This window comes from Leptosomus discolor, chromosome 7 (assembly GCF_034619465.1).
Source record: "Leptosomus discolor isolate bLepDis1 chromosome 7, bLepDis1.hap2, whole genome shotgun sequence".
Classification (NCBI taxonomy): domain Eukaryota; kingdom Metazoa; phylum Chordata; class Aves; order Leptosomiformes; family Leptosomidae; genus Leptosomus; species Leptosomus discolor.
Genome location: NC_141397.1, coordinates 44,469,215 through 44,541,303, shown reverse-complemented (window position 1 = coordinate 44,541,303; position 72,089 = coordinate 44,469,215). Strand labels below are relative to the sequence as shown.

Genomic DNA, 72,089 nt, shown 5'->3' with positions numbered 1-72,089 from the left:
CGGCTTTTGCAATACACAGGTATCTATTTCCACTACAGGCAATAACTTAAGTAAATTAATATTACAATAAAAACAAAAGTTCATGCAGTTATTGAACTGTAACAGCAGAGAGCAGTCACTGCACAGTTCCACTGCAGTTTTCTCCATGGTCTGGATTGTGGCTAGTATAGAGTTAAAACACGGAGTGTGGACAGAGTTCCAAGCACTAGAAAGCCAGTTTGCACTGATAATTCATTTGGGGGCTGCATAGGAACAGTTCCATCTTCTGCTATATGTTAATATAAACAGGTGTGTCAGACTCTAAACATAATCTGCGCACTTGCTGTAGGCAGTTTCACTTGCGGGGCTCTAAGAAATATTAATGCAATGGGACTCCATTTGCTCCGAACTCGCCTCCATCGCCGCCTAGACACAGAAAGAAGAAGCTTTCTTGCTTTGTATACTTGTCTGTGAGTTTGGGACAGATAGGGAGAAAAGAAACATCAGTGCAGAGATAGGAAGGCTTTTATTTGCTTAGCACTTATAAAAATGCAGCTTGTCTCTTTGCTCCTGTCAGGAGGCTGGAACAAGAGCTTCTGCCAACCTCTGTACAATCAGTAAGTTTCCACTCTCTAATAGCACAAGCAAGCATTTTTGCTTCCAGGAGGAATGCAAGAGCATCATGTGAATAGGAGTGGCGCAGAGTCCAAAGGGCTCCAGCAGACAGTCACTGCTATTGATGAGAACAACACACTTAGATAAGTTGAAAGCGTCATTAAAAGGAAAAGGATTGTGCGTATCAAGGCAAATAGGAGAAATTGAACTGTTGTCAATTGTAACTGCTCCAGTTCCAGGTCATGGAAGCACTCAGCACAAACACTTTTCTGAATCCAGCTGATTTTATCTGAGAGTAAATGCCAAGGAAGGAGGACAGGCAGTGCTTCAGGCCTGAGCTTAGCTGTCCCACTTCTCCCTGAATTTTCTGTAAATTTAGAACCTCTTAAAAGCTGTCCTCCTCCTTTTGTATAAGATTTAGCAACTACTTTGTTCTTCCATATGGCAAAACATTAACTTAACTGGTTAGACTCCCTGCGTAACATCTATTTCATAGTATCATGTTATCTTTTTTATGTTACAGCTTCTGAAAATGATATGAAATGGTTATGGCAGCCACTGCAGGTCTGTCTTGAACCAGATGTAGCTTTTTAATTTCCTGCACTGTGGTTCCTGTAGGAGCAAGCTTTCAGCAATACCAGACACAAAGTCTTGTCCAGCAGAACTGGTTTTGTGGTGGATGGCTCAGCTAACCTGCACTATGGCACGATAAGTATTTCACATACTTTGCCAAATATATATCTCATACACAATTGCCAAATGCATTTTTGGGTGATAATTTAATTATTCCAAAGGTTACGACTCATTTCCTTCTGAAGTTCATCTTAAATATTTGACAGCATTAGCAACATCATTCCCACCTGCTAATCTGAAGCACCGCTAGTGAGAAGCAAGCCTTACCTCTATAGGCATTCCCTGATGCCCACAATGAACTGCTACCATAGTATTGTAAAAAGGCCGTTAGGGCCTTGTTTCTTGAACACATCCTCAGTAACTGAAGATGAATAACCGGGCATTCTGGTGGTGATTTGAAAACCTCTCACCAGTTTTGAATACTTCACTCCTAATGGTGTTACTGACTTGACTAGTTGTGGTGAATGTCATCACACTTGACTGATGACGCTCCTGCTTTTGCACATCCTGGGGTTAAGTTGCTGAGCAAAATTTCTGTGGCAATGCCAACATCAGTTTCATGTAGGTCCCCCTAACTGAATATAGATGGTTTAGCATCTACCAGAACATGTTAGGACAGGTAGAAAGGTAGGTAAGGTTCAGCTCAATCAAGATGGAAGCACATTGTTATGTACAGTGAAAGCTCTAACAATAATCACAGTGATGTTCTCTCGGCTACTAGAGTTCACTAACTATCCATAGTGCCTCTTTCCATCTGTGTATAACACACAGACTGCAAGGGCTTGTTTCTGTTCCGGGCCTTGCCCTACTTATCTGTGATTAAAGACCTAAAAGCTACCTCACACATTACATGGGATGATAGTGCACATATTGGAAAATGTGGACGGCAACAAACTAAGCAGCCAGTCTATGGAGAGGGTGTTATGCAGGAGCATGCTACATTGGCGTTACTGGCACATTCTGCTGACAATGTCTCCACACTCACAAAAGGACAGAGTCATTTCCAAAGAGCTAGTTTCTCCCACTGCCCCTATGAAGTTTGATCACTTAGTTTGCCTTCAGAGTATAGTTTTCTCAAATGTATTTCTGTTGAAGCATTCAAAGATGCAGATGACATAACTGCTGACTGCAAATCTCCAAGTTGCTTGAATTCAACTACATTCTTAAGCACAATTAAAAACTCCCATGACATTGTGGCAAATCTATTGCTATACCTTTAGGCTGAAATATATTGCTCGATATTTTGAAGATGCTTGTCGCTCTGCATCTAGAAGCTTTAGTTGCTCTGCCTTCCCCATTCTTCTGGGCAGGCTCCAAGCAGGGGGTCTTGCTGCTGGTACAACAGCTACTCAGCTTGGCTACCAGGAAGGCCAAGTAGGAACAAATATGACAGTTCTTCTAGCTCCTAGTGTCACAACAGGACCACAGTAGTAACACGAAGAAAGCCAGAAGGGTAGAAAGCAAGAATACAGGTGGGCGCCAAAATATCAGGTGTTCAGCCCCCTATTTTTCTGTTACAGGCTGGAGCAAAGGGAATCATATCTTTTGGGTAAGTAGCTTTCTACCAGCTTTTCCTGAAGTATGTAGAACTTCATGTATCTAGAGAACTTACAGTAAAGTGTCTATCTAATATTAGACCATTTAAACAGTGCTTGACACATACTGAGTAGAAATCAAGTGAGCTAATCTACCATAGGGGAAACACAGCATTATATCTGGTCTCTCATCCTGAGAAGCACTTAATAAATCATGTTACAGGATATAGTGAAAAAAACACAATCTAGCTGGCTGATTCTTTAGGACAACACTGCAATATAAGGAAGGACCCCTACACCTCCCAAATAATTTGATACATGCAATGTGTAATGTCACATAGCAGAATGTGCATTCTCATATTTGTTTATCGGTGGTTGTTTATAGTAGGGCTGTGGCTGGAAGGAAGTGCCCAGCTAAACTAGAACACCATTACTTAATTCATCTTCCTGAATTGTGTCTCCACTTTTCAAGTGACTCCCTAATAAGCTAGGTATGCTAATATTTACAGCTAATAATTTTCAACCTCCTATCTGGCCAGTAAGTTTTCTTGAAGATGTTTTACAATATGAGCAGAATGTCTCAGCCTATAGGATCCCTACTTTCAAGAACTACATTTGTTGATAGCATTAATATCTATCCCTCGCAGACTAGTCTTAGCCAAGACAATATGGTCTGCATTTTAGCAGTGCCTGTTATCTGCAGCTCTTCAATTTTAGCTTGAAGATATGTTTAGTATTTCTGAAGACTTACATCTCTTCAAGGAAGTGCATGTGATACATAATAGAGGAAAAACCCAAATTATAGTTCATATGCATGTGGTTTATTCTAGGATGAATTAGAAAAAATATAAAACATCTGTCCTCAAATGTTATATTCTTTTTAAAGTCACTTTGGAAATTACTGAATAGCCTAGGAATGGAAGCTTTACAGTTATGATTACTGACAATATTTGGCTTTGTAAACTTTACTGTTTTCTCCCTCATCTGAAACTCTCTGTGCTCGCTTTAATCCCAGCAGTGATTTTTCTTACTTACAAAAGGAAGAAATACTAGTCCAGTTCCTTAGACTGACTGTAACGAGGGAGGGGGCTTTGTTAGGAAGATCAGATCTCAACCTGTAAATTACCTTTGGTGCATTCACTCAGCCCTCGACAGTTCCTAGTCGCATGCACTCTGGGAGATCAGTTCTCCACAGCACTGTTCTAATTTTATGTTGGTATAAGAGCCCGTTTATAAGGCTGAAACGTGGACAAATCTTTTTAGTCCCATTGTCTGCAAAAATGCAAAAGATTAAGGAAGGAAGTTATAACACAGGATAACAATCTGAACACTTACTTCAAAAAACCCTACTTTATCTAACCTGCACTGAAGACAGCACGCCTTTTACACATGTTGGCTATGAGATGGCATGTACTCTAGTGGTCCCGGGTAACACTGGCACTCCCTGATCTGCCGGCTTATAGCTCTGACCAGTACCCAAGGGTACTGCTGACTGAATCAGAGCGCTGCTGAATAAGCTTTCTTCCCTCTACTTGAAGCTACAGCAAGCCAGCAGGAGCCTTACTTTCCTACCTCTGCAACTCTTCTGTGTTCCGACTGATCTAAGGGAGAAAACAAGGCCCTACAAATAAACAATGAATTCATCCTCACATTCAGCTGATCCTGAAGGCTCAGCGCAGCAGCAGCTCTAACCTCATTTTGCAGAGCTTTTCAGTGCTGCAGCAAGTGAGAGAGGAGTAGAACGTGACATCTCTTTTCACACTAGACTTTTCTAGGTGGTGGTAGTGGCAAGGTGCCATTGGTTTTGGGGAGGAAGAAGGTGGCAGAGGCACCCGCAGTTTGGGAAAGAGACCACATGCACAAGTAATACAATAGCACAAGTAATACAATATTCTTGAATTCAGGCTACTGACCAGAATAATCTCCAAGTCCTTCTTCACTATTTACTGCTTTATAGATTTCAATACAAGAAAAACTCTATTATAGCCAAAAAGTTAACACAAAAACAACAGATCACCCATACAATTGAAGTGAATTTATCTACAAATCCAGACATGTCTGTAAGAATAACATTTGGTGTCATTCACTCAGCCTTATTCTTGACTGTAGCTCTGTACACAAACCTCCCTCTTGTGTGTGGAAACGTATGTGGCTCCATCTGTCTCACAGCTGGTTATGCCTTCTTGCATAATAATTGTGCAGTATCAAAAACAATGTAAGAAATAGCTGTCAACTACAAGAGCATGTTGCATTTTGGCTCACTTTTCTAATAAGATGTCTATAAATTTCCTCAGCTACAGCCGAAAAAACCACATCTGTTGTGGAGCAGAACAAAACCCCATAAAGCCTCTCATGTACTTCTCTCTCCTCTGCAAGCCCAAGACTACAGGCCCTTCCAATCAGAACAGCCAACCTACTTTTTAGTTTTGAGGACAAACTCACTGCCAAACTACTTCTCAGCAGACATTCTGATTCAGCATATATTTTACTCTCTAAACAACAGGCAGTGATAGCACCTCTGACTACTGGAGGCATCATTGTTTGGGGCCTATAAAACAAGGCTGGGAGCTAAAATATCTCCTTTGCCCTGAAAAAAGATACACACAACAAAACCACATCTGAGGAAGATGAAACCATGGTATTTACCAAGTCTATCGGTTGACAAGGCAGTGGAGGAAAAAAAAGGATATTTAAATGAAACAGACTGAATAACTGTCCTGGGTTACAGTGTAAAATGTGCCAAAAGAAAAAAAAATATATTCTATTACCATCTTCAGGAGCTGTTGAGACCAGGTGGGGCGGTGCTCCCTGCCTCCCCCCTCTGGACTATCTCCTGTCAATGGGCACAACAATGCCTTATCGCCTGACCCATCGGTAACTCGCTCCTGGGCTATCTCCTGTTAATGGCCCATCAAGGAACTGCCTCACGACTCCCCATCCCATTGTGAGATGCTCCGCCCGGGGAGGGGGGGGGGGGAAGGAGCCAAGCAGTCCATGCCAAATAAAAACGGAGATTTTGAACACCCTAGCCGCCTTTCTTCCACTGGATTCCCAGAGGAGCTTTTCCCCCCACTGGAGTTCCAGAGGATGAGAGCTACCTGCCGACCACTGGACCTTCGGAGGAAGACCAGACTCTTTTACCTGATTGCTGCTTCCACAGAACTACATCCATCACTTCAGGAGGACTGCAGCCAGCATCTTATCGGACTGCTACTGCCACCCTAACAGGGTGTCAGGTTGTATTCCCGACTCTGTCAGTGTAAACCAGTGGGTTGTTTGTTTTTCCCTGCCTTGTGTTATATATATATATATATATTAGTAAAGAACTGTTATTCCTATTCCCCATATCTTTGCCTGAAGGCCCGTTAATTTCAAAATTATAATAGTTTGGAGGGAAGGGGGTTGCACTCCCCATTTCAAGGGAGGCTCCTGCCTTCCTCCACAGACACCTGTCTTTTCAAACCAAGACAATAACAAAGGTCAATGGATAAATATTGTCGTTTCAACCCAGAGAAGAAATTATCACTGTTGACAAAGACACTTGGGAGATAGCACACATAGGTTTCATTTAGAGCCTGAGGAACTGGAAGTGGCACATTATTTGAAGTTTGCTCAATTTTACTCAAATTGAAGTATTTCTTTCACACAGTGCATCACAACCAACTTGCATTCTGAATCTTGAAGACATGACAATATAATTGGAACAAACACTGGAAAGTGAATGAGGTGGAAAAAACCCACTGCTTTCTGTAAAGCAGGTTTGAACATTGATGTTTTCGCTCAAAATCTACACTCTGCTTTCTATAAAACAAGTTTGAACACAGAAGTTTTCGCTGGCCATGTCTGTGACATATTGGATATAAACATAACCAATGATTTGGCAGCTGCTCTAAAGCTAAATTCACACTCCTATTTAAGAAAGGAAAAGGCATTTGCACTGGAAGAAGCCTGATGTTTATCCTGCTTTTAATTGATGTCTCCATTATCTGACCTTTCAAGAAGACTACAAAAGCAAACATCACAGTACGTGTTTCTGACTTGTCTAATCTCTCCCTGTCTAGGCTGATTTATTGATTTCAGTTGAAGATTAGGCAACAGTCAACTGTAACTCTACATGGAAGCTAATTCACGCAGTGTGAATTAGCTTCCATGTAGAGTCTGAAGAACTGGAGGTGTCATATTGTTTGAGGATTGCTCAGTTTTATTCAACTTGACCTATTTCCTTCACACATGTGCATAACCTCCGATTCAGTGTGAGAAGTCATTTGGTATAGCCAAAATATGTGGTGTTTAGTGCCTGGCCAAAGATCACTAAAGTCAATTAAGTCAAGCCTCTGTTGAGATGATCTTCACTGTGAGGGTGGTGAGACAGTGGAACAGGTTGCCCAGAGAAGTTGTGGATGGCCCATGCCTGGAAGTGTTCAAGGCCAGGTTGGATGGGACTTTGAGCAACCTGGTCTAGTGGAAGGTGTCCCTGCCCATGGCAGGGAGGCTGGAACTGGATGATCTTTAAGGTCCCTTCCAACCCAAACCATGCTGTGATTCTGTGCGATTGCAACCCAAATTGCAACTATTGAAGATCTTGGAAACTGTAGGCAAAACAGCAGAAGTGTTTATCTCACCTGGTAAAACATCAACTTGTCTTCTGATCACGTCATATTTTTTTACAGACTGCTGCCTAATTGCATGTTCTTAACATCATGGAACATGCTCCTTTGCAGCATTATACACGAGCATTGTTTAAATACACATAAGCAACATACTGCTTAAGCAGTAATTTTGTTTCTTCTAAGCAGTGACAAAAACGAGGAAGAAATCGGATCTATATTTCTGAGTTATTCTTCTATCTCTTTCTTTCCAGAACTAGGCTGAGGTTGCAAATTAACTTCCACAGCAACGCATTCTGATATCACAAGCAAAACCAAGTATGTTTCTGAAATGACATCAGCAGCTGGCAGTGCTGGAAAATTCTTCACATATAAAGGTTTCAGGATAAATTTGGCATCTGATCTTGAAATTGCAGTTCCTCCTTTTGGAAAATCTCACTAATAACTACAAGCAGGAAAATGCAAAAAGTGCAGAAGAGAACAGTTTTCAATAACTATACATAAACATTTGCCATGATGTGTCAACAACCCTTCGTTAGTTCCTCTATATACTGTCTTTTGAAAAAGTCAAGTTTATCATCTTCATTCACTGGCAATCCAGCAGTTTTCATTATTTATTTTCTATAGATTCTCATTATGTTTATAGAAGAAAGTTCCACATGCATAGCACAATTTATTTGCTCTTTTACGAAATTCTTAAAGGAAAAGTATCAGCATATCCTCAGACCTCCATTTCTTTCTAATATGTGCTGAGTCATAGAAAAAAATAAGTATCTTGGACTCACTCTAGGATTGCATTCTTAAAGGCAACTCACAGAATTAGGAAACAAAAATCCCATCTGTTCATACCATATATAAGTTAGGTGAAACTGAAAGTCACACTTCTAACATTTAACATATGTTCAGATCCCAGGATTCCCACCCTCCACCGCCCAAACAATTTAAATATATCACTACAATTGGTTTCAGTAACTCTCTTGCATAATATGGAATGACTGTTTCCTGTAAATGCCACATACCTCTTTTCTCGTAGTGCTCACCAGCATATTTTGAACTGCTTTTCACACACGTATTTCAAAGGTGGTTTGGACATACTCTTTACGAGGATTACATCAACAGCTTCTTTGTAAGATCTTAGCCTGATAATTGTAGGGGAGTTGAATTATCACCTAGAGGGTTTGTTTCATTGTTGTTGGGGTTTTTTTAAACAACAGGCAATCAGTGTTCTTACTGCTATAAACCCTTGTTACTTGTCAATATCTGAGAATAAGACATTCTTAAGTTAAGTGTATGCTTATGTTAAGGAAGCAGCAGATATCAATCTTAGATCCAACTCACCATTAGCTTACTGTTCTGGAAATAATTGTTACAGAATGGACAGTAACTTTTCCTCTAAACACTACGAACTCAGCTTTGTGAGAGCCTACTACTCAATTACTGTTGTTCAGCGTTTGTTCCTTTAAAAAAAAAATCACTAGAAGATAAAGCCATTCAAAACAGATCTTTACACATTGCTAAAATACAAACCGCCATTTTATTAATAATATTTATCTCAGAACAAAATCAAAATGAGAATCCACTGTTAATATCTCCACCACCATCCAACAATTGCAGGGTTGACATATAAATTTGACAGTTACTTGAACAAACTTGTATGCTTCCCTCCCTCCATCCTCCTTCACATATCAGGATGGACTGTATCCATTCCTGAGGATGATTCTAACATCCAGAATGACAACATTCACCATTTGAGGATTCTTATTACCAACAGCATAAAAATCAGTAAAAGACTGTGAAGGACAGAGGGATGGAGCAGTAAGAGCTGGGCTGCTCCATAAGAGAAGGCTAGTGGGTAGCCGAGGACAGCCGTAACACTGGCTGGGCAGCAAGCTCACCCACAGGGCACAGTTCCACAGACCCTAAGGTGGGTGATGACAACAGGTCCTGTCAACAGTCCAGCGATCATCAGGCAAAAACAAGGTAACAAATGAGATCCAAAGTCAAACTGGGAAATACAAACAATAATTCATTAACAGGACTGTGAAGAGGTATATCTGTGACATCACGCAGGCCAGGATTGAAGGCCCCAGTCTAAGTTTAGATAAGGCTTTTGGACCCATGGGTAGGTGGTGGGTATGCCCTATAGCTGGACTCATGCCATCTCTTCTAGGACCTACTGCTGAAAAGTCAAACTCATACTGGGTTCTACAAACTTCAGCCTTTCCTCTCTGACATTCTTTCCCACCTCTAAAGAAAGTAAAGTTGCAATACAGAGGCTCCTGTCACACACTCTCTCTGTACCATTATTACCGTTGGGCTGTCTCTTACTTTGTTTGCAATGACAGGTGGTGGTTAGTAACTAGAGCTTGATTTATATTAACCATTCGTAACTTATGAAAAAAATAATTTAAAACATCTACTGTAACAGAAGAAAGACATAAGCCTTGAGTTACACAGAGAAGCTCCCATCAGACTCCACTTCCTGGAAAAATGTGGCCAAATACCTCCGAGCTTCAACTTCGTGCTCTAGTCTGGATAAAAAACAGTAACAGACAAGGAATTGAAGTTCTACTGATCTATCCTCAGAACCTGGAGGACAACAGGAAACAAAGTCAGGACTGTACTACACAGCTGGATTTAGGAACATTTGAATTCTGTTTGGAGATACTCGAAGTGCATGTGTATTACATAATCACACACAGGCTTGGCTTTGTGAACATATAATAGACTGCTGCTTTGCTCACATGGCAAACTAAAATTAAGATAAGATTCAAATATAACTGAAGAACATTGTGGGAAAGAATAAAGAGTATATTCTTAGCCTGAAATTCTTGTCTTTTGAGAGATGAAAATTTAAAAGATCCTTTTTGAAAAGAGATGGAAATTTCATACTATGTTTAAAAACAGGAGGTTTGAAACGCAGGTCATGCTGGGTTATACAAAACTTCTATTTCATTTATGGGGAAAAATACACCCTGTTAGACATATGCTTTAGCATGAACTCAAGATAATCAATGAAATTTCCTCATCACTTTGTCATAGATAAAAATTAAATATAGTTCTTCCCATCACAGTTACTAACACCCTACTTCCAAATCCAGTCAAGACTTGAAAGATGAATTTGTCAAAACCACCTCCATCAGATCTCACTGGTATCACATCACAAAAACCACTGCTGTTTTCATAAGGCTGATAAGACCAAATTCATTCAAGCTGCAATTTCACCAAGTTTAAGGGACTTACAGGGTAATACAAATGCAACTACCTGAGGTTCATTGTGTCTAAACTTACAAAAAATGTGCAAAAGGTTTTCCAGAGTACTTTCAAAGGACACTAGGATTGTGTTTGATAAGAGAACAGGTTAAAAAAGAAGTGAGTTTGTGCTCCACAGGAGAGGAAATAACAGCTCCAAGAAAGGAAGAGTTATTGAGGCTTTGTATCTGGGGCCATGATGTAACCCTAGAACTTACATGATCCTATGTGTGCTATATTAAACTCCAGAACAAGTGAAGATTCCATGTTTGACCTGATGCCCTGCCCCAGAACTACATTGCTCATAATCTTAAGATGTTCTCAAAGGTCAAGTAAATCAGTATTCCATAAAGTCTTGAATAAAATAGATCAACATGTAAGTTTCCTTTTTTGCATAGGTAAACATCTTAAACTGGCCTTGCTTACACTATAAGTAGGTTCTCTCCATTTCTTATAAGTGCCTTTTCTAGGCAAAGGAATCACTCTTACAGGTTGTTCATGGGCAGGAAATCAACTACAATCTGATAAACTATCATCCCTTTTTAAAAAAACAAACAGTTGCTCCCCCCGCTGCCCATTTCTGGAAGTAAATGAAGACTGACAGAAGAACCTGGAACATGACAAGCCATTTCCATAGCCTACAGAAAAAAATGAAGACTTCATATATTGAACATAAAATTTGAAACGATATTTGCCTCATTAGGATAAAGAACGTATTAACAATGCTCAACATCCTCCATTTGTAGCAGCAGCTAATCTAACAGTTTTCATTTTAGTTATGGCTGCTACACTTCAAAATTGAGGGTCTAACTGAGCTTTGTGTCGTATGCATAACAACCAGGGTGCAATCCAGGTAATCAAAACTGTAGTGTGCAGCTATGTAACTGTCCTGGTTTCAGCTAGAATAAAGACAATTTTCTTCCTAGTAGCTGGTACAGTGCTGTGTTTTGGATTTAGGATGAGAATAATGTTGATAACACACTGATGTTTTAGTTGTTCCTACTGGAGAGAGTCCAGCAGAGGGCTACTAAGATGATTACGGGACTGGAACATCTCTCCTATGAGGAAAGGCTGAGAGACCTGGGGCCCTTGAGCCTGGAGAAGATTGAGAGAGGACCTCATCAACACATATAAATATCTAAAGGGCAGGTGTCAAGAGGATGGGGCCAGACTCTTTTCAGCAGTGCCCAGGGGACAAGGGGCAACGGGCACAAACTAGAGCACAGGAAGTTCCGCCTCAACATGAGGAAAATCTTCTTTACTTTGAGGGTGGCAGAGCACTGGAACAGGCTGCCCAGAGAGGTTGTGGAGTCTCCTTCCTTGGAGATACTCAAAACCCACCTGGATGCTGTCCTGTGCAACCTGCTCAAGGTGAATCTGCTTTAGCAGGGGGGTTGGACTGGATGATCTCCAGCTGGAAGAGGTCCCTTCCAACCCCTACCGTTCTGTGATTCTGTGATTGTTGCTAAGCAGTGTTTATACTAAGTCAAGGACTATCTTGAGGAGGAACAAGGAGAGAAGGGATGGAAAGAGTTAACAGGATTCAGGCAGCTCCTGCCCTGAGCCTTGAACAAGAGTAAAGAAAGAGAAGTAAACAGGTGCAGACCATTAGACACAAGAGGAACGCAAGCCTGCAGGATAGCAGCCAATGGGGTTAGCAGCAAAGGCACGTGAACCGTGCCTGTACACCAATCATAGCTTACTTAGTGGCGCATGTACTAGTAGAGAAAAGTATATAATAATGCTGTAGCAAACAATAAAGGTCTTCGTTTTATCCCCAATCAGAGTCCATGGCCTTAATCTGCCATACTTTTCAGCTTCTCATGTCCTGCCAGCAGAGGCTGGGAGTGCACAAGAAGCTGGGAGGGGACACAGCAAGGACAGCTGACCCAAATGAGTCAAAGGGGTATTATACCATGTGACATCATGCCCAGTGTATAAACATGGCGGAGTTGGCCAGGGGACACCCCAGCTTGGAGACTGGCTGGGCATCGGTCAGCAGGTGGTGAGCAACTGTATTGTGCATCACTTGTTCCGTATATTCTATTATTATTTTCCCTTCATTTTCTGTCCTATTAAATTGTGTATCTCAACTCCCAAGTTTTACTTTTTTCCCCCCAATTCTCTCCCCAATACCATAGTGGGGGGGGAGTGAGAGCGAGCAGCTGCATGGCACTTAATTGCAGGCTGGGGTTAAACCACGACAGTACCAACACTTCAAATGCATTATCTCTTGAAAAAAGCAAAGCCTCCTTGCAATACTTCCTTAATTAGTTCATTAGCAATAATGAAGCTTAGCTCCCTAATGTACACCTGAGTCAGCAAATTCCTTGTCCAGGCTTAGACAAGCTATAGGAGTAATATCTCCTCCAGATGGAAATTAAGCCACATTTATCAAGTGAGAGCAGCAAGGTGGTTAACTCCCTAGGCAACTTCCAGCAGCCTGAAAACACTTCTATGGCCTTCATGCACATCTAAGATGGTTGGATTTTCTCAGCCGTCCAAATCAGGCTGCTTACCTTAAACCCTAAAGGCCAATCCACCAGAGACCAACACATGCTGCTGTGATCCTGTCCCTCTGCTTACACCCAGCCTCTTCCAATAAACACCACAGTGAGGTGCAGTCACTAACCACACTGCTACGAAGCTCCATGGTCTTGCTTACTCCAGCTGTGTAAAACGTACGCAGTCACACATTCACCTTTTCTAATTGAGTTGCTCTTCCTTCTGCCTTTTGATGAAAGCCTGCAGAGGTTCTGTTCATTCTATTTAGGAGTAAATAAATTTCTCAAATCTTTGAAAGTTTTCACATGAGGAAACTCATTCCTGATCCATGGGACATTGCTTATGCACCACTCTCAAAGTAAGCTAAGGACAGAAGCCCAAGCTTTAGAGATGGGCTGAAACAGAATTACGCGATGTATTCACATCTTTCAAAACAGGGATTCCTTGACAGGGTAACCTACCCAATTTGAGACTCATCTGAGCATACATAGGATGCATACAGTACTTTAAATCTTCCATTCTAGACTCCAGGTACCAAAGAAAACCACATGAGGGACTCTCACTACTTCTCAACCTAAATGTATTCATGACCTCAGGTAACTCCGCTAATATTGACCTTTAGCTTAGGTAGTATTTTACTTCTCCTGTCCCTGCAGTTTATTTCCTTGACGTATTTATAGGCAGCAATCATATCTTGTCTTAGCCTTTATTTACCTAGTCTAAACAAAACAAATCTTTTAAGTGTTCTCTGATATGGTAAGCCATCCATTTTCCAGATAACCTGAATGTCTCTTCTGTACACCTCACTCAGTTTGAATACACCCGTCTTGAAAACTGACAGTATAAGTCATGCAAAGTGTTCTCCACAGCCCTCACAAGGGATAAGTACAATAGAATTAACTCCGTCTCTGGTAAGTATCTGGATGTTCCCAATTCTAAAATCCAATTTTCAACACACAAGGCTTATACGCTCCCTAGCAAGCACCTCCAGGTATTGATATGACCTGTCCTGTCTTCACTCTTTCTTTGCAAATCATCCTGCCTTCTGTTCTTTCTCAGCCTCACATATAACACTCTCCCAGTCCTCCCCACCCCTTTTTTAAAGAAGATCAGCTGCTCCTCTCTTCTTCTTTCCCTAGTTAGTATCCTTTTTCCCTTTATCTTCTGGATATTTCTGAAGAGATTCTCTAAGCTACAAACTTCAGATAAAGAAGCCACTGAGCAACAGACATAGAAATACATGTCCTCAAAGAGGAAAGGTTGCTCCATTCTCAAGAAAAAGGCAGCCTACACAAAATATAAAGTTGTTTACGACAGGCTCCCTGCTGGATTTCTTGGTCAAAATGTTATTTCCAAATCCAGCAGTGATCTGTCCAATGGTTTTGGTTAATCATCTGGCTTGTCTCATTCTGCTTCATTATTTGTGAAATGGAGTTAAAAATATATTTACATATAAACTGATAGAAGAATATTAATAAAATCACAGTGCTTGAAAAATTTCTGAGTTGTGGTCAGCTTTTGCTAGGATGGAGTAGAGTCCTCCAACTATCGTACTTTACACCATTACACAAATTCACTTCTACTATTTCAAAAGATCAGAACACACACTCATTTTACTCACCTTCAGAAACAGTACACTTTATGAGCTAAAAAGCATTCCTTGTAATGTCTTGCTATGATTCCAGATCCACAATTTAAAATATGCCCAGCTCCTGGAAACAAAAAAACTAATCTCATCATTTAAGCTGATGGTATTTATCACTCACATGTGAGTCACACAAGTCAGAAAATGAGTTATTTACAGGACAAACTTAAGATTGAGTTTTATATGTCTAAAGTTCTTTTCCCTTCATTGAAGATCTCTCCGAACATATCAGCATAGAGATGTATGTGAAACATACATCACACACAACCACCACCTCCCCCATTTTGAACAGTTTATGGAAACAAACTAGATAAAACATCAGGAAAGAGATATTTAAAAGAAAAACAAACAAATAAACAAACTTTCTTGATCTCATATACCACATACTAAAGAAATCCATCCAGTTTCTTCCCAGAGGCTTACTTTGCATCTAAATTTAACCCTTCTGCCAGGTCTTCATTAGCAGTAATGAAGCAGTTCAATTTCTCAGTGTCATTAATAAACATTAGGTCAAGTCTCATTTCTCAACCAGAGAGGAAAGGGAAATTAAAGTTGGCTGTTTAATGAGCTGTACTTCATCTGGCTTGTCTCATTCACAAATGCTGAATCAAATGACTTTAAAAACGAACTTCATAGAACACAGAAAAGAATATGAAAACAGGAAGCCTTAGTTGCCCACTACTCAGTTTCCAAAGCACAAAAGTTGTAATTTAAAGTCTCATTTCTGACTTCCTTGTAAGACCAGATCACTGTTTTCCCCCCTTGGAGTAAACAACCCACTCACACTTTGCTGCTGCCAAGTCCTCGGGCTTTATCTCTCAATGTACTTGTAATAAGGCCTCATCTGAGCTGCAGCTGACCCTGCAGTACCAGCTACCTTTAGCCATCCTCACTTTTATTTCTCCTACCAGTTTCCTCATTAGGCTCTTACGTAACTTCTGCTGGTTAGTATTTTACCACACAGAACCATCTATAGTCTCTGACACCTTGCTTGCTAAACTGTCTCCTGCATCTCCCTCTTCTCTTTGATCTAGGACTCTTGCACTCTAAGGTTTACACTTAGCTTAGGGTGGACCTTCCTCCACAAAGGAACTACTCAGTATTTAAATTCTGATACAAAACTGATAAATCCTGTGTAGAAGCCAATGAAAACATGCCTACTGCTCAAACATACCACAATGGAAAACTCTTGAACGCAATTCTTGTCTTTCACCTTCCTATAATTAATCTAGCTTGCAATCCTTACCTTGTGCTTTGCAATGCTTCACTTCACAGCTGACCACTATTCTGTAAATGAACTGACACTAGAGCAGGAAGGCAGCTGTAAAACATGTAGGTGATAAACATGAAGGGACCCTATCAGTTCAAGGGAGGACTGGAAACTGACTGGATATAAAAACACATTCATAACTTGCACAAAGACTGTGCAAGACAAGTTCTCTATTTTCACCAACAGGCAGTTAAAATAGACTTGAGCATATATAAAACTTCAAGCCCATCTCGGTTCTCACTGACACATACTCACATCCTACAAGATGCAGGCATTTTGCTCTGCCTAGCTGATTTAAAGGGTAGTTGGAGGAGGCAAGTAGCTAAGAAAGCTGCTGGGAAATACCTTTTGGACATGTCTGCTCTGTGCTACATATATTATAGTGAAAGGAAGGATAACAACTCTGGGTCCAGAAATGTTACACATGACTGACTGAAGTGAAAATCTGTTGTATTCAGCTGAAGAACAAATACATCAGAAATAACATTCCTATTAATATTACTGCTGAAAGCACTGAAAATTTCAGGCATAGCCTCCTTCTGTGATGACATCCGTGAGAGGGAAACACTACGAAAGTTCAAATGCAAGGATTCCATAATGGGATATCTTTCCAATACTTAATCCCTGGAAACCTCACGCCCAGTATCCATGATAGCTCTTCTGGCATAGACATGGTTTGACTCTGGCCCTGCAGGAGAGTAGCCATGGGTTTAAGCCCTGGAAAACTGTGCCTTTCAGCAGCCATATTCCACATATGCATGTACAGTGCATGATACACTCAATCTTACTCCTTCTGAAAGAAATAAAGGAGAACTTCATATAACCTCAGGACTGCCCACACCAAGTGTAATTACACAAAGAATTACTTTATGAAATTTGAAGAAAATGTGCTGTATCCTACCAAAATAAAAGTGCTCTGACCATTTCTCAAATCATATGGGTTGAGTTGCCAGAAATAAAAAAAATACTTAAAAAGGAGAACATGAAGTTAGTGGCCACAATTTTGCAAATAGTCTACATTAATTCATTCCTCTATATGTTCTTGAAGTACTGGACAGACTAAAGAAAGTGAATAAAAACTGAACTTCATAGGCTAGAATTCTGAGTATTCATAATTTTTAATACTACACATCTTATCATTCCTGAATACGTGCATCTGAATGGAATACATTAAGACGTTTCCTCTAGCTTTTCATGATGATTGGAGAGAAACAGACTACAGTGGATAGTATGGTCATTTGAAGACATAAGAGATTAGGAAACAGTAGCTCCTAGGAAGAAGAAAAGCAGCATACCACAAACATGCCTTTTTCAAGCAACTTCCATAGATTGCCCTGGTCAAGGAAAGTTGGTTTCTTCCATCTCACTACTCAGCATCTCAGGGCCAGCAAGTTGGTAACATATGTTGTGCTTCATGATGCCTTGAAAGTGTGGCTGGCCTGTGCCTCCTGCTCTCAGGAGCGCCTCAGGCCAAACACAGCATGCTTTATCCACCAGGTAATCCCTGAGCCAGGGCCTTAGGTGAGCTCTGTGTCACTGTTCCTCAACCTCAAATTCATCAATATGAAAGGGATTTTGAATTTTGGGGTTTTTTTTCACCAACTTGTGGAATTTGTCAGAGACTGAAGGATCCCATCTACTTTGAGTCCTCTGGGGATACAAGATTCCCTCTCTCCACATGAGCGTGTAATACATCCATTACCGCATGACATCAACAAATAATTTTATCCAACAGCAGAAGAAAGCAGATTAAAATGGTTCAGAATCAAAATTCCCAACTAATAAACCTTGTTTTCTTATTTCTTGAAAGGAGAAAATACATTTCTGTGAGCTTGGTCAGGAAAGGGAATAACTTATCACTTGGATAAACAGAGCATCTAAGAATGTTAAATATTTTAAAATAGGTTTCTTGGTACAAATATTATTTCATAGCAGAATTGGTTTTTATTGTTTTATGAGGGTTAGCCTCGGCACTGATGAAATATAGCAAGTGCTCATTTAAAGAACACTAAAGGGTAAACAAAGCCATGACTACACTAAATCTATGTTTTGAATGTGGAATTATGACCTCATCCACTGTATAATTTAAACTTGTGTAATGTCGTCATATAAATATTAGAAAAATAGAGGATCATTATAACTATAATAAGAGCAAAAATCCAACACAGTAGTTCTGAATAGAAAGACAAAAGTAATTTTTAGAAAGCTCGTTGAAAAATAGCAGCAGAAATTCTGCTGCATGGGAAAAATATATTATCCCACCTTATGCCGCCATGGAAAAGCAGAAAAAAATAGCTGCATCAGGAAAGGTAGGAAAGTTTTTCTATTGCTCTTTTGAGAAAGCCACTGATGAAATTTAAGAGACAGTGTTTTCTGTTTAAAGTCTACAAGTGGAAAAGTGCAGCACATGCTATGCGGATGGTATCCTGAGAAAAATTCAGAGCTAGAAAACAGAGAAACAAGGGCTTAATTTTTTGTCACACATTTTTCTCTTTATTGCAAGTTTGCCGAGCCCTATTACACATATTGGTTACACTGAGAACACAAGAAAAGACCAAAGACCCAAAGAAATTTTTTTTTAAACTATCGTTATTTCTAAAGAATCCAGAGGTGAAAACAACAGAGGATTCTGTAGGAGAGTTACTCAGGCTTTGCAATAAAATTACGGGGGGGGGGAAATAGAATCTTGCAAAGACTCACGTGAATAAGATCTTTAGAAAATGGGACCTCATGCAATTTGGATGCTTTTATTTATACTCTGGGCTCTCAAGTGTGATCCCACATGATATTTCCTCTCTGCACTTACCTCTCCCTGATGGATGAAAGGGGAAATGTACTGTAAGAATCCATATCCATCGAATATTGTGGGACATGCAGTCCAGCCTGGCAAGGAGAATAGAAGAAGCAGTGTTAAAGACAGCTCTCAAGAAATCCTGCAAAATCTTTTTAAATCGGAGCCCCTCAGACTCCTAACAAAAATTGAAACTATTTCAGTTCAGGCCTCCTAAATATTTCAATAGAATATCTAAAGGTTCTATAAAAAGATACAACTTTTTTAAAATTACAAAGTATCTAATAATGTAAATAAAATGTTTCAATAGCTCTATTCTTACTATTCAATAAGCATACATAAATATCATCACATTTTTTCATTTGTCACAGTACAAGCCAGAAGTTAATAGCTCCCAGACTAGGAGTTCACCTATACAGAGACAAAATAAAGCAGAGCCTTTGTCTAGTATTTAATCTTCTTTTGAGTTTATTTGGACATGTGCTCACTGGATGGCATCACATGGCCTGCAGAAAAACCATCTTCTGTTCCCTCTTAATTGGAAAAAAGCTGGACTCATGACCTCAAACTAAGCATTTGGCATATGACTCTTCATCTTTCATGCAGCATTTAATAAAATCACTGGTAGAGTTTTCCAGTGTTCTCAAAACAATTTATATTAACCTGAATATATTTACTCCTTCCTGTGTGCTGAGCTGCACATGGTCCTCTCTCACTTTTTGGATGTTAAGTTTGACACATCTCATGCACATAGACTACAGGCTTCTCAAAGTCTTGCCTGTCGTTCCTCTTTGGAACAATTCTCACCCATTTGTTAACTACTTTCGACTACATGCTGCGTGGAGCAGCAGTGCAGAATATCAACTGTGAAATCATGGTCCTACTTTCACTTGTCTCAGTTCAGTGTAGCTACTTTTTCCCCCAACATCTCCACATCTCGTGTTTCTCCAAGCCTTCTCCCACTCAACCTCCTCCTCAACTCCTACTGCTCTTGCAAAACTGGACATTATATTTCTAGCTTATTTGTGCCTTCCACATCAGCTCACCTTCTTAGAGGAAGTTGTTTTAAGAAATGACTGCTTTAAAATGCATGCTTGTTTCATTAATACAGAGATCAGAAATTGTCATGCTATTGTGAAATAGTTCTTCATGTTTTGGAAGAGTTGCATATTTATTTTGTGAACATGCATGAAGATTTTAACTAGTCATTTATTTGCTTTTAGGTGCTGGTGTTTTCAAAATGTTGACTTGGACAAAAGTTTTACAGACAACATTAACAATTTTCCTGTATAGCATTATTTGATTTCCCTTACCCAAGATAAAAGTCATCCCACGAGTCACGATACGCACTTCAGAAACACTCCCAAGGAGCCAGCGTTTGGGCACCTCCTTGGGGAGAGGCATTGCTCTGGCAGCTGAGGGTATGACCTGTAACACAGAAACAAGAGGAAGCAAAAGCTAAGGCCGCTACGCGCCTTGCTGATACCACCGCTGTTGGACGCTGAGGGCACAGGGGCCTTTTTCCACGTCCCCCTCCCCTATACTTTCGGTGGCAGCTGTCCGTGGCCCCCCTCAGGGGCAGCATGCACCTCGGGAGGGGAGCCCACCGCCGGGGCAGGCTGGGGGCCTCAGGGCGGCGCGCGGGAAGGCAGGGGAAAGCGGCTGCCAACGGAGGCGCGTCCAGCAGGGATCCGCCGGCGCACGCCGCGCCGGATCCGCGCGCGCATCGCCGCGCGCGCTCAGCTCCCGCCTCACAATAACCACCAATGCACCACACCGCCCGCCCAACTTATGAGGCGGAGCGCGGCGGTGACGTTCGCCCCCCCAGCCAATGGCGACCTCTGTTTACTTCGGGGGGAGGGGCTGTGCATATTCATGAGCAGGGCCCCCGCGCCCGGCTGCTGCCGCAGCAGCTCCAAGCGGGAGGCGGAGCGAGGCCGCCCGCCCGCCCGCCCCTTTCCCCCCGCCCCGCCGCCTCAGGAAGCCGCGCGGCCGCGGTGCGTATTTATGCTGAGCCCTGCGCGCAGCGGCTCGGCGAGCGTGGGGCGGAAGCGCCCGGCACACTTTCCTCCCGCCCGGGCGCAGGCGGCGAGGATGAGCCAGAGAGACACCCTGGTGCATCTTTTCGCCGGCGGGTAGGTGAAGCTGCCACCCGGTGGGGGCGCGGGCGCGATACCAGCCCTGGCCTTTTGGCGCGGGCTATCAGGCTGCGCTGCCCGCCCACCCTTTTTCCTTTCCCCGCAGGCTCCGCCGCCCTGGTGCAGTGGGACGTGCGGTGGGTGCCGCCCTGCAGCTCCTCACCGCCCTTATTGGTGTGACTCCGGAAATGGCTCTTGTGGGGCTTTCCCGCCCCCCCCCCCGGGCTGCGGGGGTCCTGACCTGCTGCTGAGCGCGCCCGCCGTGGCCTGGACTAGGAGAGGGCGGCTGGAGGAGCCGGGGGTTTGGCCGCGGCCTGGAGTGGCTGCCCGCTGACGTAGCGGGGCCCCGCCGGCGCGGGAAGGCTGCACAGACAACCCCGGAGCGCTGCAAGGCGCTACCGCCCCTTTTCTATACCTGAGACGATGACGGGGAGGTTCCCCGCTGTGGGGCGGCGGGTGACTGAGGCGGGGTGGTGGGGGTGGCGGCAGGCCGCACTGAGGCGCTCCCGGTGCCCTGAGGTGCTCCTGGGCCTGCCCCGGGCCGGTTGTGCGCGTTTGGGCCCAGCCCTGCAGCGGGACTCCGGCTGCCTGGGCAGGCGCCCTTGGCCCTCGCTGGGAGCGTTCAGTGCCTGCCAGGCCCGGCCGCGGGTGTCGGGTTTTGCCATGGGCAGCATGCGGGTGGTACGTGGGCCCTTGGGGGACGCGGGGTGAAGGTTTCACTTCAAAATAGCCTGCTTCTTTTGGTGGCCCTTCCAGGAGTTTGTCCCTTATCTGGTGTTTCCGTGGAGAAACACACTGAGCCCTCTGTGCGTGGGCTCCCCCACTGCATCGGAGAGGCTGCCCAAACATGCCTGTCCACTCAGCAGTCTGGAGACGACTCTACGGTAACGCTAGTGTCAAAGGGCCGCTGTGTTACTTGAATGCATTTCAATCCTCTGGTGTGTACTGGGTTTAGGTATGGGCTTGGCATGGTCGTGCAGCTTTCCGTCCAGGAAGACAGAAGAAATCAGAGGGAAGAATACAGCTAGAAGTAACAGTGTGTCCCTTGTAGCCCTGGTTAGGTTTGTACTTTCACAGGTGTTAGTCTGTCATCTTTTTTAGCTTTGTAATGCTTGGGATGTCTGTGGTTACACAGTCTGCAGTCCTTCCAGGGATAACATGGGAAGAGTACCTAGCTTAAAAGAGAAAGCTGGAGATCTTGTTTGACATAACAGTAATGTATTTGAGTGGTGAGCATGGCTGTGCAGAACTGGGAGGAGTGACAGACTGAGAACATGCTCTGCCTCCTGAGAGAGCTTGAGGCTTGGATTTCTATTTGTACTCATTGACTCTGGTCTGGGGTGTTTGAGCTGGAAGAAGAATGTAGTGTTTACTCTGAGCAGGTCTGGCTGAGTTGCATACACATGAGCACATTCTCTGCTTCTGGCACGCTTTGCAGGTTTTCACTGTTACATGCCTGATTTAGTGTGGGTGCTTTTTCCCTCCCCTGATTTCTCTCAGTCTGTTTAAGAGGAGAGGTATTATGCAGCAGGAGGCCCAAGATGTGATAGCATGTACTTTTTTCTTAAGAATTCCCATCCTTGTGAAGGTTCAGAAAAGCAGTAGGAGGAGTCCTGCCTTATTGTAGTACTTCAACTTGATAGCTCTGCACAGGGGAGATTGTTAGGCAGAATTGTGTGCAATGATAGAGACAGGTTTGTAAACCTGAAATATTGAAGATTGCTCAGCTGAAGTCATTCATTCCTGGTTTTTCTGAAGAAGTCTGATCTACAGTTAGCTGCTGGCCAGTTGGGTCAAGGGTTATACTGTGAGGAAAAGGCTAAATGCAGTTTCCTCATTTGCTAGCCACACATTTCGTGTAACCTTAGCTCAGCAAGGCTAACTGTGTATTTGGTGATGACTTCTTTGCGAGCATGGTGTGCTATAGGTCACCTGAGTGATCTTTAGTTTTCGGTGAAACTTAAAAGGAAGGAAGCTTTATTTTCATTTAGGTTTCATTGAAGACTGTAAGGAAACAACATTATTATCTCAATCTGCTGGCCTTTTTTTTTTTGTAGTGTCTCAGTCTTCAATTCCTGCTTTCTGTGATGAAACTGTAACTGCTGACGCTGCTGTTTCAGTAATGTAGGTGGGGCCATCCTGGGATTTTTCTGTAGCTGTCTAGCTTGTTTCATGAGCAATTCAACAACTGTCGAACTGCAATATTTCTGGGCCATTACAAGTTGATGTTGTGAGTTAGTTTTATATTTTTGCCCTTCATTCCTTTTTTCTTATCTCTGCATCCTTATCTCCTGCCAACAGGTTTGATAGACTCCTTTAGCAGTGCTGGCCACTGGGACAGTGATGGTGAGGGAATTACTCAGCAGTTATTACTTGCTTTGTTTTTCTAAAGTAATTTTTACTCAAGTAGTGTAACTTTTAAGAGTCCCACTTCAGTTTCATGCCTACATGTTAGTTGTAAATACAACCAACATTTTCTGAGAGAAATACTATTCTAAGTCTAAAAAAATAATTTAGTACTCATTGTTAGTATCATCATTGAAGTGATGCATTTTTTTCCTAGAAAAGAAAGCTCATCTAAATGGTTTTGATGGACTGCTTCATGCATTAGCCAATACACCAACAAAGTACTACTTCCTTTACATGCAAACCCTGCTTCTAGTGTGTACTACTTGGACCTTCTTGACTTTTTTAAAATAGCGTATTCTCTGAAGTTTGATATGTAAAAACAGCAATCATATTTAGAAGTAGAAAATACATAGCATGAGAAGAGCATCACATTTGCAGGATGTAAGATAAGGTAGAAAAATAAATAATTCCTTTTTTAAAAAAAAGGTTGTTAACTTTTAAGCACACATCCCTTAAGGAAAAGCTGTTTTAACTGGTAGAATCTGTAAGCAATTGGTTCCATGTCATAACGTTGCTGTCACCTAAAAACACTTACATGTAGTTTTCTAGGCTGTATTCAAAACTGCCATTGTGCACTCTATACTGAAGAGTAATTGTGGGGAGCATACCTGAATGGAACAACAGTGTATGTGAAGCTGAGTTTCATGCTGCGACATGTTTGAAATCACTTTCTTAGCTTATATTTGTCACAATGCCTGTATTTGTCAGGTTCTGTTTCTACAAACTGTATAATTACCACAGGGAATGAGAACTAGCTGGGTGCCATGGTTGTGTTGGAAGTGTTGGATCATGACACAAAACTATTCTTTGGGTAAAACTTGATTGTTTTTTTTTTTCTTCCAAGCTACTCAGTTGCATTGCTCAGAACTCTTCTGCTTCAGGAATCAAACTGCAGATTTTTTTTGTGTGTGTCTCTTCTGTTTTTCCATCTCCTAGTCAAATAGCAGCTGTTGTTTCTGTGGACAGCACGTTAGTAGAATAAACTCAGGGGCTTTTATTCCAAACCAAGATGAAGAATCAATTGAATATTCTGCATCCTTAAAGTGTAAAGTCTTGTGATTGAAATGTAGGCTTTAGATGAACATTTTAGTTCAAGTATGTAAGTTGCACAGTTATATGCTTTTCTAGTTATTAGACTACTTAAAACAACAAGAAAAAGGAGTAGAAAGGCCTTAAATATTTTGCTTTGTAGGGAAGATTAATATGTTTTGGATGTGCCTGCTTGCAATCATAATTGGTACGTTGCATGAAAATTCAGGTGTTGGCTACAGAAATAATTTCCATGTTTTCATTATTCTACATTTCCAGAAAGCTTATGGCAGTAATTCTGTATCATACAAACTTACATCAGGGCATGAGAACTTGCCTGGGCTTTGTTTCCTCAGCAAAAGGAGGGACCATTTTGGGTTAGGAGGTAGACAGCTGCATTTCTGAGTTCAAGGTTGGACAGTCTCAGGTTTACTTCTTAATTATCTCTTTACTCTTAGTGTTTCTTGCAGAAAGTTGTCTGTTTTCTAATTTAATATGTGAGGGGAGTATAGGGAGAAGTCTCTGTTTATTTGTCCTGACTACAGAACTGTCTCAAATTGATCTGTAAGTTGAATCACTGTTTGTCTCACATAGGTTCTTAGCAAATCCCTGCAGTGGCTGAAATAGTTAAAACTCAGAAAATATGTTTAAGATAAATGTTTGAATTCTTCAGAAAGATCAGACACTGTTGTAATGTGTGAAGTAAAGGTGAAAGACCCCTGGATTTTTTTGATTTAAGAGATGCTAGTTAATAATGTAGCAGGTAGTGCGATGATAGGGGCTTTATCTGCCCCTATCAGAAAATAGCCACTTGAGCCATAGGTTAATTGCCAAGCCCTTGGACTCCCTTCTACTCTAAAATACATTCCTGGCATAGCCCTGGATACCTTTCAGAATGAGTTCCTCCTGTTGTTAGGCATAGGAGAAGGTTGGTACCTTCCTGTCCAAACTTCAGGTTATTTTCATGTTCAGATAGTCTTCTGTGGGCAATGAGGCAGTGTTTGTTTAAAGCACCAAGTTTTGCTCCGTGAGGTTACCAAATTGCATGAAAATTGCTATCAGTACTTGAGAAACTGTAAAGCTAGTGTTTCTCATATTTCCTTCTAGATTACATGTTTTCAGCTGTTTTCACTTAATACAAATACTGTAAATGTTTGTTTACCCTGGTTCCTAATAGAAGCACACTGTACTTGTTGATGTTTGGTTTTGGATAATGGAACCCAGTAATGCTTGTTTTCATTGTGCTGTCATACAGAAACCTACAAGTGGAAACAGGAAAAACACCACATCAGGGGAATTTTGTTTTTACGCTGTTACTTAGAAATGGCAAGTTTGATTAGTGTTTTTAGTGTAAGGATGTTAGCTTAACTTAGGCTTTTCTAAGTTTCAGCAGAGAAACATAGTCGATGAATACGGAGGTTAAGGGTTTCTGGCTGCCAGTACTCCTAGTCATTGTATTAATGCTAAAGATGGAAAGATATATAATATACAAGTTTAGTAGTATGATAACAGGAAAACCCTGAGTATTCAGGATTGAGAAATTCTTGCTGTTTTGGAAAGTTGTACTTGCTAAAGCCCTTAAGTACCCTCAGAAGAGGGATACTGCACACCTAATATCCAAACCTGCAACTTTAGCTGTTGATGCAAAAATTACTCGTGTTGTAAGGCAGCTCTGTGAAATTCCTGATAGATTTGGGACCTGAATTTTCAGTAAGTGATGAAGAGATTGGGAGTTCTATTTGCAAGTGGTTTGGATTTTGTTTATTTTGGAGTTTTGAGCTCAGTATTCTTGCTGTTTCTCTTGGCACCCAATATTTGCATGGAACTTTCATTTTTGTCCAGGAAAGAGAAACAGCTGGTAAAATACATGAATGAATGTAGACCCAAGATAACAGGGTCAAGGGTTATCTTAGAGTCTCTGAGGCTGTGGTTACAAATACTGTGAAAGGTGAATCCAAGAGTAGCACTACGCAGCTTTCTCCTTTATTTGTATAAAATACAGAATTATCTGAAGGAATAAAAAAATTCTTGCACTGACAGTTTCAATTCTAGGTCAGCTGACACTGGCATTAGGAATACTAGTCTGCTTTGGAGCATTTGTAGATAGTCCAGTGGTTGAAGTTGAGACCCTCATCCATGATGGGACTGTCTCTGGTTTTACTTACAGGGGTGTAAAGTAATGGTAGGAGATACTCAACTACCGTGGACAAAGGCAAAAATTCCTTAGCAAATACCCTTAACTTGCAATAATAAAAGAAGGTTTTCCTGTGCAGCCATCTCTGGAAATAGAACCTGGGATCTGTATGCTGTACAGGATCGGTTTTTGAAGTGTGTGTATATTTCTTTCCTTGCAGGGTCTCACAGATAATACAGGTTTATCTGGGAAAATGGTTGTCAATGCTGTTTCTATTGAATTGCTAGCAGAGTTTAAAGCCCAAATAGTTCCAGGTTTGTTTCTGTTAACCTGATGAGGTGATGGACTTCTGAATGCACGTTAGGGATGAAATGAAATGGTTTGGTTTGGGCTTTCTGGAATAAGCTACAGTTTAGGAGAGCATTGCCATCTTCCTAGATGATTCTGACCGAGATATGTCGAGTAGAGACAACTGTACTTAGTTTTACTGTTGTTTTAAGTTTGTCACAATCCTGCAGGTTAGATAACTGCATGTCTCTGTATCCATTTCACTGAGTGCAATGTCTCTTGTGCTTTCTTGTACAATTTAAGATGCAGATTTAGTTCTCTAACTTGACAGTGTTAATAGTAGCAGGATTTTAATCTTCCTTTTACCTGTATGTTTATTTTTTTTGTGGATTTACCTACTGATCTTTGCTCTTCCCTTCAAATTACTTGGCACCTACAGGTGGATTCTCATGCCCAGGTGTTTCTGATGAAAGTGAGCTTTACGAGTTTTTCCTATACTTGGCAGAGTTGGAAAAGGCTTGTAGTAAATATTGATTACAGGCAAATGTGAGATTTAGGATAGGTAAGATGAGGAAATGGTCTTCTGAACAGCATTCATTAGAAACTGGTGTAAACGTTCAGACACAGCAATGTCTCAGGTTTTGCCCTTCACTTCCAGTTTATACTGTGTCAGTAGGAGTGTATTTGCTTACCCACTCTACCAGGCCAGACTCATCTGATCTTGGAGAAAGTTACATGTTAGTAAATGTTCTTGCAAGTCACAGTCGTTGGGGCCTAGTACATGGCTGGAGATGCTGAAGCCCAGAGTGGTTTTAGGTAGTAGGAATCTAAGTAGTTTACAGAATCCCACCTATGTTATCGAGGAGAAGAAATCTAACAATTTTCTATTTCTTAAACTGTTTTTCCAAACTGTGCTACTCCCTGACTTGTGTTATGCCACAAACTAAAAAAATTCCCCTTAATTTGAGCCAGTGAGGAGGGTAGCAGGAATGGTGGCAGCAGTCTGCTGGCAATTTATAGAATGCTTTTGCTACACTGGAGCTGGTGGCTGGCTGTTAATGGCCTGCCAGGACTTGGAGCACAAAGTAGCAGTGTCTTTTCACAGTATTTCTAGCAGTGTGTTAAATAAGCAAGGCTGGAAATATATTTCTATGTAAAATATACTGTCATTGCTGGTGACGAACAGCTGGTGTGCTTCTAAGAAGTTGCTTATTTATACAGGGTGTGTAGTTATTGAATTGTCTCTCTTTGTTTACCTACAAGCTATATTTACTGACAGTTTCCCATAAACAGATTTTTGTCAAGCCTTGTGTGTTTATCTTAAAGTTCAAGTGATCTAGATAAATCAATGAGTTCCTGGATTATGCTTTTAGTGGTTCAGTTCAAACTCAGTGGATCTTGTGACTACTGAGCAAGATCTGGTTCCTCAATATTTGGGGACTTTTTCTTTCACTCTTTCAATTCCAGATGCTTTCTCTGTTATATGGGGCTTTTTGAGGGCTGGGAGAGTGAGGTATTGTGGCTTGACAGAAGTAGAAATTGGGGATTTTGCAAAGACTTGTTTGTGAGCAATATGAAACCACATAGCACTATAAAACTTCTCTGCTTTCTTCATTTGTAAGTAGCAATTTGAGATCTTGGAGACAGAGGACAGAGGAGAATTTTAGTCCAAACTATCAGTAGTTGGTGGAAAGCATTCAAAGTTCAGTTGAGACATCTTAAACTGTTGGAAGAAAAAAATGAACAAACTGCCCAACAACACAACAGTAAGAAACTAAGGGTGCCCATTATTTGAAGTTACTTTAATGTGGTGCAGGTAAAGAGGGAGGCAGGTAATCTGCTGCTTCCTTATGATGCATGTAAAAATAGTGCTGGCGGCTGTTACATCAGCTGGTTATCTTGGAACAATGCTTGCTGTAGGCCGACTTAAAAAGCAGCATTGAGTAGCTGTGTGTCTGCCCTCTTCCCTAGTAATCCACTGCTGAATGAAGTGTTTCTAACCCATCCACAGGGAATGTCTGACAGAAGTGCTGTTGCAGTCAGGCATCCTTTGTCGTGATTTGGGTGTGGTGCACGGAGCATGCAGGATACAAGCTCCAGGTTAGTGTTAATCTTCAACTTCAGAAAAATGTTTCCAGTGCAACATAGCTGTGGAGCCAGTAGCATTAAAGGCTCCAAATTCCAAGCCCCGTTGAGGAATGCAGGCAAAGGTTTTTTCCTCCTCTTTTCTTCCACCTTCCATAGTATTTATTGCGTTAACATAAACCATACCATGTGCTTTCTCATGCTGTTACTATTGCTTGAAAACAGGTCCTCATGTAACTTGTCCAAAATCAAATGCAGAAAGATCTTAAAGGGAGTAGGCTTGAGAGGGTCAGAAATGGAGGGGCTGCAAGAAAGGAAATAAACTCTGAAGCCAACTTCCTATGTTGCCTGCACAGGCACATAACATACAGCAGTGTCTGCTGTTGAACTGCAGGAAACACTTGCTGTCTGTCTTGAAGGTTCTGAAGCTCTGTGTCAAGTTGTTTGCAGGGCTGGCCTACCCGTGCTTCTAATGTGGTATTCATGTCATGTACCTTAACATGTTACAGGCTTCTGCTGCTTCCAACACTGGCTGAAATAAGTATTAGCACATCTAGTGTGTCTCTTCATGCAACTCTTATTTTAAAAAAATCTATTTGTAGCTTACCATTAGAGTAAGCAAGTGAATCACTCATTGAGAGATGCTTTAAACATGCTGCTCTAAAAGCTGTGTACAGCATGCACGGGAAGACTGTCTTCCATCTTCCTGTGAGAACACTTTTTTCCAGACTGACAAAGAAACTTGATTTCTTACCTCAATTAAATTTGGAAGAAAGTAGACTTAGTCTAATGTTGGAGTTAGGCATGGGACAAGATGCCTTTAGGCTTAGTAATAGGATACCTCTAGGTCACTATGTTTGAATGGAGCATTAAGTGAACATCAACCATTATCCTACTTCACACCTGTTCAGTATTCTCAGTTCAAGTCCTACAAACAGATTAGTTTCTTAGGATGCAGTGTCGTGCTAACAACTACTGTTATTGCTGGTGTTCTCTGCAGTAGAAGAGAGTCAACAGACTAAAAGGTACCTTCCTGTGAAAGTTTGTAGGAGATCTTGAGTCTCAGCTATTGCTCTGAATTTGTACTGAATTCTCCTTTACATTTTGGAAGACATTATTTAAAAAATATCGTTGAACAGGTCTTACAGCTTTTTAAAGATTTTGGGGATGTTTAAGCCTCTCATGTTACACTCATGTCAAAATAGCCAATAACTGTCTTGTCAGAATCTAACACCAGGTCTAGTTACTGCATCAGAGAAGTGAATCCTGGGCCATTTGAATTTACTATGAATTGTATTTTGCGTTAGTGGATTTCAGACTGAATTGTTAGTAGTACTAGTTTAAATCTGGGCTTGTTTTTTTTAAAGGGTGCCTATAATTTTAAGAAGGGTATTTGGAGAAGTTAAGAATACTGATCCCAGAAAAGGGGCAAGGGAAGCACTTTTTTTGTAATGGTAACGTCAAGGAATTTGAGCTTGTCTTTAGAATCAGAATTTGTGGATTTGGTTTTTTTCACTTGGAGGCTGTATGTGATTGTAGTTAAACAGATAGGAATGTAGATATTAATAAGTCAGTCATGAACAAGCACCAGAAGAATCATCTGTGCAGAGCTGCTAAAAGGCAGTACGTTCTTGGCTGTGTTCTGCTCTAGCAGAAAGAGTAACTCCACTGTCAGTGTAAGTCATGCACTGCTTGCCTTGGCTTGCTCCCATAAATGAGTGGCAGACTGAAGCAAAATTGGCAAGTCTTCACATGGTTAGCCACTTAAAGCTCTTTTGTCTTCCCAGGTTCTACTCTACAGTATCTAGTCTGTCTTGCTGTAATGGGCAGAACTCAGGAAACACTTGGAGAATCATTGCTTTTGTGCTACAATGCCCAAAATACAAATGGAATTTTGAAGATGTCTAAGTATTTTAATTTTTCTAAATTGCCACACCACAGTTTTTACATAGTCCTCTGTGCATACTGCATAAATCTTTCCAACCCTTAAGGATTTTTGGCACCTTGTTTGTAGTCAGGAGCACACTAGACATTCAAAAAAGTTAAATTTTACCGTAGGAAGTTAAACATTTCAGATACTGAGCTACTTTCCAGAACTAATTTGAACAGCATGTGCTGAAGACTGTGCACCTGCGCTACTTTGGGAAACTTTGTTTTTGTCTGTTGAAATTTTCACTCCAAGTTGTGGGTTGAACAAACTGACTTAACAGTTTGCCTTCAATGGCAAATAACTGCAGCAGTCACACATGTTCCGGTTGTTTCTTCACCTTTTGCAGTTTGACTGTGAGTATTATGGTAATTAAGTGTGAATGTATCCTTCAGTTTCTTTGCAGTTAAGAATGCGATGATCCTGTTTCTTTTTGCAGATGTGGAGGTACTGTTGGTGCAATTCTGACATGTCCACTGGAAGTTGTGAAAACACGTTTGCAGTCCTCCTCTGTGACTCTCTACATCTCTGAAGTCCATCTCAACACTGTGAATGGTGCTAGTGTCAATCGAGTGACTAGAGTGTCTCCTGGACCTCTCCACTGTTTGAAGTGAGTGTACATGTTAAATGGTTTTTGGCTCCTTTTGGGGAGGGAGGAGGAGAGGGGTGTGTTGGACAAATCCTCATGAAAGATTCAGACTACGTCTGTCATGATACGACAATGAGATGACTTTCTGTATTTTGGCTTTTAACTGTAAGTTTTGTGTTCCACTCTTATGAATGTCCTTCATGCTTGAGTTTGTACATTGAATTAGAGTATATATAACCAGTACAATTCACAGCTCCAAAGTAGGTCCCCAAAACTCCCTGGAAACACTGTAGTGCTTAAGTGCCAGGCTATTTTCTTCCTGAAAAAGCATTAGTATAAGACTTTTTAAACTGTTTTGTGTCCAAATCATAGACGTTGCTGAATATGGAGCCGAGCAGCCCTATGGAAAATTAACTTAGTCTCTCTGTCTCTTAGAGACTCTTCTTTCACCACGCCATACAATTCCTGCCTTTTGGTATCTTCTGGTAGATGTGTAACTAGTAACACTTTTAGAGCCAGTAAGAGATAGGTACAGCCAGATCTTGCTGTGATCTGGGATGTTTTGTTTGCATAGCACCTCACTTGAACAGGGACTGCCTTTCCTCTCCTTGCCACCAATGCTTGTGATGTTCAGTAGCCAGCAGGAAAGTTCTATGGCCACAGTTAAACAGGCCACAGGCAGGGTTTGCTTCACTCTGGGGGACTCAAGCTAGCCAGTTATGGTGAGGTACCTTCAGTATTTGGGAATGAGGGGTTTTTTCCTACAGAAAGGACCTGCTACTGCTTCTTGTATTAGAGTTTGATAAGGCTCAGACCAGCTATCTTCTATCCCCAAATAATCAGTGACACGTAGTTTGTAGGAAGCCCCTTCTGGCAGTTGCAGTGTAGGATTTAGGCTTAGTCTGGTTAGAGGATAGGATCTGCTTAAATGGAGGTTGTGCCCAAATAGCCCCTTGGATGGAAGATAGTTCTTATTGTGGAAGTTTTGATTCAGAGCCTTTTTACATATGAGTCTGAGTGAACACATTGGGAGCAGGTATGTGGGAAGGAAAGGCTCAGATTGTGACAAGAGCTCCATCCAAAATACTTGCCTTGTTGACTTCTCTTGATGGAAGTTGAGCCCTTCAGCTTCTTCCATGAATGTTTGGTTATGAATTTATCTTCTGTTTAGAAACATATCTGAATGAATAGCCACTCTGTTAGAAGCCTGCTATGCTTTAACCTACCCCTAAAATGTAAAATAACTTGGTCTTCCCAGGAAGCAAATTCAGACTGAGGTAGAAGTAGTCCATGATGAACTTCATTGGTAGGGCTTGTTTGTTTTGTTTTGGTTTTCTTAAATCTGCTTCTTAGGCATGTTATTTGTTTGTCTGCGATACAAGAATGTGTATCTTCTGCTGCTCTTGCTCTTTCTTAGATATGTTTTCTTCCAGGTCAGTATCAAACTGCAATGCTAAGTAATTTTTCTGGATTTCGAGTTCTTTAAATACAATGAATAGGAAAATCCCAAATGACATGGCAATGGACTGTGACAATAAAAATACATAGGTGCAGGACATAATTATTCTTGGTTAAGGGACATGGGCTGTTTGGTGGATCCCTCTGTCACTCATGCCTGTACTGTCACTTCATATTTCCTGACTCATAGGTTGTCAGGGTTTGGTTGTCTCGTCTCATATCAAATTCAGCGCAGTGCTCAAAGGCTCACAATACTCATTCTAAAGCAGGGTGAATCAGACAAATGATGTCAGCATTTCAGTTAAATGACTGCTGTGGAATCACTTCTGCATCTTAAGTGTCAACAGAGGTGACTTCAAAGGCATCTCGTCAGGAAACAAACTTGGTAAAGGTGACTGCGTTCTCTGGCAACAAAAGCAAATTCCCTTCTTAAATATCTGTGGTGTATATCATATCCCAAGCTCTGGGATCTGCTCTTTAATGCAAAAACTTTGTGTCTTATTTGCAGTGTAGGCTCTGGAACTCCTTCAGCTGGTGTCTGTGAATTCGGAAGAGCATCATTAACTACTGCCATTATAATCATGTCTGCTGAAACCTCTCTTTAACTCTGTTGCTCTGTCAAGTCTTGGGACACTGTAGATCCAGAAGAAACAAATAGGCCTGGTACACTTCACTTCTGTTTCTCTTAAGACAGTTAGGTTCTTGCTGCTTTGTATACATGCATATATTATATGTGCATATACATATACATAATGCATTCTGTTGTGATGGTAGTGATTTTTAAGAGGACACAGATCATGTTAATTGGGTTCAGCTTTGCTGTAATCTGATGCTGTGCCCATGCTGAGCTTTGGAATATGGTAAGATTTTTTTAATAATTCCTGTCATAAGTGTTATAAATGCTTTCAGGATGGTAGACACATCTAAGTAATTTGTATTCCCAAAGTGCTTTTGAGTATGTGTTCAGTACTCCAATTATTGCTGTGGAGCAGTGCTACCCACATAGTGAAATCATATCTAATTTATGGACACAAAGCTAAGATGTTGCTGGACATATTATATGCCACCATTCCTAAATAGTGATGGTAACTGTGCAGAACCACAGTTTTATTTTTGCTTACTGAAAACAAATGTAAACTTAGTTTGATTTAGCAGCAGAATTGTATTGAATCAGCTGCTGGAAATCAGAATAGGTTTGGAATCTCTTTCAGTGCTATTGATGGCTTTTACCTGTTTGTTCTGATATTAAATTCCAAACAAAATTGCCATTTATACAAGGGTAGTTTGCTTTGAGTAGTTGACTTGTCATTAACCTGTGTTTCTCTTTGAAGAAGAAATATACAGGAGAGCTATTTGTGTATTGGCCAGTGTTTCTAAATCAATAAGCACAGAGTTCTGTTTTGCAACAATTGGTTAAGTAGTTAATTTTTAACTTTAAATCTGGTTCTAAAGCATTTGCTAGAGCAATTTGCAGTGATGGGATGCAGGTAGTTGTTTCTCCTCCCATGTCCTACCATACTCTTTAAAATACAGTATCTGATTAGCATCTAGATTGTTGGACAGATTGGTTTCACTAAAACTGTATATTAATGGATATCCTTCACTGTGTCAGTGTGCTTTGCATAATGGTTTTCAACTCTTTCTAAAAACCAGTTACATGGGATAGATTTTCCAAACACTTAAGTACTAGTAGTGTCTCATTTATGGTCTCAATTCACAGCTCATATCCCTTTGTTTCTCTGTGAATCCCACAAAAATGGAAGGTGACACCCCCTGGCACCCAAGCAGCCTTTCCAGAGCTGTGTTTATAGTGGATCTGGTACCATGAGATGTTAGGGCTGTACTGTGGCTGTGACTCTTGCATGAGTTACGTTCCTTTTTCACATAGTCTCAAACTTGAGTTACCTTGCATGAGGAGGTAAGTGTCTTTTCTGGAATGAGTCAAAAAGGAAAAACCCCTGGCTCCACAGCCCAGCAGCAGTGCTTGGGTAGGAGCACACAGGCAGCAGTTCAGAACTGACAGGAGGCAATGCCTGCCAGCCTCAACGAAGGGCCACTTCTCACATTAGGCGTTTCCATTTCCTTATGTATCATTCCCACTGGGTCTTACAGAAAGAATAAAGCTAATAACAAGTTCGTAGATGGGCATGGGGAAGGCAGGACTTTGTCTCGGAAGGGTGACTTTCCTCTAACTTCTGATGTGTAACTCAGTGTACTGTTAGGAGTCTTGTAGAATGAAACGACAGTAGCACATGCAAAGCCATATTGAGGTTTCTGTCTTTTTTAGTAGATTGGAGGTTGCAAAAGATGTCCCTAGGTGGGCGTGGAAAGCAGTAGAGCTAACATCTTCCTGAGCTGCTCTCAGAAGGCGTAGGACACACTGTAACTGAACCTTCATAGGTCTTTCCCCTCTTCTCTTCTCTTGCCCTTCACCCCCTGTCCCTCCCACCCAGAAAAGTTCCCAGGCCTTAGGAGGTAAAGGGTGATGAAAGGGATGTAGAATACAAACAAGTATTTCTGTCTCCTGAGCAATCTACAACCTACAGGAATGTAAGATTCCATGCTTAGTATTTTCTCCCTGATAGAGGGATGCTTCCTTTAACTTCCTAATGACAGATAACTCCATGTAAGCATGTGTTCCTATCTTTGAGGTAAGTCTGTATTGACGTCATAAGGCTTTACTTCTGCATTTAGTTCCTGAATTTCTATGGTATGTCAAGCAATAATAGAATTTTATTTCATGCTGATTCTAGGAAATGACTAATTTTTTGTGGTGAGCATTGTATTTTCAGTTATTACGAAAGTTTTAGACAGACTAAAGCTTAAAATTATGTAGTTATGGTGGTCAGTGCATTCCCTAATTTTGATGTGTATGTTAAAATATTGTCGCTTTTGTTTTCTAGGATGATCTTGCAAAAGGAAGGTCCTCGTTCTCTGTTTAGAGGGCTGGGTCCTAATTTAGTAGGTGTTGCTCCTTCCAGGTAAATACAAAAGGGTACAGTACATGAAACAGTTTTGATGACATTTAGGTTGCTGTACATTATTTAAGGGATTTAAGGTTCACTTGAAGTGGGTTTTGCATCTGCAGTTGTAAATAATAGCAAGTAACTTTTGGTTCCTGGGGTAATTTTGTTGTCTGAGAAATTGAGCCACTTGTGTACTCTGCAGCTCCAGTACCACATCCCTGCACCAACTGTCTCAGCATTTGTTATCCTATATGCTACTATAATAGTATTTGCTATTCTGTACTATCCCTTATGTGGAGTTTTGTCCAGTTAAGAAGGAAAATGTTTAAGGAGTTGCACATATAAACAAGAAGTCTGTACCTTTGAAAATACAAAGGTAGCTTTAACTTTCAATTAATCCATCATCTTCAGGAAGCAGTTACAGAATCACAGAATGGTAGGGGTTGGAAGGGACCTCTGGAGATCATCCAGTCCAACTCCCTGATGAAACAGGTTCACCTTGAGCAGGTTGCACAGGACAGCATCCATTTGAATATCTCCAGGGAAGGAGACTTCACAACCTCTCTGGGCAGCCTGTTCCAGTGCTCTGTCACCCTCAGAGTGAATAAGTTCCTCCTTATGTTCAAGTGGAACTTCCTGTGCTCCAGCTTGTGCCTGTTGCCCCTTGTCCTGTTGGTGGGCACCACTGAGAAGAGCCTGGCCCCATTGTCTTGACACCTGCCCTTTAGATATTTATAAGCATTGATAAGGTCCCCTCTCAGTCTTCTCCAGGCTCAAGAGCCTTTCCTCATGAGATGCTCCAGTCTCCTAATTGTCTTCATAGCCCAAATTGTGTGACTAGTAGCCTCAAAACATTGGGTCTTTCATCCTGAATTCTGGTGAAGCACAGACTGCTGTTCCCCTGCAGTGGGAAGCCTGTTCTGAAAGTTCAAAAAGGGCAAGGCTGGGTAGGATGACACACTTAACAGCTGTCCTGGAGACAGCAGACCCAGGACTCCAAAGGGTACTGGGCAGTGTCAGAGTGCAGCAGATAAAGGTGTGAATCTGATCTAATAGGCAGTGGTATTGCTGTTGTGCTGATGCAGAGCAACTGCAAATACTTCAGTTACTTGGCTGGTGCTGGCAGTCAGAGCAAGGTGCAGATTATGCCAGAGTTTGAACCGATCTTACATACAAGCGTCAGCCTAAGTTTGGAAAAATAGGAGCCAAAAATAGGAGAATACCAAAGGAAGAGTGTGGAAACAAAGCTCTGTAAAACTAACATAACTACTTAATCCTGGATGAGGTGATAGTTATTTTCTGGCCCATTTTTATTCCCTTCTGTTTGAGAGAAGAGTCTTTATGCAGAGGGAGTATATTCCACAAAGGTTTTATTCTTCCCTTGACTTAGTGCCCTGCTTTTGTTTGTTTTGGTTTTTTTTGATCTGAAGAGAAGACATTCCTGTCTCTTGCACACGCAATTGGAGAGTATCTTAACTTTTCTGGTTTGAGGTCTTTGGATGCTTCTGGAAAATTTTAAGCTGGACTTTCCATTCAGCATTGATCTGTCTTCTACTTGGATCTGACAGGTGTTGTTTGTGCAGAGGATCTACAAAAGACAAAAACATAATTCAAGAATTGAAGTACTTCTTTGGCAGATTTTTTTAAAGGCATTAGGGAATGCCTGAGGTATTTCTGATCACTCACTTAGCATTGCTGTTTGGAGAAGCTGAAGTAGTGCCAGTAGCTTTCTTTGTTCTTGACACCTGTGAGATATCAGCACTTCGTAATCTGAAGAGCCTGTACTTCTCTTTGATAGTCCAGTCTGGTCTGAATACACAATGTTGATATTACACTTTTAACAACAATTTTTACACAGCAATGGATTCTATTTTATAAATGACTATCCTCAATGAGAAATATCCCCAATTGCAAAACCCCCTCTTTCTTTTCAGTAAACTTTGTTAAATCTTCTGATTCCCTTTCCTTTTCCCAGGTGAAATACTTAGCTCGTTTCCACCCCCCACTAAAAATGTCAATGGCGTAATGTGTGAAGTCTTATAAATGAGCACATCTTCATTCCCCTCCAGCTGACTCAGTCTTCATCCAGTACTTCATTTCAATTAAGCATTAGCTAAGTGGCTTTAACAGCAGCCCTTTGTTTAAATAAGCTGTAGACATGCACGTTTCATAATATGTCCAGTATACTTAACTGAGTTCAGATTCCATTTAAAAATTACACCCATGAAGGAAGAACTTTATCTTTTTTCATAATAAAGAAAAACATGTTTGCACAGCTAGGAAGTTAATGTTCTGTTCATGAAAACTTTCATGTTCATTTTTTCTCTTGTAGAGGGGTGTCTTAAGTTTAAAAACCCCTGAGTTATAGTCTTAAATGTGAGGTTTAGATGTGCTCAAAATAAGTTTTTTAGCTATAATGAGTGAAAAGCATTTTTCATAATATATTGCATTGACATGCTGACTTTTATGTCCAGCTTTGTTTTGATACCAGTTTAGACTTCTATGCAGTACAAATTTACAATTTTCTGTTATGGTGTATTCAGAGAAAAAAATGTGTCTATTCTAAATATAGAACTAAAGAAACAAAATGCAGATTCCAGTGTTCTAGTATTTAAAATATAAACACTTATAACTACAGCTTCTAAAGTATAACTACAAGTTATCAATATTTGTCCTAAATGCTAGAATAATATTACAAATATTAAGTGTGCTGTTCAGATTAAAAAGCTACATACTGCTAGTTCTCTTGAAATTGTAATGCTGTTGAAATGCATTTAGGTCCATTAGAACAAATTCAATCTGTTAGTAAAGAAATACAGAATACTGTAACTTAAATTCTCAGTTCAGCAGTGTTTAGCTTCCCTGGCTAAACTTCAGAATGTCACAGAAATCACTGCCATATTTGTAATTATCTGTCCCTCCCCCCCCACTAATTGTTCATTGGAGCTGTTGTGGAAGACAAAAGTTGTAAAGTATGATTCTTTTTTCTTTTATTTCCATTTCTAGAATAGTCCCACTACTTTGCAGGAGTTACTATTTGAGTAATTTTTTACTGAGAAAGTGAACATTGCGCTGAGATTATCTTGAGTTAGTGAGGTTAATAGCACTACTTGGGCTTGTAAAATGTAACATAACTTGGATTTTGTTCTAATTTTAGAGCGATATATTTTGCTGCTTACTCAAACTGCAAGGAAAAGTTGAACAATATTTTCAATCCAGATTCCACCCAGGTACACATGATTTCAGCTGGTGTGGCAGGTAAGGATCTATAACTTTTTAGTTTCATTCTAGAGTCGTAATTACAAATGAGAGGTGGCAATAAATGTGGAACAAAACAAACCAGAAAATGTTCAGTGATTGAATGATCTCTTTCTTTAGTGGTTATCTTCTCTAGCCTCTCAAACAAGCAATCTGGAGAATGTGTATGAAACTTTGCACTTAGTGTTAATGTAGGGTCTTTAACTGCGCGTGTGTGTGAATAGTATTTCCTAGGAAAACTTGCATGCCTGCTTCTTCAGTTGTAGATCTGTGAAATGTAAAAAGAAAACTTCAAAAACAGTAACTTTTTGCTCTACAAGTTAAGAGCATTATTTGCACTGAACTCTGGTTTAATGCTTCTTAATCCGTTTGTGGTTTTTTACCATCACTTTCTGTTACAGCTTTGTATATCTGACTTCGGTTTGTTTTTCTGAAATACAGATATTTGTATAAATTACATGTAACACACTGTCCTCCTTTGTTCAAATACTAGTCTGTGAAGTCTGCTCTACCACTAAAGTGATGCAGAAGAGCAGATTTCTGTAGCTTTCATATATTTTCATCTCTGGAAACAAATCCCTGTTTTTATATCTGTGGTGTAACTTCATTACGTTTTAGCAGCTACCGGCATTTGTTGCCTGGTTTGTGTGTTCTGTGCTTTTGGATCATTAACAAGGAGAGTTAAAGGCAACTGAGCTGAGTTATGATCTTGGAATTGTGCTAGGGAAATCAAAACTTAGGCTGGCAGCGCTTTACCTATTGTTGCCTGTGTCTTTTTTGTACACAAAAACAAATTTTCAAAAGTGTTTTTCTGTATAGGCCATAGATGCTTCACAGATGAACTCTGACAATTTTATGGTAGCCTGTTGAAGTTTCTAATTCCTGTCAAATTTTACCACCAGTGTACAATGTGAGTACTAGCAATCTGGAATGTACTGACAAAGGTGATGTCAGAATAACGAGTAGGATTGGTTTCCTATTTAATAGTTGCTAATAATCTGATACAGGGAAATTGTTATGTAGCATAGAAAATTTAACTGACATTAGCTTTATAATTAACACACTAATGCTCATCTGTAGCACATGAGAATCTTAGAGATGTAAGGAGAGCCCTTTGGTCTTAAATGGGTAAAATAAGGTGCTTGGGTGATGCAGTTTTTTTGTCACCTGGAAATGTGTGTTTTGTTTGTAGGTAAACAGCATGGGGAATGGGATGGATGGGGATTTCATGAAAAGTTCATACTAACGAGTTAGTTGTTCCAAGAAAGATGAATTATCTTCAGCTCTTTGTCAAAGGGATAAAACATATCTTTACATTTGAGGTAGCAGAAACAAGTCTATCCTCCATTGAAGACAACTTGTGTAACTCATGCAGTGCTGCAGACAAACAAATGTTCAGTGTTCCTAATCTTTGGAAGTTACTGTCCTTATTCTGTAATGAAGAGAACATTTGTGGAAATGTGCTGTAGTGACCTTTCCCAAGTGCTTGCAGATACATACCATAGTTTGTCAAGAAGTTCTGTACGTGATAATTAACTTGCTTTCCTTCCAGAAGGTTGATATTACGCATTTGTACTTAAGACTGCTGGAGACTGGGGTAAATGTATTTGAGCCTTCATTGCTGTTCACCTTTTCTACATTTGTATATAAGTTTTAATATTGAACAACTTTTGTGGCTTTTACCTTTCTCTCACTTAGCTAGTTCTGCAGTTGTATTTCTAAACCATATAGCAAATGAAACTGAATGCCCAGTGCAGGTTCACACTACAGGTCACAACTTACTTTCTCTCTCAAAATGTCTTGGCACTGTATGCTACAGACATTCTCTGGAAGACCTTTAAAAGAAGGTTCTTTGACAAACAGTTTCTTGATATTCAGTACTGATGATATTCTGGTTTATATGAAAAGGACTGTACTTAAAATTAACAGTGCTTTCTTGGGAACGTGCTAACCTTGTTTCTGTAATTCTAATATATTTCAGAAAATGCACTTAAACCAGCTATTAACAGTTTTACCTGAAAGGTTTGTATTGCTATATGATGCAAATCACCTTAAGGAAATCACAAAAAACAGGGACAAGACCCAATGTGAGCTCTTAATTGGTTGGCTTAAACAGGTTAACACAGAAGATCACCATAACATTTGCTTTGGAACTTAAGACTTCAAAATTGGCAAGGTGGATAAACACTTCTAATTAGCAAAAAGTAATCAGTATTGGTTTTTTCTTTTGCAGCTGCCATTGGTTTCAGTAAGGAATTGAGTAACTCAGTCTTAAATGAGGGGGTTTTGTTTGATTATGACTTTTGTTATATAAAGGTTTCTGATACCTAATGAATGTGAGGTGGTGTTTGCACTTACAAAGCTTTTCCTGTAGGTTGCAAATTACAAAAATGACGAAAAAAATACAACAAAATTAACTTACTATTTTGCAAAAGTGATGTAAGTAGTGAGCTTTAGTCAACTTTAAATACTGGTTACTTGTATCGTATATTAATATGTAAGTACCTCAGGCTAGACTGATGTCATTGTTAAATAAGGATTATTTTATGCATATGTAACTTTTGGGAGTTAAAACCTGGGGTATGGTATTGTAAGCATTTTTGTTTGGGTTTTGGTGTGATTCTTCCTTCTTAAGATAAAACATATCTTTTTGGTTTTAAGATTCTTTTACTAAGTTTGTTTTATCCCGAGGAGGACGAATTATGCTACCTATCAGTATCTGATGCCTTATGCAATTAGAAATTAATATTTTTCTCTTGCTGTGTGCTAGCTTCCAGCATATAATTCAGATCACCTTCACACCTAAAATATCTGTGTATTGACATGAAGTACTCAGCAATCATTTTACTTACTACTTGGCATATCCAATGGTTCTTTTGTTGCAAACTTCAACAGTGGCTATATCTGAAGCATACTACAAGAATGAGAGTGTGTGCTTGTGTGAAGATAGTTTATGTCTGTACATTTCAAAGTTAGGCTAAATTCTCAGATTCACTCTGCCTTTTCATTGTACTTACTCGACCTCTTTGGCCACAGAGAGCAAAAGCTGTAGAGAACTGAATGAGGTACTTGATTCCTGTATGGCTTTCCGATTTGACTTTTTAATGATTCATAGCCTCATTCAGACAACATGGTTGCAAATCTGCTGCGAAACTACTTTGCCTTGTGTGCTATTGCTTTCCCAACCCAAATGTAGATATTTTTTATTATTTTTTTCATTTAAAAAATTTGGACCATTTTAATACTTGCAGAGATACCATACTTCTGTAACTCTTTAGTAGTACATACACAGTTACTTAATACCAAATAAAACGCATATTTAGTTCATTGATTACTGATTTTAGAAAGTTTGATTTCATAAGGCATCTATCTTGCTTTTTCAGTGCTAAGTCAAAGCTAGCTTTTTTGAATGGTATTTGGGAGGGAGTGGGGAAGGAGGAGGGTTCACTTTAAATTTGATATATAGGTAAGTATTTGGAGATAGAAAATTGAACTGCTGCAAATGAGCAGAAATTTCAGTACTCAGTGCATTTTACACAACTATTAATATTTGTGGCCTGTTCTGATTATTTTTCTTTCTTTTTTCCTAAACTTTTACCTGAAAACAGTTAGATCTCACAATAACTAATTCACAAATCCTTCCAATGGGATTTGATTTGTACACATGTGTCTGATGAGGTCACTGCTTGTTGTTATGATACAGAAAAGCCTGTGTCTATTTTAGGCATTTACTGTACATTTCTCCCGTGAAAAGAGTGAGATCGTGTCATCTCATGCTCCCCATCCGCAGGTCACTTCCTGCAGAAATATGGACTAACTTAAACCTCGTGAGTACTGAACTGAGCGTCTCTTGCAGCCTCTAGTGTAAGAACCACACATTGGGTTTGTAATATCTATTAAATAAACAAAATAGGGGGAATTCACTTTTATCTTGAACTCAGATGATGTGCATTGTGCAAAGACATCGCTTCTCCTTAACTCTTAACAGAGTTATTTTTTTCTGTGTAGTTCAGGAAAAGGTGGAAAATACCTTTCACTCGTAGCTGCTACTTTACTTGGCTCTGGCTAATTAAAAGTCCCTACTGGGTTAAACCAAGGCCTTGAGGGGTATTTTTGTCCCAGAGCTGCCTTTAAAATGCTGCAGCTGATACTCTGTTGTCACATTATTTCAAAGACCTTTCTTCTTTTTCATTTTTGATATGTATATAATCTCCTTTCTGTCTGTCTGTTTTCTCTTTTGGTTTGTTTTTATTTTACTACTTTGGATTTTTAATTCAGCATTCCATATTCACATGCATCTGTATCAATTACATTGGCTTATAGATTAAAAAAAACACCCCTAACCTTTTGAAATAAATAGGAATACCTGGGATCTTAGCTGTCAGTAGCTGATATAGCTGAAAAAGTAGATTGAGATAATTCTTTCCATCTGAAACTGGGATACAATTTCGTAGAAGAAAGTAAAGCATAGAAAAGTACAGGAGTTTCTGGTATTGCCAAATTGATCTGCACTTATAATGCATTTGGAATCTTTCTTGAGGATACAACACATTGACAAGCATTGTAAAGTGTTAAAGTTCACTGAGACTTATAAAAAGAAAAAAAAAAAAGAAAAGGGAAACAATTGATAGTTGTTGAAAGCCCCCCACCTTTATTTCTTAACAAATACTTTTGCTAGAGATTTTCTGTATTTAAAAAGAAAAGCTTATCTTATCAAAGTCCCAAATGGTATGTTTCATGTTTTGGAGTGCTTTCCTTGGTGTCAGCATCACTCAACTCTTAATCTTAACTTAACCAATTCTTCTTCCACTAACTGTATTTTCTATATTACCTGTAAGAATGGAGCTGTAGTCTTGAAAACCCAAATTATTGAAGGCTCTTTGATTTGAAAGCCTTGGTTTGAACTGCTGTGCAATTTAGGCTTATCACAGCCCTAGGGGGAAAAAATGGGCTGTGTGGCTAAGTGTCTGCTCCTACTGGTAGGGTCATTATTCCAAAATAATGTTTAGAGCAACCCAGGGAGTACAAGTTCAGACAGAATAGGCTGCATCCTGTGCCAGCCACCCTTTGCTGGCAATTTCCAATATATTCTTCCCAGCCTGCCTAGAAGTATCAGGCTGCTGCTGCGGGTGAATGCAGTCACTACTGCCACTCAGACGCTGCTTCTGATCTCACCTATGTGTTTTCTGTTCCAGATTTAGGATCTAGGGACCATCTTGGGGGGTTGAATAAGAAGGAGAAAGGGCTGAGGAGATAATGCTGTAATGTACTGTCTAGTAGTAACAAAATTCCAAAGGATGCAACTTGAATAGGAATGCAAGAGACTTTTTGGTCTTGTTCACTTGTAATTAAGACCTAGGAGAGACCTAAGAACTAATTTTGATTTTTAGAGAGAAATCTTTCCTGGAAAATGTGTTGGTAGGGGAGTTAATTTTTCTGCACCTTATTTCAAATCCTTTGTTGCAGTCCTGTGCATTCCTAGTGCCCTTCACTGCACTGTAGATATGGAAAGATTCTGATTTGAAGAAAATTAAAGCTTTCTTGCTAGTCTAAAGAAATAAAAAATATAATAATATTTCCTTTCAGTTTAGTACAACCCAGGGTCAAGTGTTGTTGGAATCAGTGGAGTTTCTGTGGCATTAAGTGACAGGTCAGAAGGGCTCTGGCTAGTTTAACTACAGAAACTTTTTTGAAGGTGCAATATGTTTTAAAAGCATTCTGTGCCTTATTATGGCAGAGTAGTTCCCTGATGCTTTGAGTTTTTACGTAATTATTTACCTACATGAAATGCAGATATAAAACACTTCTGGCTTGTTAGGATTTTACTCTGTCATATGCACAGCTATATATGTACCTAGACTTGGAAAAAGAGTAGTATCAAAAAAAAAGCCACCCCCAAACCTTTATCTACCACAGGAAGTTATTAAAGAGGTTTGAGTCAGTTTAAAAATCTATTTAATCCAGAGATTAAACTGAAATCTCTATCATGGTTTTGCTAATTTGGCACAGAAACATCACTAAATCTTAGTAGCTGCTAAACCTTGTAGTTTATCTTTAGAACTTTTAACTGAAAATCATAATGACCTGTTTAAGATTTGAGGGTGGGTATAGAACAAACCTTAAAACAGTTATGATCCCCTGGAATTTCTCAGTGTTGCAGGCATTTGTGTGCAATGTAAACCGAGATTGTGATTGAACAGAAGTAATACGTATGCAAGCAGTTCTGCTAAATATATATGTGAGCTGTTACTGATCTCCATAAACAAGCTTATCAATAGCCTGTTTGTTGTATAAATATCATGCACTAGATAGGCACTGAACAAGGTAACTCTTTGTTGCTTTCACACAACCTCAGTCCATTCCCTTGCAGGAGGGCAGCATGTCTTGTAGTGATAGACAAGTGATGTGTCACTTAGAAAGCAAGTGTCTAAATTTATCATCTCTTGCCTGGCCATGTTCCAGCTCTACCCTCTCCCTCTTCTCTCCTGCAGACATGACACCTCATTAATGGTGCATGTGTGGTATTACAACTCTAGGTGGGTTTTTTGCTTTTTTTTTTTTTCAGAGCTGCTTTTCACTGCTTTTTTTCTCTCCACGGTTGTGCAGAAGTAAGAGTGATTCTTACTACTTTTCTTTTTTTTTCCAAACTTGTTTCCTTTTCTCTTTTTCTTTTTCTTTAGTGGACTGAAAATCAAAGCTTTAACCCTTAGCCCTTATACAAGCCTGAATAGTTGCTGTCTGTCTGGATAGTTAGAAGTCATACTACTTTAACAATTTAAACACTCATATGTTTGTAAAAGTATTCCTAGGCCAACCAACAATCTGTACTTTGAATACTAAATAAAACATTAGCACTCAAATTTAACTCCTCTTTATAATTTAGTATTAAAAGGTCTCTTAACTTAGAGTAATACATGCCTTGTAACTGCACCAAAAGTAGTATTTATTCAGTCTGCATGCTTTTAAACTCGGATTGTATTTCAGCTAGCAAATTAAATTGACACAATGTTTTATACAATCTCAAATTGCTATAGCTGTATCTGCAATGCATTCTTATTGATGTGTTTGCCAAATTGGCTAATATTAGTCTAGCTAGCTTTGTTCTATGGTGTCAAAACAGGGTTGGTATGATTAGATAGGCAGAGAAATGTACACAATTGGAATTATTTTATATGGGGTGTCTCTTGCTAAGAATCAAACTTACTCAATGTTAATGTAAAATTTAAAAATAAGCTAAATGTTTATTGGCTGTATGGATTCATAACATGTTAGTAAAGGGCTACAATGGGTACTTCCTAAAAGTCAGTATAGTCCGAGTTTTTGCATCCACTGTACCTTACTGTGTGTGAACTTAGATGCAGTTGCTTTTGTGATACTATCACATCTAACTTTTCTTTTTAAATATTTTAGGTTTTACTGCGATCACAACAACTAACCCCATTTGGCTAGTAAAGACACGATTACAGCTTGATGCAAGGTATAGTGACAATGGGAAATCCCACAGCCGTGATACTATTTAAATGCTTAGAGGTTGTGAATCTGTTCTGCATCCCAAAATGGAATGTTTCTTTAAATATCCAACATTTCGAATTAGAAAGTTGATGCCGATCTATCTACAAGTTACACTATCGTTTTTCTCTACTTTCATCTCTATTGTGAGGCATGCTTGAGGCACTATAGTAGACTGGCCAGCTAACTTATAATGAATTACAAGGCTAACAGTCTCATTAAAGTAACCATATGTTTACACTTTCCTGCAGTGATACATTCTCCTTGGTGTAGCTGTTCAGCTAAACATTGCTGAAATAAGGATTTCAGTATTTTAACAAAAGATTAGAAAAATGCCTGAAACATTGTGGGTTTTTTTTACATCTAATGAACTCTAGCCTGTAAAAAGGGGAAGATGCAGGAATTGTCCTAATGCAGGATAGTTAATAGAAGTTGTTTGGACTTATTACAGAACCAATTACAGAAACTGTTCATTATTACAAAACTTGTAATGAAGTGTAACTTTATGCAAACAAGGTGGTGGAAGACCAACCTTTGTATTCCCATCTATATAAAACTGTAGGGAGAGACTGATATGATGCAAGTATCTCAATGCAACGGTCTTGTTAATTTTGTAGACTTTCTTACTGAAAACTTAGTTCGCAATATAAAATTATTTCTTCAGCCATCCTAAATACATTAATGAGCCACATATTCCTATTGGAGATCTGTTGGACTTTCTGTATTAAGTGCAGATTAGTATTTTTCCTCATGGCAGGCATGTTGTCAGCTGCAAGGTGACCATAGTAAATATAACCCAGAACTAGTTTTACTGTGAGATTTTTTTTCTGATGCCATTGTATGATTGGGGTGATAATTTCGTGATTAATTCAAAGGGCTTTTTGCTGCTATGTGCAGCCTGATGGCATCTTGTGCATGTGCTTGGTTTTTTACTGATTAATCACTTAACTTACTTCAACTGTAGGGCTTTAAGGAAATTAGGGAAAACTGTGGATTTCTTGTGCCCATTATTTCTGTACATTGTATTAAGCACATTGTTGCTATGGGAGACCTGAAGAAGGATATTCTAACTATGTAGGACACTGCAGTTACATGAGCTAGTCTAGCACATATTTCATTCTCAGCTCTTCAAATTCAGTTGTTATTGGAGGCATAAGACCACTTGGCCTGTGGGATTATCCTGGCCTGATCTTGTTTCTGTTCAAGTTCTTGAAAAACCCTCTGATCCCCATAAGAGCTGGAGAAGGCATGTGTTTTGTTTCCAAAGTGAAATTGCTTTGGCCTTCAAGATAATGTTGTGCATCAGAAGAACAGACTTTTACAGCAGTCTGTGTCAGTGCACCTGCACAGGTATACCAGGGACATATTGGGAACTGATGTGCCCCTGGAGCTGCAGCTATAGGTCCAGCTACTCTTCTCACCAGTTGTTCTTTGACTCTTTTCTCTTGCCTGTCAGCAAATCAGTGCTGGCCCCCCAGTTATTTGCACTATCTGCGATCTAGCTTACTCAAGATCTGATTCGCAGCGATTTGTGCCCACTCTTTGTCTTAATTGTGCTTGGTACCTTGTCTCAGTGCTGTCTGACATTGCACGTTCAAACCATCGGCACTTAAATTTTGCCATCGAGTGCCTCATACTGCCGCTGTCTGTCTGACATTATTCGTGAGTTACTGTAACTTCTTACAAGGTCATTTGCTGGTTTATTCTGCGATTAGCTCACTCAGGAGACCTGCTGGCAGAATCCATATGCTTCAAGTGCCTGCACTTGCTGCTGCAATGAAGCATATTTTATGCAATGCTGTAATGGTTTTGCATAGCTGTGTACAGTATGCTAAGTATATACAAGTATATGCTACTCAATTCAGTAAGCAAGCTAAAAATGGGAATAAGACTATTTAACAAATATTACTTGATACAATTATGTCTAATGAGCATTTTCCTTGACATCGGCAGTGGCTTAGTTGAATCAAATAATAGCTACCTGTGTTATATTTGTCGGTATGCTCCCTTTGGATATTCTAGTTGTTTGCTGATAGCTGTGATGCTGTGAGGCCTGCTGTTTGAACCCTTAGCCACTGTAATTACCATGCTATGAAGCTGTTTATCTGAAGCAAAATTGAGGGGAAATCCACTTATGCAGAAGAAAATGGTAATTTTTCATGAGTCATTGACATTTACAGTTCATTGGGGGTTCTGTTTTCAAGTAATTTAGTCCTTTGTTCCGCAGGCCTTGGGGAGGCCTAGAGCTGTTCAGTTTGTCTACATGATGCTTTTTCTTTAGTCACCATATGAAGTTTGGCTTGAGTTCAGTGTAATGCTTTGCCTGTGTTTAGTGCTTGAAGGCCTTTGAGACTTTCATTTCAGGTTCTGTTTGTTCTTAAATGTATCTGAATTGGAGCCCCTCAGCATCAGTGTGAGAAGTTTCCTGAGTCCTCTTGTCACTCAAGCAAAACTGTTTAATTATTTTCCAGTCTCAAGTTGCACCAGCTTGATGTCTGTCCTGTTCTTTACTTTTTAGAAATCGTGGAGAAAAGCGAATGAGTGCTTTTGAATGTGTCCGAAAAGTGTATCGATCAGATGGTATTAAAGGCTTCTACAGAGGAATGTCAGCATCCTACGCAGGCATATCTGAGACTGTTATTCATTTTGTTATTTATGAGAGTATTAAGAGAAAACTACTGGAGTATAAGACTGCTTCTGCCATGGACAATGAGGATGAATCAGCAAAAGAAGCTTCGGACTTCGTTGGAATGATGATGGCTGCTGCCACTTCCAAAACTTGTGCAACATCAATAGCATATCCCCATGGTAAGTGGGGCATGTACAGCTGAGAGCCTGAATCAGATTGATCGAAGGGAGTCTTTTCAGTGATATTTCAGCAGACTTCTGGCTCACTTGCTAAAGAACTCTTTCTAAAGTTTTTCATGTCTGATACCACATGATCATAGTATTTAGAAATGGAAGTGGTTTTAACTGGATATCTAGCATGGCCTCTTGTTACGCAATGCTTATTTTTCCAAGGGGTTTGCCAGAGTATGACCCAAAATACTTGAAGGTCCTTATTCTCTTGCAATGTCTCTACATACTCAGCAATTTCACATAATTTGCCAGCAAGTCTTGTCCCCTATTTAGGAAAATAGGCTGTCTAGTTTGGTTTTCAGTTGCACTTAATTTTCCTGCAAAGTAGTTGTGTAAACATTGTTTTTGAATGCATTGAGTGCTTTGTAGTAGCAACTTCCAAACTAAAATGTAAGCCCAAACAACAGTCCTTCTGGATTTTAACTAAGCAAATGGACTTTCCTTGCTTAGTTAAATATCTAATACTGCAAAAAAAACCCAAACTTGTTTTCCTCTTACACATACTTGATTTGCTTCTCTGTTTGTCTTCCTCCTCCTTTTCTAAAGATTTCTTCTGAGATTGAAAACCTGGGGAGGGAAGAGAGGTTGCATTTTCATGTAAAATGACTAATTGGTTTCTGGAAAAGATAATGAAAAGTGGTGAATGTAACCATATGTCGTTTTCTTTGTGCAGAGGTTGTACGAACAAGACTAAGAGAGGAGGGAACAAAATACAGATCTTTCTTCCAGACACTATCTTTGCTTGTGCGAGAAGAAGGGTATGGATCTCTCTACCGAGGTTTAACTACACATTTGATCAGACAGATTCCAAACACAGCTATCATGATGTCAACCTATGAAGTGGTAGTCTACTTGCTCGATGGATAGCAATGTGGCAAGGCTTCCTAGAAGAAGGTGGAAGATTGAAAGACTGGAGTGGACCACTGAATGTCAATGCCAACGTGGTGGGAGAAAGGAAAGCTATAACAGGAACATGCAGCTGTGGACAAAACAGAAGGTTGATTGTGGGCAACTATGAATCATTTTGCTGCCTTATTGTGTGGTCTCTTGGCAGTGTGACAAATGGGAACTGCCCCTTAGAGAATGTCTTTATATCTCTAAATTCAAAATTGTTATTCTTTTCATCTGTTAATCTAGACAAGGCCATGTAGTCATCTTCAGAGACCTGATGGGTGAGGGAGGGGACGTGAAATATATTCTTGGACAGCCTTATTCATGTCTTAGTGATTGCTCTGAAGTACCTCCTTTTTGTTCTGTTTTACTGCACAGTAACCTGTTGGAAGAATGGGGAAGAGAGTACTTTGGTACCTCTCCATACCTGAAACTTCCATTCAGTTGCTGTACATATTCATGAAGAGACTGAGGTAGTAGTCAGCTTGTAAAGTTTTTCACATTGCTACCTCAAGACAGAATACAGCACAGGGACCCAGAACAGAGTTATTTCTTCGCTACAAAAGGTGATGCTTTGTTTTGTTTTGGGGTTTTCTTTGAAGTTTGAGCAGTGTTATAGGTTAGTGAGAGAGGATAAGATGATTGAACTCTTCAGATTATCAGTCTGTTAATATAAGTGGATTTCTAGTTCTGCCACATCATCCTTTTTCTTTCATGGAACTTTCCTTCCTTAAGTAAGAGACCCCTATGAAGTGTTCTCCTGTATCATCAGTTTTCCTTGCCAACCTGTCAGGTCACTCACACAGCTAAGGAAGAACTTGCTGAATGCTACTTCATAGCCTTTTTAAGGATTCTTAATGTGATGGGAATTCTCAGTTCTCAACTAGTCCAGCCTACCATTTATGAAGACAGGATTCACTCAGTTTCATGCTACCTAAGAACAACCTGTATTACCCTAAAATACCTGGCAAATCCTGACTTGGGTTACCAGTATCTATATGGGAGTACAGGGGGAGAACACATCACCATGGCTAAGGCAACCAGAAAGGAGAAAACAGTGGAAGTTGTGATAGATATTCTTAGTGCAGACAGTCTCTGTTCAGAATGATAGAGGAAATTGTAATTGAGGTTTTTTATAAGTGTTCCCCTTGATAATTGATCTATCACTTCTTCAGCTTGAGCCTGTGTACTGAACTGCAGCTGACAGTATAACATTGTCCTCCAAATTGTCTTGAATATTCAGGCATTGTTTTTGTTCTATAAGCCAATTGCAAAACAATATGCTGCATTCAGCAGTGAGGCTTAGCTAGTTTATTCTGTCATAATTTACAGGGTTTTCTAAAACCATACAGCTGGAGTGTCAAAATCAGAAGCTTAATGTTACAAGAACCTGTAGTTTTCCAATCAGGTGTCTTTTATCTGCACCTTGAGTACTTCTCAGTCTGCACCTTGAGTACTTCTCAGTCTGCACCTTGAGTACTTCTCAGTCTGCACCTTGAGTACTTCTCAGTCTGCACCTTGAGTACTTCTCAGTCTGCATCCATGATCCTTATGAAGATGATCACTATAAATTGAGGGCAATAGCTTTCTACATACAGATGCTGCTACACTGATGTGGACAGAACTGTGCTATCAACTCTTCCAGTGTGGTACTTAGTACATTTAAACTGTGCATTGTGTGCAATGGCTTTATTTTATGAATGACTCCTTATGCACTTTGTGGCCGCCTTATGGCTTATGACTTTTCTTCCTCTTACTGGTTATCTGTAGTCAAACTGTGTTCAAAATATGCGGTTTGGTTTTAAAGCATGTGGTTTGATTTCTGTGTAAGCTGTGCAGGATAGAACACTTCATGCTGTAGATCCATAGCATCTCTGTTGCAGTAGTTCTGTAGGCTGTATGTAAAAGCTTGAAGCTTACAGAACAATCAGTCTGGGTTTTTCTCATGTGCTTTCCTTTATTTTGGCCCTTGTTGTGTTCTCCACACAGTGTCAAAGTATTTGAGTATTTCATGTAATTCTCTGTACTAGTTGCTCATCCTTCTAAAAACTACCTATAGTTTGTACAGCAGCCTTGCAGTGGAGGCTTAGCTGTGTTGACCTCTGTCTCCTTACATTTTTAAAGACAGTGTAGTCTGTGATGTGACCAAAGGTGAACTTGATTGTTTTAAAGAAGTGAGGGGAGTGCTTAAATGTGTGTTCTAAAATGGGCTTTTTGTAGTGATCTCTCTAGGAAAAGTCTGGAGTATTCATGACTCAGACCTAAGTCTTGCTGTGATGCCATTGTTCAGATAACTAAGTGCAGGAATAACTACTTACTGTCATTTTTGTTCTGTAGAAAGTGGATTACTCTTCAGGCTATCCAGATTATTCAGTGATAGCCAAAATTTAAATTGGCAGAGACAATGTTCAGCTTTGGAGTTCATGAATACAATTAACACATGGATTAGCCTAGGCTTCCTGAGAGTTACTCTCCTCTGTTTATTGGGTAAGTTCTCTCTTGGTTACATGTTCATCTCCCATTATTTCACTGGGTACCATGTGTGTGCCTTGTCTGGGTGAGAACAGACCCCTTGGACTTGATAAATAGGAAATCTTAACGACTGAATATGGGACACAACAGCTAAAAATAGACAATCATCTTATTCCACTTTTTTAATGGGTGTTTAAGCAACGTTTTAAACTTCAGGGGTGATCTTTTTGGCTTGTTTTACATTACAGAATGTAACCCCAAAGTTTCTTGGGATTTTTTTGTTCTTTTTAAACTACCAGTGCATACAAAGTTACCTCTGAAATATTTTCCAAAGATCACTAAATTATTTACGTAGTTTTCTTTATATTTATTATAAAAACTGAAAGGGAATAAGAAGATGCCACATTTGATAATCTCAGACTACAGAACTGAAAGGAGTGCATTTTAAAACTTTCTTGTAACTTGGTCATCTCGATTTATATCTGAATGTAGTGTATTTGTCACACTTTTCTGTGCTAAAGGCAAAGGTCTTGGATGTCTGAAACTCAGTATCGATAATGAATTAATTTCCTCATATTTGCCTTGCCTAGACGAAACAAATGTTACTGCAAGCTGTTAATTTTCACTCGGCAACCAGCTAGATTTGGGAAACACTGAGACTGCAGTTTCCTGAACCAGTCAGAAGATGGCACTGGAGCATGCATTCATTAGAGGGCAAAGGGGCTCCTCTGCCAGGGCCTGGTTAGCTCGGTGTGTTGGAGTGCACTGCTTGTCATTGAGTGTCTGTGGTGTATTGGGGGAACACGGCAAGGTGGCCCGCGTTTGAAAAGCCATAAAAATACAGATTTCAGTGAATGCAGTCACACTTCTCAGCCCCTCTATTATCCATTCAGTCCCCGTAGAGCTGTGTGAAAACAGGTGAGTTGTGGTATGTTGCAGAGGGGTGAGACAGCCTTTAAACTGACTGATAGATCTGTTGTTTCTTTCTGAATTTCTGATCTGCTAGCCTATGTTGTTCTAAGTAGCTTTACACTAGGGATTTATGGAGTTTTTGGTTATTTTAATGGTAACTGAAACATCAACCTGTCCACTTGTATATTGACATTGCACCTGTCTAGTTGCCTGTTTACATAATGCACTGCACTCCATATATTTCCTTTCTGATTGAGGTGTGTGTTAATGACAGTTTCTGCTATTCTGTTTGTGTTCTTAGAATATTTGTAACATTCCTCAGACTGTAGCATTTTAAAAGAATGCTTGCAGAGACAAAAGATTGGCAAGCCTTTATAAACGTTGCTTCCTGTTTAAACTGTTTAAATTTGGGAAACAAGCTGAACACTGAAGTGTGCCTAGGTAAATGTACTTTTTTCAACTTTCTGTCTTCTAAGACTTGTTTATGTAAGTTTTCAGTTCTCCTATTTAAGAGAGTCTGCCTACCCTGCATATGTGAATATAATTATGCCCTCAGTCATAGCTAAACACTCACAAATGACAGTTTGAGAGTACTTCAATGCTCATGTGAGGTTTGCTATTATTCTTGCATACATGTAGATGGCTGTAAACTGTGCATTTACTCTGTATTTATATAGTTAACTTTTTTGTTTGGATTGCTTTAAACTTCAAAGCAAATTAAAATTATGTGGTTCTATTCAAATGTTGCCTTCTGTGCTAAACTGTACGCTGTTTTTAACATTTTAATTTTTCTACTATTGATATATATACTAGTGCCTGGACAGATGTGATTAAAAATGAGCAATTCCTTAGGAGAGCCCAGTGAATCATTTTATCTTGTGCCATTTTATAGTAGCTGAAAATAATGTTATCTGTACTGTACCTATGATATGTTATTTTTGGAGGAGTTCATGGATGACTTAAACTAGTTAGATATGATCTTGCAGCTGGATTTGAATACTGTTACTACGCAGAACTTGTGTTACTGTCTGTCAACTGAGACTCAGTAACTAGTGATCAGAAAACTTGTGTCCATTTAAAGTGTCAGTACAAACCACTGCTGACAAAAACGAAGGGCAGTAATGCCTTAAAATGTTCAGACTTAATTGCATGTGCAGTTGTAAGTAAGTCCTTGAATCTGAAGCATAATTAGATATTGTTTCTCTTGATAGTAGGCGTTTGATCTGAAGTCTATCCTCAGAACTTCCTCAGAAGTTGTTCTGCAAAGATATATGTAGGTTTTGTTTGGTGATTGTGTGCTGCGTGTTTTCCCCTCAGTGTGTGTTCTGGAACTGAATCCTTTGTAGCTTTTAACAGGGAGCCAGGCTTGATGTCTCTGATTTGACACTTTCAGCTATTTAGAACTATTTCAAAACTTCTATTAAACCTGCACATCTGTGATTAACTTTTTTCTTTTATTTCAGTAGGTATTCATGTGAATTGACCTACCTTGCTCTGCTTCTGAGATTTTCTAGCTTCCAGGTCAGCCAGGCTTAGAGGTGATCAGTCTCTGGAATCAGTACAGGCAACCAGCATGCTTATCCCTGCCATATCTGAAATTATGCCCTCTAACTGGCATAATTCTGTTTGATTGATCCTTCACTTTAACTCTCTGAAAGAGGCACATTGGCAGGTCAGAGCTCAGGTGAAGTGTTTGGGGATGGTTTGACATTTATGCATTATGACAGGTATGACTCCTTCTGCTGAAGGAGTTGTATTAAGCTTGCCCTGGACAGAAAGCATGTATATAAAATGAAGGTATATTTGAAGTCCTAACTGAGTTATGGCTTGGCATTAATGCAGTAGTGTACTCTGGCATAGATGCAACCTAAAAGCATGTAAGGTTTTGCCATGACCTTTTTCACAAAAGAAAGCCCTTGAATTTGATAATGCACTTAACACGAAAATAAGAAGGTACTTCCAAAGACAAATAACGCCTCATCTTCTGTGTGCTGTTGCCAACCACTGTGGTTTGTGCTGACTTGGAACATCATTATCTTCTTGCACAGCTTCTGTCAAAGGCAGGAAACGCCAGGGCAGGAATCTAGTTCTCATGAGCAAACTGATGCAAATGAAATGGTGTATTGAACTGTGGAAGATAATACTGGAGAGGAGGAGCTTTTGGTTTTGTAGATGGAATATGTCAAGGGATGCTCTTAAGACTGGTTTCACCAATGCAGAGATACTTGTTAATCTTCAACATTGTGTGAAGTTAGCTAAAAGCTTTCAAAGATGAGCTGCAGATGGTGAAACTTAGTGCTAATTCTACCCAAGGGAGTGTTTCCTCCCTTAACTGTGGCTGTTTAGATGTCAGTAGCTCTTCCTAATCCTGCTTCTGCAGCAGACACTTGGACTGGGACTGAGGATGTCAATGTTGAAATTGTCTGGAGCATCAACAAAACTCAAAGCAGTCTGTTCTGAGACTTGATTGGCCATCCAGAATTCTGAAAACAGGTATGCAGTGTGCAAATGTAGCAGAAAGTATTTTAAAGATTCCATTAATTTAGGACTGTTACTATATAATTAGAGACTAGATAATGTAGAACCAGTATTTAAATGGGGAAAACATTAAATGAGGAAACTACAGGCTCATGTGTCTGTAGTGAGCAGAGCTCTAAGTACATCCCTCTCTGCAAAGTATGTTATAGACATAAAAGCAAGTGGACGCTAAGCAAGAGTTGATGATGCTGATGTAAGCTGATGATTATTTGTGATCATAATTTTAGAAGAAGTGAATGCAGGAGATCACAGAATGTTGGGGCTCGGAAGAGACTTTGAAAGATCTAGTCCAACCCCCCAATGTGTACTACTTTTGTGGAACTGTGTGATGTGGAACCACAAAAGGAATCTCTAGATTATTCCATCTTGGGTAAGATCTTGGCTAAAGAGGAAGTGTATGGTAATGAGAACTGTTGGGTTGGTGAATACTGCAAGTACTTGATGACCTCTGAAGAAGACTTTTGCAAGAACTGGTCTTGCTATTATATTCAATATGTCTGTCAGTTGTTTTGGCAGAAAGACTTGGGCTACATTATTTGTGGATGATCAATTTGAAAGAATTTGTGGTACACTAAGTTTTGAATATGATTTAAAAAGAAAAAAATTGCTTTGACCAGCAAAGAAAGATTAAATAACAGTGCAGAATGCATATTCAGTCAGTTACAAAGTACTAATGCAAACTATTGCTGTAGGCAGAGAGTGTCACTTCCTCAGTTGGAAAGGAGAGAAGACTTCAGGTGTAGTCTGTTCACCAATGATCCCTGTCACTCACCTATTTAAAAAAAAAATTACAGTTCCAGGGTGCTAAAGGGATGTGTAAACAGCACTCTGTTTACAAATCTTGGGCTGACCTAACTTGGAGTACATGCACAGCTCTGGTTCATCTCAGCTATAAGAGGGAAGGTTATAAAAATGATCAGGGAAAGAAGTGTGTGTCTCTTGTCAGAGCAAAAACTGTAGTTTAACCTGATAGAATCTGAAAAGGGATGTTGTGGTTTTACATGAGAAAAAACCCCAGTAGTAGTACTATGGGTGAAAGCATTAAGTTAAAGACTTGCTGCCACAAAATGAAGAACTATTTTCTGGCTGTTATATCCAGCCTGAATGTAAGAAAGCTTTTAATGATTGATGCAGAACAGTCTCAAATAGTAGCGAGTGCAGGAAGGGAGATGGCACTTCAGAGTGCCTGAACAGCATGTGGAATGGATGCCATGATCTGCTGACCTGCAATAGCACAGACCTAAATGGTTGATCTATTTGTGTCTAATAAGGATTTCAATTTATGATGGAGTTAATTGTGTTGTACTTGTGGGGTACATGTGGCTTGTTTCAGGAGGGTTTACAGAAAAGATGAACTAGGGCTTGTCATACTCCCCCCTTCTCCCTTAGAACCAACCAATCCCAAGACCTTGTCTTTCCAACATCCCCCCCTCATACATCCATCTTTAAGCAGTTTATCACTTTAACTGAACAATATCATATATTTTGTGGCTGATCTGATTTTTTTCCTGGTCTTATGCCACATGTTGCTTTTCTGCAAGTGTTATGTTTTTGTCAGTGTCTGAGGAATGAAGCTCTTGTATGCTAAGATGATAGGAAGCTCTTTCCTAACATTGCATTGCTTTCTTATGGAGCATGTAAGGAGTCAAGGAGATTCCTGGTGTATATCTACTTTAGTTAACCTAAACTGGGACTGAAATCTGCCGGTTCTTATGCTACTATGAATAATTTTATTCTTGTTGGTTACCTTGTTCCTGCTATATCTAGTTGTATTGATTCCTGGTCCCTACTGCAGTTCCATTCAGTATGTTCCAAACTAATTGGTTAAACACAAATCACCTAACAATCTGTCCGCTTTTGCATTTCTCTTAATATTACTGAATACTCTTTTGACTTAGGAGAAAAGTTACCAGGAACATCCTTCTGGGCTGGTTCAACTTAGTGCATTCCTGTTGCATGCAGTTGTTTCCCTTTTGTTTCCCAGGGAAAGGATTTTGTAGATGTAAAAAGGATGGCGACCATGAACATGCAGTGTCCTCTTTAGAAACGGCCATCCCACTTCCGTGAGGTCCAGGAAGGCTCCTGGGAAATCATTCTGTGCTCACTCATGTTGGACTTTGGCTAAAGGTAAAGTGAGGGAGTGTTGCAGTAACAGGTACAGAAGGAAAATCCAGCACTTCCAAGGGGACATCTAATTTGGCCTGTATGCAGTCTGTATGTGTAGAGGGCAGGTTTCTGCATTAAGCAAGAATTTGGGAATATTGGCCGGGGGAATGAGGGTGCTGTAAAGATCTCAAGGGAACTTGGTGAGAAGCTGTCCTTTCCAAGTTAGAGGTTAAGAATTTCTCTGGAAAGCATCAAAATCTGGAAGTTACTTTGTATCTGAGTTAGAGAAAGAGGTAAGTAGTGTCTTTGCCATACCAAGAAGAAACATGTAAAAATAGACTGAAAGGAATGAGAAGGCAATGTGGTTTTATTTTTATTACTGTTTTCATGATCTGAGGATAGATATATAACAATATCTTTAAAATAATGGAAGAAGGGGCCTCCTTTGCCAGCAGTTCCTACCTAAGCACGTAAAGTTCTCAAAGTGCAGCTTTGTAGAGTTTTTATCCCAGCTTACCTGTGCCAGTTTTTTGTCCATTGAGAAGGTAATAGTATGAGTACTTTTCAGGGCCACATCTGGCTTTGTGTTGTCTAGCTCCTCAACATCTCCAGAAAAACGTCCAATAGAAATGGTTCTGCAGACTCAGATTGCACTCTTCTAAAGAGACGACCGGTTCTCATAGAACTGTTCAATATTCACTCAGGGTAGACTTTGGCTAAAATGAGTATTGGTGGGAGCCTTGTGGTTACATACTAAAGGCAGAGCGCACCTCTTGAGAGAAAATTCTCCCCAGTGTCTCTAGTTTATCCTTTGGGTAGAAGAAGGAAGTGAATTATTAACAGCTGAAAAATTAACAGCTCTGTTCTTACTAAGAAACTCCAGTAAGTGTGACTCTCTTACCAGAAGTGGGATGTTTTGCAAGGAATTCTGTGGGAAATCACAACGGATTTCCCTAAGCATTCCCTGCTTTTGGCCATATCCAGGAACAAGGCCCTCCGGGAAAGAAATTGAGGTTTCCTTCCTTATCCTCTGGAAATAACTAAGCCATGTATCTTATTGTTACTCCTTTCACTGTCCACAAATACTGTTTCCTACAGAAAAATCTAACTGATGGGTAAATAACTTTTTTCTTCTGATGCTAAAGGAACAAGCAGAATTTGTTTCTAAGCTGGTAAATTTTCATGATAGTTCTCAGGTGCTTTCATTCTGTCATTGCTTGAGGTATTTGTTTCTCTTCTGAAATGTAGCTATTGGTAAAAGTTTACAGAGTTCGTATTATCTTGCTCTGCCACTACAAATGTTTACTGGCCTTTGCAGCAATTGAATGACTTGCAAGTTGCTTTGGGGATCTCCAGCTGGATTTGTGCTGGGTATGTTTAAGGGCTTGGGAATATGGTTTGAATTACTTGAAACAAGAATGATCTTTTATCACTCACACATTCTCCTAAGAGACTAGTTGAGGGGAAAATGCTGAAAAATGACAGCCATCCAGCTATGCTTGTAGGGTGGTCCAATATTATTCCCAAATTCATTCAGGCAATAGACAAAAATGTAAAGTGCTTTTTTTGCAGAACTAAAAAAATCACAAAACAAGTATAAAAAATACTTAACTTCCCCATTAGAGAGAATATCTGCCCTAGTCCCTGACTGTTATAAACCAAGGGGATTATTGCCAAAACTTCATTACATGGATGTAAATGGGAGTATTACCTCTGGAGCAACAGCACCTTAGAGCTGTTAAAACCACACACACTGAAATGCCTTAACCACACAGGTGTGAAACAGCTTGAGCTTGCAGTTCCCCATAGCTCAGCTCAGCTAGAACTTCCCATCACCTTCTTTCCCAGGGTAAAAATTATTTCCTTATGGCGGGACAGGGACAGTGGAGTGGTCCTCAGACATGATGAGATTTCTGTGGGACAGCATTCCGATAATTCTCAGGATCTGAGCTTTTTACTTCTGCTGTCGTTAATCTTGCCCTTCCACTCCTCACTGAAAAGGTGTGCAGAATTAATTTGGGAGGGATGAGATTTTTGGAGATGACAAACATGAAAAACAACTGAAGAAAAGGTGTGAGGGTTTTGGCTTACTGGAAAAGACCAAAAGACATAACTACCTCCCCTTCCCAAATATCTCAAGACAAACAAGTATTGGAGAAACTTAGAGCTTTATTCCTTCCTAGCTGTGAAAAGTCACCTCTCATTATTCAAATGGAGAGTTGGCAACATGTGGTGGCAGTATCTGCCAAGCTTCCTGTTCCTTCCTGAACCTGAAATAATGTTGGGACTCAGTGCTGTAAATCCCTTGCTAAAGGAGGATACAGGCAAAGAGACAATATCTGGAAGAAACAGAGTTGCTATGGCTTTGATCTGCTTATTTGAGTCCCTGGGATGAATGAGGCTCTGAACTGAAATCTGTTTGGTGTTACATACAATATGCATCTTTCTCAATTGTATCCAGTCTTCTAGTTTGCATGTTCCAGGGAACGAGTAGAGGAACCTTCTTAATACCTGGCTTCTCCTCATCCTTGTGTCCAAATGCAACTGAATAAAGATGCAGCAATTCCTAGGCTTGTTCATGCACTCAGTGTTGCCCCTCTGTTCAAGCCAGATATAAAAGTAAGTTTGAGAAGGGGGTGGGTTTAAACTGTTGACAAGGAACAAAGGAACTGCCTGGCTCTCTTCCTCTTTGACTTTGCATCTATTTACTAGATGCTTACTTCCTTTTGTGTGGCTGTACAGTTTTTCTCTAAATTGCAGATTTCTGGTGTTAAAAGGGGTAATGGATGGAGAAGGCAAGATCTGACTAACTACATCTGTTTTTTTACAGGAAAACTAAAGTCAGCATTTCAAGAAAAGCTAACAGTAGCATCTACAAACGTCTTGAGCTGATAGACTAAACAGCATTCTTGTGACGGAGAAAGCCTGGTAGTCTCTGCTAAAGGCAGGGTAAGAGCAGAATGTCAGTCACCCTGAAAAAAATTAGGTGGGCTATATGCAAGAGAAGGCTGAACGATTTTTGTACTGAACCTGGCTAATTCACTTTCTTACATGAAATTAAGGCCAAGACAAAAGGAAAAAAATTGAGGTATTTGTCAGTGAAGCTTTGCATAAGGAAAAATGAACTATCTCTCAGCTCACTCCAGACAGGGAATAGCTTAAAGGAATGCTCTCAAAATGGCTTATTATCCGTAAGTAGGTTTAGGGATGAAGCTGTTTATTTGGACGTCAGAGCAAATTTGCACTGAAATAAAAATATTGCTGTATGCAGTAGGTGCTAGCATGTAGACCAGAGCCTTTTCACATGCAGTATGTCCATATAAGCTGTCTACTGGGGTGTTTGGATGAAGGCATCACTGAATAGACTGATTAACGTTGCAGGTTTCCTTGAGCTGTGGTGGATGATTGCGTTCAGGCTTCAGTGTGTACCAAACTTGCAGCATTTTGTTACCAGCTTGGTGATAGTGCAGCATAACATTGTGGTACAGCATTAAGTCCTCATGATACAGCATTTCTTTCCTGGAAGACTGCAAATGAGAAACTTTGCTTGCACTCTTCTCCCCATGTCTGAAGCTGCCTATATTAGGCCAAAATGATCAATTAAAGTGCAGCTTCTAATGGTTGATTAAAGAAGAATCCCTTATTCTTTCATTTTATAGCAAAACAAAGTTTGCTTAACTTTGTGTAATTTACATGCCTGGATTCCTTTGTACTCCATGGAACAAGAAGACAGAGGAGCCTCACCTTGCTATTCTGATACCCTTGGAAAGAGCTTGTTTCTCGAAGGAGCATGTCAGCCCGAAGTAACTTGGAATCTGGAGAGCTTCCTTTTAGCATAACCATTGAAGCTGAGATATTTCCAGGCTTTACAGACCAGAGAGAAGATAGTTATGCAAAAGCATGAGCCTTTGTAGTTGATGGATTTCAGATGGCTAAGTGCTGAGTGCCATAACCAAAGCTGAAACTTTACTGACAAACACCTTTGTGGAAAGTCTTACGTACTCTACAAGTTGCTGCTATCAGCACATCATTCAGCTCGAGCAGAAAGCACCACAACAGTGTAGTTGTGCAAAAGCAGAGATACCTCCCTATGATGCAACACATTTAAAACCTACAATTAACCCTTCTTCTACTTAATCTTAAAATTTGGGGTTTGAAGAGGACCTATCTGGACATAGGATGCTGTAGAGTGTAAGACCTGGGTGTATAAAGTGAGACTGAAGTGCTTATGTTTGCCAAAGACCCCTTGCTGCTTTGTCTTGAAGGTAGATGAACTGCAGAAATCCCCAGCCATTTTATGTTGCCAAACATCTGGAAGTTATTCTCTGCTTATATCCATAAATGCCTCAGTGGGACAGGAACATGCAGCTCAGCCCTAAGCTCAACTGAGATCCTGAAATTTAGCATTTTTTCAGGTCCCTTAAGGAGCTTGACCTGGAGCTAGGTATGAAATAAAATGCAAGGGATGACTGCTGCTTTCCTCTTAGATATCGCTGCTGTCATTGTGCTTGAGTGCGGGTTTTTTGCTTTACAAAAATAAAATAAAGGTAAGAGTGCTGAGGGAAGGCTGGGGAGACCAAGATTCAAATTCCTTCATTGTCTAGAAGACTGTTGCCATTCAAAAGCATGTGACCGGTTATTCCTGGTTGAGGAACCTTTCCCACTTTTTCCAGCATGTCTCACAGCTGTAAAGAATTTGGGAAACTTGGAGAAAAGAAAAGAGACAGGTGTTGTGCTGGCTGATTCTGGCCTTTTTTTCTGAAATCACTGGCAAAAATGGAGAATTAACAAAATCATGGCTTTGCTCCAAAAGAGTGATTTGTCTTTTGCCGTGAAGTTTATTTTCCTTCTTATGCACACTTTGATTTCCTTCTCCAAAGACTTCTTTGTTTTCTGCACGGCAACTCCACTTAAGCACTGGAAGTTGAGACTGTCTCTCCCGAGACAGATGAGATTGAAGTGCATTTGGATTTCCTCTAGTGAAGGAGAGACTGGCTTGCTGTGCCACTTCCCATGGCAGAAAGCAGTCTGCCTTGCTTGGGGTTCTTTGAAAGAAACTGCATCCAATCTCACAGGTGAGTTCTTGGCTGTTGTCTTGACTGGACGAATAGTGCTCTCTGTATCAATGGTCTCCTAGGACTGAGAGGTTAATGTCTTGCCTTAGTATTTGCTCTTCCTTTTGCTCTGTACAGATATATGTGAATATTCAGAATTTTGGTGCCTTTAGTTTACATTTGGATTTTGAGATCTTACACTGTCCATACCTGTATGCTGACTACACAGGCCCTCAGGAACTTCACTCTGAATTCATGGTCCTTTCTCTGGACAGGAAGCCAGCAAAGCAGCAAACTAACTGGCTTGACATGAGTAGTTTGTCCTTCTATTAGCTTTGGTCAACAGTAATGTTCTGTCAACCAGAGTTTAAAATCTTGATACTACTACATTTTGTCTGGTTCCTTATGTTGTGGTCTTAACTACTTTTGCAGATATAGGATGTGATAAACTTCCATTGGTGTATGTGAAAATACCAACTAAAGGGGACTCCCCATAGAGAAAATACCATACTACAGTAGGAAAACACCAGCACCTGGTTCAGCTCCATTCTGCTGGAGTGCCCTGTCAGTGTGTACTGAGATAGTGCTGAAGTGCTTAAAGCTAGTACACAAAAGAAGGAAACAAGTAGGGGCAGGGTGGGTATGTAGGAATGCCATACCTTATGCAAACCTTCAATTACCCTCTTCCTGGCATTATTAATTGATTTTGTAGGTGGAAACTGCTGCAGCATGCAGGGGTACAGCTGCGTCTGTCAGCCACTGTAAAGAAATAACTACTTGCTATCCCTGTATCTGAAAGCCCCAGGCTGCCACTGGTCAAAAAAAACATTAAGACATTGCTATAGTTCAGGGACACAGTCTAATAGTTAACACTTTCAGATGAGCGCAAATCAAATTAAAACAAAAAAAAATCCAACCCACTGAGGTATTTTGCAACCCATGAGGGCCTTACTGAGGAGGCCTGCTGGAGAGAATGTTTGTGGTTCAGCTCCATATAATTTTTTTTCCTGTTCTTTTTCTACAAAAAAGACTGAGATGACCATAATGTGAGATGATTTAAAAACTAAGTCAACCAGAGCCTCTTGAATTGTGTGGAGGGAATTTGGATTATGAATATTACTATCCTAACATTAAGGTGTGTTAGTCAGGGATCGGGACATCTTTGTGTAAGCTACAGATGCACACCTTTTGAGAGGAATGTCAGTTGCCTTATAAGATGGCCCAAATTAATGCAGAATATTTTAGATTACTACTAATAGATGCAAATTAATTTTCTGCAAACTGAGTCAGGTAAACAGTGTAGTCAAAATAATTCTTTGTTCCTCTTGGTTTAGTTTTCAAAGGTTTGGGAGTCTTAGTGGGAAGAAAAGTGTTTCCACCTGTAACATCTGATTTTATTTTAACAGAGCTGTTATTTTGCCTGTTAATTTGAAATGTTAGAGTGGTTCATCATGAAAAAGCAGCATAACTCCAGGAGATGTAGAGGGACTAGTGAAAAGATGCCTGGTTTTATAAATGGTCATTCTGAACTTTTGACACTGAAAGCGGGGGCTTGTCCTTGACCTTGGCATTTCTGGTCCCTGGACTGATCGTGACTGAGAATATTGAAAACAGAGCTATAGAAAACCACCAATTTTCACTTAATATGAAAACTGATAGTTTTGTAAGTATGTGAAAATTTGATCCGGTGTACAGTTTGCTATTTCTGCCAGCCAACACTCCTATTCTTGGTGTAAATGACTGAACTTTTCCCTCTGGGCAAAATGGTGAATTTGTTCAGGCACAAATATGTCTTTTCATGATGAAATTTTATCCCACTTCTATCAAAAGCAGCTTTTTATACAGAAACATGGTTTTCCCACTGTTTTTCTAGTCATAAGAATTTCTGTGCAGAAACAGTGGTGTGGTCTTGTGGGAATTGCATACCAGCTAAAGCAATTCCAGTCATTGTTCTCTAAGCAGTATTTCCACCCCTCCATGCACCCCCACTTAAACTTTTCCAGGTTAGTAGGAAGTCAGTAAGATGGAATTAATGGAGGTGAAATTACATGAATGCCTAAAAGAATAATTTACTCTGATTATTTCCTTGTTTACAGGCAATCAAACGTCTGCTAATATGAATATAAGGTGTATATAACAGGATGAGAAGCCCAAGACTGTCTAAGAAAGCACTTCAGAGGTGAAGGACAATGGTAATATCCTTAGTCAAAACTGTACACAGCACGGATAGGGTCACCAAGCACTAAATCATGAACATGTCATAACGCAAGTACCACAAATTCACTTTCATAAATAACATTTTTCCTGTCCCACAGAACCAAAAGATGTCTGAGCTTTCTTGTGTTTTCCCTCAGTCTGTGAAATATTATGGGAATTACTTCTTATTTAGGGTGACTGAGTGCGAAGAGATGTATATATAAATCAGGAAGTTCAAGTTCTTAGGGTTGGATTTTAACTTTTTATTAAGCTTTTTATGATGGAGGGTTCCTCCCATATTTGTAGTTTTTGATTGCTAATAAGGTTGACATAATCAAAAAAGCTCAACGCACACTACCTAAGGAGGGGAAAAAAAGGCATTGGAGGCATTTGACACTAAACTGCAAGTTTTAGAAATAAATCAAATGAACTATCAATTCCCTGCTGAATGAATTTGCAGAGCTGTCTGAAATGTCCCTGCTCTGTTCCTCAGAGTTGAGGGCATAAGACTCTAGAAAGAGATTAAGTTGTTTAATTATTCATTATGCAAGCATGATTCAGACTGGCAGCTCTAACAAAAAGGCAACAAAGCCAAGACCCAGGTCTCAGTGGAGCTGAGATATCACCATAGTATGGTGTTACACATTGGATTGATTAGCTTGGATAGAGCTCAAATACATCAGTGTGTAAAGATGGTAACACTTCTCTTTACATGACTGATAAACATTTGGAAGTGGATGTAGATGGATATAAATGTATATAAACATTTCAGAAATGGGACCTTAATGTGTAGGTGTATTACTACCAAGAGACTGTGATTTGCAGGCCTTTTATGGTTTAAAAGTGCCCTGGGAATGGTGACAGCAGACTACCTAGTAAAAGCTTAGAAAAGAACATTGAAAAGGTAAATAATGTCCAGAGATACCCTTGCCCAGCTTTCCATAAGGGGCTTGTCACTGTTAGCCTGGTATAAACCTGCATTATTACTGTTTTCTGTGACTTTTGTGGAAGGGCTGAGTAGCAGCCATGGCACTCTGCAGGTACATAACAAGAAATTAGTCCCCACTTGCTTAGCAATAGTCTATGTTTAGCTGGTACCTGGGGCTAAACTATAGCAGTTGCTCTATCACCTGACATCCCCTCAGCAGCCAGGAAGAGGAATCAGGAAAAGGAGGACACCTGTGGGTGGCAGAGAAAACAGATTTAATGAAACAGCACTAACACCAACTAAGGTATACAGAGTTATACTCAGCCCAATGAATATGCAGCAGTCACGATCAACAGGAGAACAGTCCTCAGGAGCAGAAGGAACCCCACAGGAGCTCCCTTCCTCAGCACACTTTCTGCTTTTATAATAACCATGGCATTATGGTATGGTCTATACCTGTAGCTAACCCAGGTCAGCTGCCCTGGCTGACTCAAAACTGCTGACAGCCTGCCTAGCAAGGCTGGGCTGTGATTCTATCCCAGCCAAACTAGGACAGCAGTGCAGGATGAAAAAAGAATTCTTCTGTGATTAAATCCAGGTCCTTGTTATGGGAACCTGTGGCCTCTAATACCATTCATAAATCTACCAGGCTTCATCTTTAAACTAATTAGGTTACTTGTTCTAGTGGGAGGTTGCCTCAAAACCTGACTTTCTTGTGTTGAAACTGTGCTCTAATTTACTGTCCTAGCAACAGTCTGTATAGATTGATACAACTGGTAGCAATAAGAACACAGCCTTCTAAAGAGTCACTTTTGTCATATGCTGTTTATATTTGAGACAAGCAGTTTCCTTGATTTTCCATTTTTTAACAGGTTTCTTTTGCTCTTGAGTAATATGGAGAAGTATCTTACATATGGAAAAGTGACTTAGGTTGCCTTGTTCTTTGATTTGCATAGCAATAACACTGTCTTTTGTAATTCTAAAATAGCTTATGATACATCTACAAACAATCCCAATAATCAGTCAGCTATTGCATCTTGCAGTTAACAAATAGCACAGCTGGCTCAGCCTTTATGCATCCCCAGTAATTACTTCAGACTGACTCTCTTGGATTGTGTTTGCTGTATCTTCTGTTTAAATTGCTGGTTTGCAGCAATGATGCATACATTTTGTAGAAGTTTTTCTATTACTGTATAGACACTAGATTTCCTTTTGGTTGTATATGAAATTACAATACCATTGAAATATAACCTTGTAATAACTTTCCTTGCCTCCTTCTGTAGGCTTGATTCTGCTATCCTAACTTGCCCAAGTAAATCTTGTTCGTTTGATCCCATTTGATTAAGGAACACCACAGGGTGAGGTGCTCACACTAGCCTACCATGGCACAGTATCATTTTGGTTTTTTCAGTAGTACAGTATAAGGCTATCCTGAAGTGAGTGCCAGACACCCCAGTGTTTTTTAGCTCTCCTTCCTCATTGCTGTATGCTTACAACCACCCCTGTAATGTTAGGGAAAACTGTTGTCCTAACGTTACTGCATAGTGTCTGTCTGACCTTCAAGACTACAAGGTACTTCAGTGGTTCGTCATTTAAAAGGCATGAGAGAGTCAGCACTTCCATTCCTGACTACGCAGCTGTGCCACATACATCAGCATGCCCAGTAAATCATGTTGCCATCTGTAGAAATTAGCCATATACTGACAGGCAGCAGATATAAATAGCAATATGTGTAATGTAAGGCGGATTCCAGTGATCTGTCTGATAATAGAATTCAGTGGTAGCCAGTCTTTATTACAGATTTCATCATTCTTACTGGAAAAGCTAGCTTTTGTCCTTCCATTTTTTTTCCAATAAAGTTTTCCCTTTCCCATTATTTGCTGCTGGGAACTATATTATTCATAAAACAGGTGACTGCACTGTATTGATTGAGATTAACGCCAATAGAAAAAGACACTTTGCAAGGGGAAGAAAGCACTTCCTTTAGAGTTAAATTACCAATTCTTGTTTTAAAAAAAAATAGATGCACAATCTCTCTTTGCACTACTCTTGATGCTGAAGAGAAATAGATTTACAGATGTTTTAGTGAACTACGTAAAAAGCTGTCTCTCTTCCCCTTGACAGGAATTGCTTTCTACTAATTTCAGAAAGGCTGTCTGTAGACACTATACTTTAGTTTCTAAACTATACTGGTTTCCTGGACTTGCCTATATGAGAATTTGTACATTCAAAAGGGATTATGCATCTTGGGCTCAAAAAATGTTTGAATTAGAGCCATGTAAGTATAACTTAATTATGCCAGCTTCCTCTGTCCCTCAGACTATTGTCTTGTGACCTGATATAGGATACTTTTGGCCAATGGTAGGTTCTAACACTGATAAAAGAAAGCAAATGTGAAGGCACTGCAGTTAACTGTTCTTGAGGTCTTTATTGAGGCTGTATCCTTTCCACCAACACTCCCAATGGCTACATGTTTTGCTGGGGTTTCTCCTTGTTGCACCACAGAAAATAGTTGGGATCACTCTCTCTCACCTGCTTGTATACACTGTGAATGAGGAGAGCTGAGCAATGGTTATCCTTTAGTGTGGCCAAGAGGAAAACTGATGTTCTCACCACCTTTTAGGGAAACAGAAAATGCAGTGGCTGCTCATGCCACTCTTCATGTCCGGTGGGGACTGTGCAGAAGATGTCTAGAAGGGGTTTGCTGTGGTGCTCAGTGGGAGCAGCTCAGGGCTCTACCATGAACACTTTGAGCAAGTGGCTTGAGTAGAGAGGTTTGAGCTTGAATCTATCTCTTCTTCTCCTTTTGTGACAGTTAACTTTTTTCTAAAACTGTTTTAGACACTCTTCAACCTTCTCAATAGAAGCTGCTTGTTCTATTATATTCCATGCTAGTTTTTAATGTTTTATTAGGGAGGACATGCTACCTTTTGACAAAGTAGTAGTAGAATAGGCATAAAGGATGCAGAAATCTAGTTGTGATCTCAGAAATCTCCAAGTGATGTACTCAAATTAACTTGCAACTCTATCTTGCATAAGTGAAACCATTAAATGAACATAACCTGATGAGAAAAATATTACAGATGCATAGCAGTGAAATTATAGACTTAAATGAGCCAATTCAAAGTTAATTTTCCTTTTTTATTAGAATTTTGTTTGGATTTGTGGAATCCTGTGAAACTGAGGTGAATCATTTTGTTTAACAGTTAATGAACATTTTCACTGTGAAATCTAATTTCCATACTCATGCTTTGATGTTATTTTCATGTTCATGATACAAAGTTAGCTTATTGGTAGAGTACAAAAAAACAAAACAAAACAAATACATGTCAGATTCTGTCTTTCTAGTGCTGGACTGCTCTCAGTAAATAAAGGTTTTCCTCTTTTATAGCTCAGTTGAGATTTTGCAGATGAAATCCTTTTGCCTTTTTGCCCCTGTTCTGAGACAGAGGGATATTTTTATATAACCAAGAATTGCTTCAGGGTCTGAGATAAGCAAGTACAATGGAAACATATAATCTTTGTTTTCTTAAAGTAGTACATTTCAGAATGGGGCTGGCTTTTGTCTGAAGCAATACATGTAATCAGCTCTCAGCGCACTTCCCCATTATGTTTCTCTAGGTCAGACACTGTTCTAAGGACATGTGTTGGGTAGGAAGATGAATGGGTATATGGTTGAGGTATTTGAGAGTGAGAAATAATCTGAAGTATTTCATAGAATCGTTTAGGTTGGAGAAGACTTAAGATCATCAAGGGCAACCATTAACCCAGCACTGCCAAGCCCACGACTAAACCGTGTCCATAAGCGCCTCATCTACACATCCTTTAAATACCTCCAGGGATGATGACACCACCACTTCCCTGGGCAGCCCCTTACAATGCTTGGCAACCCTTTTGGTGAAGAAATTTTTCGTAATGTCCAATCTAAACTTCCATGGCGCAACTTGAGGCTGTTTCTTCTCATCATATCAGAAGGACATCATGCCTTGGCAGCTTCATGGGGTGGACTTCCAGGGATAGGCGGAACAACTGAATTTAGTAGTATTAGACCATTTATAGGCTTGCTTGCAAATCTTAGTTGGAAGGCTGGCTTTCTTTCTAAATCTTAGTGAAGCTATCTGATTAGCTCTATTACTTGTGAGGACTTTTATTAGTAGAACTTTTGGAAAGATTTTTCATTTCTTGTTTCAAAATGTGAGAAGCTGTCACCCCAATGTAAAATGAAAAGCAGGCTTTTTTAAAACCACCACACAAATCAAATGGTTCTGAAATGAAAATACAGGTAGACCCAGATAACACATACAAAAAAAGCATTAAAATTTGCTGCATCAAGCATCCTGTTCTGAAGGACAGTTGTGAATTCAGTAATGAAGGGGCTTGAACTGTAGATAGAAGGGAAGAGGGATTTCTTTTTCTTTCACAAGTGTCTCAAGTTCTCCAGCTCTCTAGTTTTCAGACTTGGAGGCTGTGTTTGACCATTCTGTGCACAGCTCTGACTGAAGAGATGCTCCTGGAGCTGACCATTCCCCTGGCCTGGAAGCAGCTGTGCAGAAATAAAGCTATATTTGGGTGTGCTTCTTCCTGGGCCAGATTGAAGAGATTATTTTCCAGCATAGTCCATCTGCTTGTTACCATTACCTGTTGGAAGCAATTTTCTTAGGTACGCTAGCATGTGCATATAGATGAGGGTGATTTCTAACACAAATCATTCAGAATAGTCAGAACTATATTTTTAGTATAGTGGGCATTTTTTTAATTGATCGTTTTGTCAGGAAAACATTAGAGTATGCTTATATGTGGTGTCATGCTGCATCAAAAGCAAGGGATGGGGCAAGCAGCTGAGAAGGGATTTGGGATAATGATGTGTTTCAGTGGTCCAGACAGAACAGTCTGACCACCTCCTGAGGTGCATGGCAAGAGCTACCACACCTGCAGGAGGGTATCTTTTAGCTGTGCTTTATGGTGCGTGTTACCCTTTTTCTCCCACATAAATAGTAGTTAAATACTTGGTTACCATTGAAAGTTATCCTGAAAGTCAAGAGCTAGAAATTTAACTTCCATTTGTGTCTTTGAAAATATCTCCTCTTATTTTGCTGGAGTGCATCGGCATTAAAGTCCAGTGGGTCCAGCTACTTTTGAGATACTTAATGTAAGGAAAAATTTTATGGTGTGAAAACACTGTTGCATTTTAAAACCTGCTTTGCAATGCAAAACTCATTCATAGCAAAGAAGTTGAATCAAAGGCTCACCACTGCCAACTATTTAATGTTCTCTAGCTAATGTTATGCTGCCAAAAATGTATGCTCCTGTCTTTTTCTTTTCTCATGAAGAGGATAAGCTGATAAATTATTTTTTCTGCTTGAGTTTGATTTGCACTAAATTTTCTTTTGTGAAACTAAATGTTTGTTCCCTCTCTTCATCAGCAAATTTGGAGAAATGGCATATCATTTCTTTGACACTGAATCTAGAAGTAAATACATTTTTAATCAGGTTTTATCCCACTTTTCAAAC

The 72,089-nt window shown here is 39.9% G+C and overlaps 1 protein-coding gene across 1 annotated transcript; it reads left to right on the top strand.

Moving 5' to 3' along the window:
• The first annotated feature begins 21,393 nt into the window (after positions 1–21,393).
• On the top strand, positions 21,394–54,498 carry SLC25A36 (solute carrier family 25 member 36). The gene is made up of 8 exons (XM_086468586.1): positions 21,394–21,651; positions 26,763–26,856; positions 31,254–31,452; positions 35,793–35,870; positions 39,013–39,113; positions 46,524–46,590; positions 49,141–49,430; positions 50,155–54,498. The coding sequence occupies exons 1-8, from the start codon at positions 21,394–21,396 to the stop codon at positions 50,346–50,348; spliced, it is 1,281 nt and encodes a 426-aa protein (XP_086324712.1). The 3' UTR covers positions 50,349–54,498.
• Positions 54,499–72,089: the final 17,591 nt, after the last annotated feature.

Bases quoted from the DNA above. Each gene is read 5' to 3' on its own strand.
- SLC25A36 (XM_086468586.1), top strand. From the start codon at position 21,394: ATGACGGGGAGGTTCCCCGCTGTGGGGCGGCGGGTGACTGAGGCGGGG. The intron at 21,652-26,762 runs GTACGTGGGCCC...CTTTCCTTGCAG, and splicing joins CCATGGGCAGCATGCGGGTG to GGTCTCACAGATAATACAGG. The intron at 49,431-50,154 runs GTAAGTGGGGCA...TTCTTTGTGCAG, and splicing joins ATCAATAGCATATCCCCATG to AGGTTGTACGAACAAGACTA.